This window comes from Callithrix jacchus, chromosome X (genome assembly GCF_049354715.1).
Source record: "Callithrix jacchus isolate 240 chromosome X, calJac240_pri, whole genome shotgun sequence".
Taxonomy (NCBI): domain Eukaryota; kingdom Metazoa; phylum Chordata; class Mammalia; order Primates; family Cebidae; genus Callithrix; species Callithrix jacchus.
The window spans coordinates 14,211,653-14,283,741 of record NC_133524.1 but is presented as its reverse complement, the minus strand read 5'-3'; the positions used below and the strand labels follow the sequence as shown (position 1 = coordinate 14,283,741).

The following is a 72,089-nucleotide window of genomic DNA, read 5'->3' as shown; positions in this document are numbered from 1 at the left end:
ATTCTTCTCTAGAGATTTTGGAAAAAACATAGCCCCACAGACACCTTGATTTAAGATTCATAGCCTCTAAAATTATGCAAGATTGGATTTGCATTGTTTTAAACGACTAAGTTTGTGGTATTTTGCTAGAGCACACACAGGAATCTAATACTCATGTTTACAATCCATCTTCCACCCCTGCCCTTGACACATACATCACAAACATGAAACCGAGGGCAAGGACCTGTCCTGTATCTCCAACACTTACCACAGTGCCTAACACACAGTTGGTGCACAATAAATGTTTATTGGAAAGAAATTATTGTAGCATGCTTCGGCTCTGCATCTGAGAAAAAATGGATGCCATCTCCTGCACTGCTCACCCCTGCCTCTGGCCTGTCTTCATGTCCCTTGACTCTTCACAAATTTGTCTCAAGACCCTTGCTGGAGAGATTTCCATGGCTGCCTCTCACTGCCTCGTTTTAGCTTAAAGCTGTGCTACCCAGCTGAGTGGTGACTAGCCACACCTAGCTGTTGAGCACTTTAAATATGCCTAGTGCATCTGAGGAATTGAATTTTTAATTTTATTCCATTCTAATTAATTAAAATTTAAATATAAAAATAAATACTCAATTCAGTTACCAGAAACATTGTAAGTGTGCCTCAAACATCTTGGGCATGTGAATGTCCTTTTTCAACTGTAATTTTAATGAAATTTCAATATGAGCTAAGCATGGCCAATAAAAATTTAACAGCCAAATCAAGATGTACATTGAGTGTAAAATACACAGTGTTTTGAGGATTTAGTATTAAAAAAAGAATGTAAGAGATCTTGAAAACGTTTATATTGATTATATTTTGAGATACTATTTCAAATATACTGGGTTAAGTAAAATATATTATTAAAATTAACTTCACTTGTTTACCTTTAGTTTTTAATGTTACTAACTACTAGAAAATTTCAAATTACAGATGTAGTTCACATTATATTTCTATTAGACAGCACTGGCTTAGAAGTTAAGAGCTCTGCACGCTGTCGGTCAGAGCCTACTTTCAGTTTCCACTTACCAAGTTTGTGAATTTAAGCAAATGTCACAACTTTCTCCTTTTTATATAAATTTAAGGGGTACAAGTGCAATTTTGTTACAAGGATATATTGCCTAGTGGTGAAGTCTAGGCTTTTGGTATAACCATCACCCAAATAATATACACTGTACCCATTAAGCAATTTCTTATCTCTCACCTCCCTCCCACTCTTCTCACTGTTCAGTCTCCAATGTCTACTATTCCGCACTCTATGTCCCTAAGTACACATTATTTAGCTCCCACTTATAAGACAGAAGATTCAGTATTTGACTTTCTATTTCCGAGTTGTTTTACTTAACACAATGGCCCCTGGTTCCATCCACGTTGCAGCAAAAGACATGATTGTATTCTTTTTCATGGCACAAATGGCACGATTTTCTGAGTGTCAGGTTTGTCATCTATGGCTTACTGGGTCTTTGCTAAGCTTAAAAGAGATAATAAATAAGGCAATGTGTACAGTGGCAGGTAAGCGCTCAAAAAATGGTGATTCTTCTTAAAATTTTTATTATAATTATTACTTTTCCTGATGTGAGCATTAAAATGTTTCCTCATGATCTGACCTGCTATAGTCATCTATTTAAAATTATCTCATTTTGACCAGGCGAGGTGTCCCACGGTTGTAATCCCAGCACTTTGGGAGGCCAAGGCAGGCAGATTACTGGAGTTCAGGAGTTCTAGACCAGCCTGGCCAAAATGGTGAGACCCCGTCTCTACTAAAAATGCAAAATTTAGCCAGGCATGGTAATCCCAGCTACTCCAGAGACTGAGGTGGGAGGTATACCAAGATCACACCACTGCACTCCAGCCTGGGTGACAGAGCAAGACAGAGAGAGAGAGAGAGAGAGAGAGAGAGAAAGGATGGGCATGGTGGCTCACACCTGTAATCCCAGCACTTTGGGAGGCTGAGGCGTGTGGTGTGGATCACCTGAAGTCAGGAGTTTGAGAATAGGCTGACCAATGTGGAGAAACTCTGTCTCTCCTAAAATACAAAACTTAGCCAGGCATGATGGCACATGCCTGTACTCTCAGCTACTTGGGAGGCTGAGGCAGGAGAATCGCTTGAACCTGGGAGGCTGGGGATCGTGGTAAGCCAAGATCATGCCGTTGCACTGCAGCCTGAGCAACAAGAATGAAACTCCATCTCAAAAAAAAAAAAAAAAAAAAAAAACAGTATCTCATCTTGACTCAGGGCCAGCTATACAATTTGCAGAGCTCAGTGCAAAACAAAAATATAAAGTTTTTTGTTTAAAAAAAAAAAAAAAAAAAAACAGGAAAACTGCTCTTAACATTGTTATAATAAACTTTTTTTTCCTCTCTTCACAGTTTCTCTCTCAATCCATGGTGGTGACTTTTATTTGATATTTCATGCCAGGTTTGGGCACAGGGAAATGCATAAGTTGAGTTACAGCCCCTCTCAGGCTCGAGGGCAGGGACAGAAATGGGGGGCAACTAAGTTGGCAGGGTCACATGTGGCCTCCTGGAGGAAAGTCGATCTCCCCTTCCTACCTGACCATCATAGCAACCCACTGTGAACTAGCCACTTTCATCAAAGGATGAAAGTGGGGTGGACAGGTAGGGGTGGACGTCCCACCCTTCCTGCCGGGCCAAGGTCCGTGATGATCGTGGCCATGCCTCACCCACAAGACATCAACTCCAGCCCTCTGTACGTCCATGCACCACTGCCCCAAGCAAAGGTTGGCCGATGGGCCGGGCAAGTGGGCGGTGGCATCAGGGACTGGGAGGTAGGGCTGCCCCAGCCCACACGCATGCTCCATCGTCCTCCCGGACTTCCCTTACAAAACACATTACAAGAGAAAATGCTGCAGACTTCAAGACAGCCACCGCAGAGGCTTTAATCCCAAGCGTCAGGTTCTTTCTAGGGCAAGGCCCTGTGCTGCTGTGGTGGCTGCAGGCCCCTGAAGCCGGTCCTTCCTTTACCTAGCAATAGACATTGCCGTCACATGGCCTGCCCCTTTCAGATGTCCTTTCTCGGTCCTGTGGTCCCATTGCCCGGTCCCTATGGGCTTTGCTTCTAAAGTCTGCCACTTGCTCACAGCACTGCCCCTCTTGTCCAGGGAGCAGAAATGCCTAGGAGCTCACTTCCTCAAAAAGCTGACTGCAGCCGGCACTGACAGTGGGAATATGGAGGCCTAGCTCGCTGGCCCTGAGGCTCTGAGCCTTCATTGATCCTCCAGAGTTCCCCAAAGATAAGGCTGAGGCAAGGAATTCCCTGGCCTCTCTCCTGCTCTCAGTTCCTGAGAAACTCACTGGTTCTCATATTTTCCTCTCAGGGTCTGCTGCCGGGGAACCTGGCTTCAGACAGACTTTTCTTTCACTGCTTTTAGATAATCGTGCCATTTATTGAGCACCGCCATGTACCAGGCATAGCGGTGAATGTTTCATCCCATGAGGCAGCCCAGGTCTTCCTCCATGTGCAGCACAGTAATCAATGATTCGCTTGGAATGAATAGCGCAAATGTAAAAGAGCAGTCATAATTTGCAGAGCGGAATGTTTGCATTGAAGGAGTAGTGACTCATCTTGGATTAGAAAGGCACCCGACATACAGAATTGCCAGTCATCAAGGTTCTGTTTCTAGTGTTATTCAGGCAGTCAGAGAGTGCTCCCTAGCTAGGATTTAAAGAAGCTGAAGACTTCATTTGCTGCCTTTAAGCCAAAATATTCTTAAGATAAGCATAAAGTTCTCGCTTAGACATGACTGTATGTGACACCAAGGAGCAGAATCATTTATTTGCTCTAATGGCGTAAGTGAAAGAAACACCATCCAAAACAATACACTGAATGCAAAGGCAAAGTGCACTCTGTCATTCTCTTTAAAAGCCACACTTAATTCAGATAGATAATACTACTATCCTAGAGAGAAGCGGGGGAGGGAGGCCTCTCTTTTAAGGAGGCAATTGGATCATCAAAGAATATTTTTGATTCACAAGAGTTTGCTTGAATTATGGAATTACGTCTTAACAATCTTCACTCCTGTCATCATTGACAATGTCATTTTTCTCTTTTGAAATGAAAGCCTGACTTTTTCCTTTTCAACAGCAAAAGTTAGCAGCTGTTCCCACATGAAGGTGAAAATGCTGAACAAAATGCCTTTTAAGTTTAGTCATAGGTATATTTTACCTAAATGACTACTTACAAAAGTGTTAGTTATGTTCATTTTGTAGGTCTGTATTTTAGCAAACTTGGAACATATAATCCCATAGAAATAGGATTCAAGGGAAAGACAATCAAAAGGTCACTTTAATCCATTAGATAGAGAAATTTAATATGATAGTATCATCCTAACTCCAACTAATTCCCATTAATTTCTGTGGGATATTTGTCCACAATGTCCACATGATATGCCCCAAATCTGGCTTCTTGGCAGTAGCACCTTGAAACAGAAGGGTCATGGGGTATGGTAGACAGATAATCCAAGACAAAAAAAATATCTTTAGCCATTTATATCTGCATAAGTATTATGCAAGATACTTTTTAAATTTAATTTTTGAATACATGTTAAGTTTTCAAGGTTCAAAATTCAAAGTTACAAGAGGGCGTGCAGCAAAATGTCTCCTCTCAGCGTGTCCATATCCACCCAATGTCTCTCTCATGTTTCTTGTTTTTCAGACAAAGATTTTCTCTGCATGCCCAAGCAAATATGACTCCTTTTTATTCTTTTCTTTTTATATCCATACTGTATACCCCTGAATGTTTCTTACTCTTTTCCACTTAAGGATAATGGCACATTTTAATCAGAGGCCACATCAAATTTAATGTACTGCCAAAACAGGAGTTATGCAAAGTGACATCCAGTGTACACCCAGTAAGAGAATCACCTAAAGCAGATGCCTGGACCCAGCTTAGACTTAGAGAATCAGAAATATACACACAATAGAATGTGTGATCTGAGGAAGTAGAGAAAAAAAACATTGGCTTTCAAGTCAGATCTGAATTGGATTCAACTCCTGTCGCTGTGGGTGCCCCTTGGCACTCTCATCTGGGCAATGGGGATAATGATGTCTAGCTTGCCATGCCCCTGGGAGGAAGAGAGCCAAGTTGCATATTTCAGTTAGGAACAATCGCAGGAACTGGTTTGTGAGTTCGCAGGCACTCATACCTGAAGGTTGGCTCTGCCTTTCCATTCCACTCTTTACTAGACTTTGCTTTGCCTCCTAGATAAACTGCTTGCATTCAAATTTTTGTCTCAAAAGCCTTCTAGGGGAATCTAAGCTAACACAACACTTTTATATAACAGGAAGGATGAAGGATGAAGAAGGATGCTGTAAAGATTAAAAGAGTGAATGTCTATAGAGTGTTAGAAAGTTATCAGGCATATAGTAAGTACTACATGTGTTTGCTGTCATTAGTATTATACTATTATTTTTAGTGGTAGCAAGCTTACTCCTAATAATTGTCCCAAATGCATCCTACTTTGTTTTACTAAGGAATAGTTTGTTCACCAAGCAATTGGACATGGCCCATCATTTGCATTCCGCATAGGCTACAGCAGGCATTTACCCTTGGTGATAATTCATAGAATTTCAATCACATATATCTGAATCACATTATTTTGTTGTAATCAGTCTCCAAAGCCTTCACACTCTTCCCTCTCACTCAGATATAGGGCATGCATTATTAATTAAATGACAAAGTTATTACAGCCAGTAATTGAATTATTCCATAGCTCCTGCCTGCAGTAATTAACATCTATCAAAATAAAAGAGAGGGAGTTGTGTCACCCTTATTACAAATGGTTTGGTTTCATGGGTTTTTGATCAAATTAAATAGAATCAAACTAACAAGTGATTGGATTAAGCCAAAAGTCATTGTACTTACATTGCCCTTATTTGTTTCTGGGCACAACTGAACATTGAGAATCCACTTTATAGGCTACATATTTCTCCTTAACAAACTTCCTCCTTCTTAATGCAAACTTGGGAATGTGACTGGGCTTTCAAACTGATGAACAGTATTTTCATCAGACTATATTCAGTATCTGTTTTGCACACAAGAAACTATTTAAAAGTAAGTCAAGAACAACCAATTAAATCTAAAAATGATTCTGCAGCCACTGTACCAATTATAGGCATAACCAAGGAGCAGTTTGTGCACAAAAATCCTCATAAAATCAGAATCATGTCAGAGTCATTTGACAGCTATCAATTGTTATTAGTGTAAAGCAAAACAGTAATGCAGGAAGTGCTGAGCAGGCCAAAAAATGAATCAAAAGGATGTTTTCTCATGAATAGGCAAACAGATTGTCTCTCATAAACAGACACACAATTGCATACAGGAAAAGGATGGGAAGAAAGGGATAAAGGAAAGGGAAAGAAGAGGGAGCCCTAACTGTTGACTGATACTTGAGAAAGAGAAGTAAACCATCTCCAAAAGAAAAGAGCTGTCCATCAAAGCATATCCCCACCAATATTCGGGGCATCACAAACCACAAAAAAAAATTAAATTAAATTTGTATGTGTAACAATATTCATGAAAGCTACAGACCTCAACAAAAACATGGACTACTTTTGCTCTTTACCAAAATCCACAAAGATAAAGCCCGCTTTAATTGGAATCTTCCTCTTTTTAGATGCTGTTTCCTCACCCCACTCTGGTGCACAGGCAAACACACATGCACTCAATGATTGCCTAAAAGCAACTTACATTCAATTGTTCTAGTGCCTGTTTACGACCATTGGGTCAGCTACATTAGTAATGGTATCCTTTTCACTCTCAAAACTGTTCTGATTCAGAGGCTGGGGATGTGGAATTAGGAGATGTTGGTCAAAGGGTACAGTTTCAATCAGATTGGAAAAATAAGTTCTGCAGAGCTACTGTACAGCAAAATTACCATAATTAATAATGTACTGTATATTTTTAAATTGCTAAGGATAAATGTTCTCAACACAAAAAAAATCATAACGATATGAGGCGATGAATCCAATAATTAGATTGATTTGATCATTTCACAATGTGTGTGTGTGTGTATACACACACACACGTACGTATAGTGCCCCATAAATACATAAGATTTTTTAAAGTCATCTTGGTTTGGAAGATAAGTTATTTAATCCTATTGTGTCAACATTAAAGCCTCCAATTTATATATTAATTCCCTTCTGATCTGCCGTAATAAAGAGTTCTGAATCCCAGTCACCATTACTGAACATCTCCAAATTTCCTTTGGAATTATCTCTCAGGTTATATTAGTCCATTTTCATACTGCTATAAAGAACCGCCTGAGACTGGGTAATTTATAGAGGAAAGAGGTTTAGTTGACTCACAGTTTAGCATGGCTGCATAAGCCTCAGGAATCTTACAATCATGGCAGAAGATGAAGGGAAAGCAAGGCACTTTCTTCACGAGGCGCCAGGAAGAAGTGCCAAACAAAGCGGGGAAGAGCTCCTTATAAAACCATCAGATCTCCTGCGAACAAACTATCACGAGAACAGCATGGGGGAACCCACCTCCATGATTCAATTACCCCCACCTGGTGTGGTCTCTCCCTTGACACATGGGGATAACAGGGATTACAATTCAAGATGAGATTTGGGTGGGAAAACAGCCAAACCTTATCACAGGTGCTAGAGCATGGCAGTCTTGCAAAATAAATTAGGAGAAAATAAAGGGCTTGGAGATCAGAAAGTAAGCTATAAAGAAATGAGACAAAGGGATAAAGAAAAGGGAAAGTGTAGGGTGTCCTAATTGTTGACTGATACACGATGCAATGTTGTGAGCCTCTATCTGTAAACACCTGTTCCTCATAAAAATTTTAGATAATTCAAACAACTTTCTTGACAAGTTATTTCCTCCCTAGTTAATGTGTAATGTGTAAAGGACACTGAACTAAAAGCAAAGCATCGTTATGGAGCTGAGATGCTTCATGCTTACAATTTTTAGAAATAATAACAGGAATTTGACATTAAAGAAAGTAGCATTTCACACATGCAAACAGCTTTTTAATTTCATCCTAGAAAATAGAACATTTAAACTATAAAAATATTACTGATAGAGCAATGGGATCAAGTGAGTGGAAGAACATTTTATAAGTCAGTAACCTCAATTTATCCTCAACATAATAGTATTCTATCTGGGTTTTACCTGCCTCAAAGGGATCTTCTAAGTAATCATCCATCAATATGATAAAGCATTGAAAGAGATTGGCTAAAGAAATGATAGAGGCTGGCTCTAACCCTAGATGTATACCAGAAGAAAATAAATAATCCCCCCTCCTGAGTGTTATGGACATCAATCTTCTGGGTCAGCTGATTTTTCAAGTTACTTTCCAGCCATACAAAATCTATAATTCACTGGAACTTTGAAATCCTCTATAGGCAATATACTAATACAAATGTGAGAGCATTAAGTACATCCAGAGAAAATGTGACCTTGTAAGAACATAAATTTGTAAATGGCCACAGTATTAAAGAATAGTAGCTTGCCAGTTCACACACTAAAATACAACTTATGTCTTTAAAAAAAATTCTAGTTATCCAAGAAATACAGATTTACTGGGAAAAACTTGGAAAGCAGATATCTCAAATAAGAACACAAGATCATTCCATTCCAACATGGTTAACATTTTGGCCTCTTAGTGTACAACTGGATGAATTATGATGTACATATAAACCATGTAAACTCAACCCAAATCAAGAACTACAAGATTGCAACTCCCCCAAAAGTTTTCCTTATGATTCCTTCTAGTCAATCCCTACCCTTCATAGGCAAACACTATTCTGATTTCTATCACTGTGGACTAATTTTGCCTGTTCTTGAATTTCACAATAGTGAAATTACACAACATAATATTATTGGGATCCATTCATGTTTTTGCCTGTGTATGCACTTAACTCATTTTTATTGCTGAGCCATTTTCCACCATATGAATATAGTAGTATTGCATTGTATGGCTATGCCACATTTTGTTTACCAACCTACTATGGATAGCAAAAGGTGAGTACACTCTAAAGTGGGTAGTAGAGGAAGGAGCTGATAAGTGTCCATTGCGGCCTCAAGAACAGCTGCAGAAATAAAGACCATAGTGAAGATTCACTAACCTTCATCTTAAAAGTTTTTGGCCAGGAGTGTGCCTCACACCTGTAATCCCAGCACTTTGGGAGGGCGAGGCAGGCGGATCATGAGGTCAGAAGATAGAGACCATCCTGGCCAAGATGGTGAAACCCGGTCTCTACTGAAAACACAAAATTTAGCTGTATATGGTGACATGTGCCTGTAATCTCAGCTACTTGGGAGGCTGAGGCAGGAGAATTGCTTGAACCAGGGAGTCAGAGGTTGCAGTGAGCCAAGATCGTGCCACTGCTCTCCAGCCTGGCAACAGAGTGAGAGTTTGTTCCATCCCCAGTTCCTCCCCCAAAAAAAGTATTTTCAGGAAAGGAGACCAACCTACCTTGTAGAGGAGCTGTTCCCCGAATTTACTGTAAAATGCAAGGACATCCAAGTGCCACAAAGGGTGGATGAGAGTGGATGCTCTGGAATACCAGATCCCCTTTAAGAACTGAAGCGTAATTTCCCCAGCTGCTGCAAGTGCTAGTAGCTGATGACCCTCAGCTGAACAATGTTGACTCACACAAGCTTGTAGCCTCTCCCTGATGGAAACCAGCATCCAAAGGGTGGTCAAATTGAGGGTATAAAAGCCAACATCTGCCCGCCAAATGCCTGCCTCAAAGAAGGGCAACCATGGAGGATCATGTCAATTGCAGAGTTCCCTGAGCTATGGACTGAAGCATCCACTGAAACTCCTTCACCATTCTATTTCTTCCTCTGTGTAATCATGTTTTTTCAATCCTCGTAAGTGTTATTACTGAGAGCAATTTTCAACACAGTTTCTGCCTATAAACGTCATAGTCTCAGAACTTTTTTCTCATGAAATCTGACCCACAAGTATGTTTTGAAGTAAGGTAGAGGACGCCAACTTCATTCCTCTGTTTCAAGATGATTTTTGTAATCCTAGGTCTTTTACATGCAAATTTTGAATCAGCTTGTTTATTACTACCAAACACCTTTTGGGATTTGAGTTGGAATTGTGTGGAATCTGCAGATCAATTTTAGATTGAGGTTTGTCTTTTTCCATATGGATATCCAGTTGTTCCAGACCATCTGTTAAAAAGACTATCCTTTATCCCATTAAATTATCTAGGCACGATCATGTCATCTGCAAATAGAGATCATATTTGTAAGTCTGTTATGTATTTTTTTTCCTTATTGCACTCTCTAGGCCATCCAATACAATACTGAACACAAATTGTAAGAGCAGATATTCCTGCCTTCTTTCTGTAGTACCATAATATTTTAATCACTATAGTTTTATAGGTCATTTTTATGTCAGGAAGAATAAGTTATTCTTTTTAATCTTTTTGTCAGTCTCCATCTGTTTATTCTAGATAAACTTTAGAATACTATTTGTTTAATTTGCCTCATATGTTTTTGTTGTTGTTTCTACTTTTTTTCCATTTGATTAATCGAATATTGTTCTATTCCATTTTAATTCCTCTATTGACTTTTTATATATAGCTCTTTGTATTATTTTTAGTAATTATGCTAAACATTACAATACACACCATGAATGTATCAGAAACTATGTGGATTGAACATTATACCACTTCACATCCAATGTAAGAATCTGTAGCAGTGCCATTTTACCCCCCTTCCTTGTTACCATTGTTGTATATACCCACATATGTTAGAAACCACGAAATAAAATTACTATTGCTTTGAACAGTCAGTTGTATATAAAGGGAATTAAGATTGAAAACAAAAAGAGAAAGTCTTACATTTATGCAGATACTTCATTTTTAGTTCTTTTTATTCCTTCTCTTATCTTTGAGATACCATTTGATGTCATTTCCTTTCAGCCTAAAGAACTCCCTTTTTCATTTCTTGTAACTCAGTTGTGCCTGGAACAAATTCTGTCAACTTTTGTTCATCTCAAAATAAGTTTCTGGCCAGAAATAGTGGCTCACACCTGTAATCCAAACATTTTGGAAGGGTGCAGCAGGTAGATTACTTCAAGGTCAGGAGTTTGAGACCAGCCTGGCCAACATGGTGAAACCCCCATCTCTAAAAAAAAAATACAAAAATTAGCCAGGTATGGTGGCATGCACCCGTAATCCCAGCTACTTGGGAGGCTGAGGCACAAGAATCACTTGAGCCCGGGAGGCAGAGGTTGCAGTGAGCGAAGATTGCACTGCTGCAGTCTAGCCTGGGCGACAGAGTGAAACTCTGCCTCAATAAAATAAAATAAAATAAGTCATTCCATTCTCTCTAGGTCTTTTTATTTCTGATGAGAAGTTGGCCAACATCTACTATCTTCTGAGGTGTCCCCCGCCACCAGCTGCTTTTGAGATTTTCTCTTTATCTTTGATAATCAGCAGTTTGACTATGATGTGCCTAGGTGTGCTTTTCCTTCTATCTTTTCTACTTAGTGTTCACTTAATTTCTTGGATCTGTAAATTGATTATCTTAAGCATTGGGAACTTTTCAATCATTTCTTCAATTTTTTTTCTTGTCTTCCTTTCTCTCCAAGCCTTCTCAGGCACCAGTTACACATATGTAAGATCACTTGATATTGTCCTACCTGCCACTAAGAGATGTTCATTTCTTTCAATCTTCTTTCCTCCCTATTCTTCAATTTGGATAATTTCAATTGATGTTTCTTTAAAATTCACTGATCCTTTCTTCTGCCAAGTCTAAGCTGCTGTTAAGCCCAACTGGTGAATTTTTTATTTGTTATTGTATTTTACCCTTTTAGAATTTCATTTGATTCTTTTTCATAGCTTTTATTTCTCTGCTTTGGCTCCCCATATGTTTACTTGTTATGATTTTTTTCACTTAAGTTCTTGGAGGTGAGCATAATACCTCCTTCAAAGTGTCTGTCTATGAATTTAGTCTGTTTATATTCACTACTTTCTCTCCTAACCTTAGGTCACATGTTTCTGTTTTCATGCGTATCTTGTATTTTTATTGTATGTTACACATTTTGGATGGTATGTTTTATGGAATCTGGAGTCTCTTATTCTCTATAAAATGTTATTGATTTTTGTTTTACCATATAGTAAAATTACTGGCTGATAATTTTGCACTTACAGACACTTCATTTTATACTTGTCAGGGTGGATCTGTTTTTATTTCTGTTTAGTTTTAGGGTACATTTCTTAGTCCTGTGACAAAATTTTCATACCCTAGGTATGGCCTTTCTGGGGTTTCAAAAGAAATCCAAAGTACTTGCCAAGCTGATATAACTTGGCAGGACTCAAATTCCCATCTTTATCTCCCTTGTTGTGGCAGGGGCTTAAATCCCTGATCGCATTGTTTAGCCTTCCACCTATAGCCTTTCACTGGTACCTTTGGATTTTCTTTAAGACAAGTTCGGTTCAGGGATAAGCCTGGGATTTAAAAAGAGATTGCATGCAAATTTTTATGCATATATGAGATACACAGATAGGACTTAATGGGAGAGTATATGCAGCCACCTCTGTGACTTCCTCCTTTCTAGGATTTTACATTCAAATTCTAGGCACTCTTGCATTTCCTAAGTCAATCCTCTGACACCTCTAGCCAATGTGACATCAGCTTTCTGCTTGGGTTTTAACCTAGACTGAAGCATGCCTTCAGGGGAAAAGCTATATAAACTTGGATTTTACCCAGTACAGTTCTCTTCTTTCAAAAGTCAAATCAAATTTCTGCCTCCTTTTTGTCACTTTCATTTGCCTTCAAATAATTATTTTGCTAATATTGTGTCAGGCATTTAATGTAGTTAGAATTTTCTTTTACAATGTAGTTTTTCAGGTTCAAGCATAATTTGAATGAATAAAGAAAACATGGTTTATATACATAATGGATTACTATTTGGCTATTTTTAAAAGTATGAAATCCTGTCATTTGTGGCAACACTGGAGGACATAATGTTAAGTGAAATAAGCCAGACACAGAAAGACAAACACTGCATGGTCCCACTTTTTTTAGATTCCCACAAGGAATCTAAAAAAATTGAACACATAGGAGTAGAGAATAGAATAGTCGTGACCAGAAGCTGGGGAGGGGAAGGGGGAATAGAAGAGGTTTGTCAACAGGTAAAAGTTATAGTTAGAAAGGAAGAATAAGTTATGTTGTTATATTACATACCAGGGTGATTATAGCTAATAACAATATATTATACATTTCAAGATAGCTTGAAAAAGAGGATCTTAAAAGTTACCACCACAAATAAATGATAAAGGTTTGTGGTAATGGACATGCTAGCTACCCTAATTTAATTAATATACAATATACACATGTATTGAAATATCTCACTTAGCCCAAAACACGTACAATTATGTGTCAATTATAAACAAAAATTTTAAATTTTCATAAGTATAAAAAGCATAATGTTTCAAATATATTTACTACATTCGTGTCAGAATTGTGGAAACTACTAAAATACATAACTTTAGTTTACTTAGAAGATTATAATGATAGTCTGGTATGCAGCACCATAGAGACGGTAAGAAAATATTAAGTGACCTTTGTGAAAAATCAGAACTTAACAAAATATTTCACTGAGAAAAATAACTTTTGTGTGATTTCTGCCTTCTGGATGTACTTTGGCTAATATACCAACCTTAAGGATATTCAAAAACTATGACTCGGGTTCTAAAGAGATCCTCTCCCTCAAAAACTAAAAGCTCTATGCATCTTTCAGGTATTTTCCCATTGCTTAGCATGTCTTCGCTTTACAGACAAGTATTTGCCTTATGGGAGCTCTAAGTAAAAATGTAGGAAGAAATTGACATTAATGGCAACTCCTAACTGCACATCAGAGCTCACCATTACTTGATATTTCAAACACGCTCTATGATTTACTAACACAGTAAAACAAGAGAGCTTGACAGAATGTGTTAAGTCTGTGGGGAACCTCTTCATATATAATACTGACAGATAAATACCCTATCTATTCAGAAACAAACTGAGGAGCTTTTCCTAATATACTCTTTGGCAACTGTCACCACTTACAGTAGAGAAAGATTTCAAGCATTAGTTATCAGGCGTGGCAAGACTTATATTTAGGGGTTTTTTTAATTCAGAATTTTCTAGGCAATTCCATCTCCTGGAAAAAAATATATATTCCTTCACAGTTGGGGCTTGTGTTTATTATTCACCATGGAGAGTAAACAGCTGAAATGAAACGACTGCAAAATGAGGTTTCTCTTTAGTCATTTGAATGTAGGACACAGATTTTCCTGCATTATCATTCTGCTATTGGGGGCTCAGGAGTGGAGCTGTGATTGTCTTTGCTCAGGACACCTGAGCCCCTGTATTAAAAAGCTAAGCACGCTGGAAAACACAAGATTTCCCAGGCCTCAAATCATGAAATAAATACTCAGTGCCAAATCTACAAAGATCCCACTGCAGCTCTCCATTGCTTGGATACAAGTGCTGGCTGAAAATACAAGTAATAAATTTGATACATTATGCCATAGTGCTTACTCTAAGCTTTTTTAATAAGAAGCATATATTTTGAGGGACAGGAGGCATGTTTATCTTTATTTCAATCAGCACACTTTCGGTTAGCCACATAAGCTGATGAGTGGCTTGGACCAAACACCACCACCACCACCCAGAGCTAAGGTAGCTGAATTAAAGGTGAGGTAGTAAATGTGTTTCTTCAGGGATGAATAAAATACTTTTAATTTGAATCTTCAAACATTAAGTTATCATACTGTCCATGAGGAAAATCAGACATCCATTTTGTGGCCACTAGAGTATCCTGTACACTCTGAATTATTTTCAGAAGCTATAGTCAAAGCCCTATAATTCTAGGAATTTTCCTATCCTACTCTCAGGAATAGGTTCATCCTTACATACAAGAATGATCTACAGGCACTCTCTCAACAACAAGACATAGGCTAGAATAAATAAGAAAGATACAAAAAAGGTGCAAATTACATATTTTTGCCAAAGGTAGAATGTACTGAATAGGCAATTCATGGCACTTGAAAACCAGGAGTAATGAAAACAGTTGGAAATAAAGGCCACTTACAGAAGAAACAAGGACAACTGATTAGGTAAACAAAACCCTCAAATTGGTTAAAATATATAAAAGTGGGGCTCCTTAGTGTACAGCAATAAGCCCATGTGAGTTATAAGAGAGAGAGAAAAAAATCTGAGAGATGGTTACGAGTAAAGATGAAAGACAAGCGTGCATATTATAAACAGCAGTCTAATGAAAGTGCTGTACTGCTGCACGTCAGCTCACTGTTCCTAAAGGTGATATCCATATGCCATACAGAGAAGGGAAAGAAGGAAAGACCTCATATGTCCCTATAAATTTTGGGGGGCCTGTCTGGGTCTACAGTGTAAAACGATATAGCTCAAATCGCTCACATAGAGTCTACAAAAAGATTTCCTTCCTAAAAAGGAAAAAGTATGGCATTCAGGGAATGCTCACGGTTAACCAGAGGCTTCACATGTCACTTCACTTAATCTTAAAAAAAAAAAAAAGAGTATTACAATAGACCCTTGATCAACATGGATTTTAACTGCAAGCGTCCACTTATTTGTGGATCTTCTTCTGTCTCTGTCACCCCTGAGACACCAAGACCAACTCCTCCTCTCCCTCCTCCTCCTCAGCCGACTCAATGTGAAGAAGAGGATGATCTTTGTGATGATCCACTTCCACTTAATGAATGGTAAATATATTTTCTCTTCCTTATGATTTTCTTAATAACATTTTCTTTTCTCTAGTTTACTTTATTGTAAGAATACAGCATGGAATACATTTAACATACAAAATATGTGTTAATCTACAGTTTATGCTATTGGTAAGGCTATCAGTAGATCAGTTTTGGGCGAGGCAAAAGTTATATATGAATTTTTGACCACAAGTGAGGGTCGGTGCCTTAACCCTCACGTTGTTCAAGGATCAGCCGTGTATTCATTTCAAAACCATGAAACTAAAGTTTTATTAAGCTTTTACTATGTATAAGCACTTCACAAGCATTATCTCATTTTATCGTCACAACGATCCCTCAAGTAGGTGTTACTGTCTCCAGTTTACATGTAAGTATTAGTTGTGCTGATCCTTCCTTTTGAGATTTATATGAGCTTGGTGTGAACCCCCATTTTACAAAAAACATATGTTAGCTACAACTTTCTTAAGGGCTTACTTTGTCATGGTTTCCTCTGCCTCTTAACTCCTGCTTTCACTGCATTTCTTCAGCTTATTAACAGTCTAATCATTCCATGTTTTCCCTTTTCCATTCAATTCTAGTGTACACATTGGGCTTATTCCCTTTACTTAATACATACACACACACAGACACACACACACACACACACACACACACACACACACCCAACAAAGACATTTATGTTTACAGCAAATTTGACCAAGGGTTTAGAAAGACAGCATGGGTTTACAACAGTAACACAAGTAACTGAAAACTAATATTAGCTCTCCCTGTTCATAAGAGTCCCTAACATTCCAGGTAGCTCCCAAACTTTCTTACTGGCTCTTCTTTCCCTTTCTTCCCTTACTCCTTCTCACTCAGGGCTAACAATTAATGAATAATTTCTCCCATATTCTTATAGAAAATGACTTGGTCCTTCTTGAGTTCTGCATTTCCTCTCCAGACCCTTCTCTGAAGCCTAGGTTTTGATGGCCAAATTACCTATCAAGGTATTTTTTCAAACAATGCCAGTTCTGTCTCAATGATAATTCTGGTGCCAGCACACAAGAAATACAGATGAGGGAACCAAGGCTTGAAAATGTCTAGAAATTTACCCCATAAGTGACAAAGTCGAGATTTGTTCTTGCGAGCTGCTTGTTCAATACATAAGCCGCCAGCCTCATGTGGCTACTCGAATTTAAATTGTATGTAATTAAAATGAAATAAAATTAAACTTTCAGTTCTTCAGTCTCATTACCTCATTTCAAGCACTCAAGTGCTCATGTGTCTAGTGGCCATTGTACTAGACAGTGTAGATGTAGAACAGTTCTACCAACCTGGAAAGTTCTATTGGACAGTGATGCTTCCACAGTAGCCATGTGGTTCCCAGACACTGCGATCTCTTGTCCATGTGCCACTGTTGGAGATGGTGACATATCCTTCTTTTTATGTTGGACTGCCATCTGCTCTGCTATTTCTAAATGAGAAGAAATATGCTGTCCAATTACAAGTATGGAGTCTGTGAACAAGTCAGCCAATATTCTCTGTCGTCTGTGTGAAGCCGCCTCTCACACTGCAGTGTCCTGCCTTCAGATGAAGAAGTCCTCAGACCATACTCTGCCAAAGTTTCTACCTCTCCTGGGGGCCCACTGAGGTGGCTTATCCTCCAGAAACAAGGGCTTCATTTTATAATCAGGGCACAGACCAATTTACGATCCTGAAGAAGCAGCAGGTTTTTAAAGAGTGGTGGTGTTTCCTGCTCACCCACTGTACACCCCAACCCCGGCTAACCTTTCAATGATAAAGTCCAACTGTCTCAAAGAAAAAGTGCTGTTAATGGTGTTGCCTTGGTGATGATGTCCCAGTCCTCTCCCTCTGTTAACAGTCCTCACTGAATCCTTTCTTCTGATTTTTAAATTCTCCTGAATCTCCTGATTCAGTTATTCAAATTGCCACCATTTCTTCATTTTAAGCTTTGATAGCAAGAGAGATGATTCATCAGGATTGAATGCATTTAAGCCAGTGGTCTCAGTGTGGCTGTACATTGCTATCCCCTGGGAATGTGGGAAAAATCAGGATGCTTAGGCACACTGAAAACCAATGACATGGGAATGTATAGGGGTGGGATCCAGGCAACAGCATTTTTAACACCCTCCAGATGATTCTGATGTGCAGCAGGGGGCCAGGCACAACTGACGTAAGTGGAATGACTGCACTATAGAAGTTCTCAAACCTCTGTAAGCAGTGACTAAAGAAGCTTTGCAAAAATACAGACTCCCAGGCTCCTCACCCACCAACTGAGTCATAATCTTAGGACTTGGGATCGAGCTATTTGCATTTTTCTAAAGAGGCACAAGAGATTCTAAAGGGAAGACAGATTTGTAAATACATGCCTAGGTGCACTTGTAGCCCTGCAGACATCACAGCAAAACTGCGAGGTGAGAGCATTCTGCCTCTCTCTCTCCTGCACCTCCTCTCCAGCACAGTGCAAAAGCCCGCAGAGCCCTTTCCCACCTCCAGGTTTGGGTTTCATCTCTGCTTTCTAAAAAGGGAAACAAAAATAAAGCTAGAGTCTAGAAAATCTTCAGTTTGAAATTTCCTAAGCAACAGATTCTTTTCTGTTTATAACTTTCCTGCTTCAAGATTAGCCTTTCTCTCTAGCACCATGCGCATTTTGTAATTGAGTTCATCATGCCAGAATCTTGCCTTATATGCAGTAGGTGCTCAATAAATGTTTGAATGTGAATGATAAATGTGTAGAAGTAGTCCTGTATTCATAATTTGACATTCAATTAATTTTTAAGGGCCTGGATTTTTTTCCAGTTAAAAAGAAAATCCCTTTTGTGTCAATGTGGCGATAAATTAGTTTAGGAGAACATCTCTGCATACAAAAGAAATGAGGCAAAATTTAGGAAAATTATTGAAATTACCAGAAGACGGACCCTACAAGCTGTCTAATTAATGCCTTGGGAATTAACATGACTCCTATTTTAAATCAATTTTCCGAAGTAAGTGGAAGAACCCACTGAAATTTTCTTCCACGTATTTGTATAAATTCTGCTCTTAAATACATTTAAGCTAACCAGAAGACCAAATGAAATAGAGAATATTACTTTTCTCTAAGGGGATTTCCTGTAGAAACACCAGTAGTTTGAGAACTCATGTGACATTTATTCGAACTGCCCATAGATGGAAGGTGGGAGGAGGCTGAGGATCAAAACACTGCCTGTCAGGTACTATGCTGATTACCTGTGTGACTACATAACCTGTACACCAAATCCCCATGACACACAGTTTACCTACATAACAAACCTGCACATATACTCATGAACCTAAAATAAAAGTTAAAATAAATAAATAATGAAACAACAAAATAAGAAAATGGCAATGATTTTCTCATTCCCAGGAGGGGATTTTTTTTATTTTATTTTTACTTATATATGTTTTTTGAGACAGGGTCCTGTTCTCTTTGTTGATCAGGCAGGTCTCAAACCCAGAAAGAAACTTTTCTTTCCATCCTTTTGCTTATATTCCCTGTTTTTTATACAATAAAGACCAATGTTTAGGTAATAATAAATGTAAGTGTACCATCTTAATAGTGAATATTGGCATACACATAAGTTAAATTTTATTCATGTGAAGGCAAGGAGAAGCTTTTCATCTCCACTCAAAGATGGGTTAGGTAGCCAAGCTACTGTTCACTGCCTGCTTGAAATTCTCTTTTGGGGAGCTTTCTCCCAGTTCAAACATTTAATGATAATTATTAATCCATTTTAGAACAGTTTCTCCATTATACAAAATTTTCCAGTTGCACGTTCCTTTATGTATTCTTCATGGATAAAGAAAGACTTTAAAATAAATCTTGAATGCTTTTGTTGCCTGTGCTTTTGAGGTCTTATCTAAAAAAATCCCTGCCCAGCTCATTGTCATAAAATGTCACCCCTATGTTTGCTTCTAATTGTTTCATAGTTTCTGGTTTTACATGTAAGTCTTTAATCCATTTTGAGTTGATTTTTGTGTATGGTCAAAGAGGTAAAGGTCTAGTCTCATTTTTCTGCCTGTGGATATCCAGGTTTTCCAATATCACCTTTTGAAGAGACTATTCTTTCCCCAATGTGTATTCTTGGCACCATTATTAAAAATCAGTTTGGTGAAGGGGAGAAGAAAAGCAAAGCACACTGCCATGTGTGTACCTACGCAACTGTCTTGCATGCTCTGCTCATGTACCCCAAAACCTATAATCCAATAAAAAATTTAAAAAAAAAAAAATCAGTTTGGTCATAAGTGTATGGATTTATTTACGGATTTTCTATTGTGTTCCATTTGTCTATGTGTTTATTCTTATGCCAGTACTATGCTGTTTTGGTTACCACAGCTTTGTAGTATATTTGGAAGCCCGGTAATGTGATGCCTCCAGCTTTGTTCTTTTTGCTTAAAATTACTTTGGTTATTTGGTGTCTTTTGTGGTTCCCCATGAATTTTACGATCATTTTGTTCTATTTCTGTGAAAAAGATCATTGGTATTTTGATAGGAATTATATTAAATCTGTAGATTGCTTTGGGTGGTATGACCATTTAACAATATCAGTTCTTTCAATCCATAAACATGAGATATCTTTTCATTTATTTGTGTCATCTTCAATTTCTTTCAGTGTTTTATAGTTTTGGTGTAGAAATCTTTCATCTCTGCCAGGCGTGGTGGCTCACGCCTGTAATCCCAGCATTTTGGGAGGCTGAGGCGGGTGGATCATGAGGTCAAGAGATTGAGACCATCCTGGTCAACATGGTGAAACCCCGTCTCTACTAAAAATACAAAAAATTAGCTGGGCATGGTGGCGCGTGCCTGTAATCCCAGCTACTCAGTAGGCCGAGGCAGGAGAAATGCCTGAACCCAGGAGTCGGAGGTTGAGGTGAGCCGAGATCGCGCCATTGCACTCCAGCCTGGGTGACAAGAGCGAAACTCTGTCTCAAAAAAAAAAAAGAAATCTTTCATCTTAATTAAGTTTATTCCAATGTACCTTTTTTAATAACTATGGTAAATATAATTATTTTCTTGATTACTTTTTCAAATAGTTTACTATCAGCATATAGAAATACTACTGATTTTTGCATGTTAGTCAAGCTAAGAAGCTTTTCCATAGCAACAGAAACAACAGAGTAAAGAGGCAACATATAGAATGGGAGAAAATATTTGCAAACTATAAATCTGAAAAGGGGCTAATATCCAGAATATATAACTAACTTAAACAACAGCAAATAAAAAATTAATCTGATTTTAAAATGTGCAAAAGACCTTAACAGACATTTCTCAAAAGAAGACATACAAATGGCTAACAGGTATATGAAAAAATGCTCAGCATCACTAATCACCAGGGAAATACAAATGAAAACCACTATGAAATATGACCTCACTCTAATTAGAATGGCCATTATCAAAAAGATGGAAAAAAAAAAACCACTCTTGGCAAGGATATGGAGAAAAGGGAACCTTACACAATGTGGGGGGGAATGTAAATTAGTAGAATATTATGGAAAACAGTATGGTGGCTCCTCAAAAAATTAGAAATAGAAATACTGTATAATCCAACAATCCCACTAAAGGATATATATCCAAAGGAAATGAAATCAGTACATCAGAGAGAGATCTGCACTTCCATGTTTATTGCAGCACTGTCCACAACAACTAAGACTTGGAATCAACCTAAATGTCTAAAAACAGATGAATGGATAAAGAAAATGTGATAAATCTATAAAATAAAATAGCATTCAGCCATTAAAAAGAATGATATTCTGTCATTTGAGACAAAATGGACAAACCTGGAGGATATTATATTAATACATGAAATGAGCCAGACACAGAATGACAAATACCACATGACCTCACTGTTATGTGGAATCTAAACAAAAAATTGATCTCAAAGAAGTAGAGAGAAGAATAGTGTTTATCAGAGACTGGGGAGGGAATGGGGACGTGTAGGATTAAGAGAGGTTGGTCAATGTGCACAAAGTAACAATTAGGTAAGAGTGATAATACGTTCTGGTGTTGTATTGCACAGTAGAGTGACTATGGGCAACGGCAAAGTATTGTATATTACAAATTAGAAGAGAGTTTTTTTAAAGTTCTCACCATAAAGAAATAATATATGCATGGTGTTATAGATATGCTGGTTACCCTGCTTTGAACATTATACAATCTATACATGTATCAAAGCATCAAATTATACATCACAAAAATGTACAACTATAATGTATCAATTAAAGAATAAAAAGTTTTAAAAATAAAATAATCCAAATATTTTTAAATCTACATGCAGAAAAATCTACTTATAGTGGTGAAAAATTAGAAACAACATAAATATCCCTACACAGAAGAAAGACCTAGCAAATTATGATATAGTCATTTGAAGAGACATTTGGAAGATATACTGAAAACTATTGAATTGTATACTTTAAAAGGGTAAACTGTATGATATGTGAGTCATACCTCAATAAAGCTGTTATGAAAGCATGCATAGTTTTGTGCACACTATGCTAGAAGAAATCATATGCATAGAGAAAAATTCAAATTGTATGATATGATTATATAATTATAATGACAAAAATTTAAAATGAATCTGATTCATGGACAGCAATCAATGTAGGAATTTTCTACCTAATTTTGTAAGCATTCCATATTATCTCAGTATAGATTCATTAATTAGTTTCAAAGCAGACTTTGAACACTTGGGGATGAGAACTGAGAATAAAAGCAGACTCTCCCTAAAAGTCAAGCGTAGTGTAAGAGGTTAGAAAGGTGACTGGCAAGCCCACAGTACGTTTGTACTAACTATTAGCTGAGGTTTACTTCTCAGGTTACATCCTAAGCCCCCTTTTCTCTTCTCCCTATAGTCTCCCTTGAAATCCCATTCTCTCCCATATCTTTGACTGCTTCTGTAGTAATAAGTCCCAGATTTCTATTTCCAACAGAGCTTTTCTTTCCGGATTTAAACTGCTGTTGCTATCTGCTTCTTGTTAATAATAAATATAAACTTTGCTAATAAATCATGTTCATCAGAAAACTAAATATCACATGTTCTCTCTTATAAGTGGGAACTGAACAATGAGAACACACGGACACAGGGAGGGGAACAACACACACTGGGGCCTGTTGGGGGGTGGGGGTGGGGAGTTGAGGGAGAGCATCAGGATAAACAGCTAATGCATGCTGGGCTTAATACCTAGGTGATGGATTGATAGATGCAGCAAACCCCCATGGCACATGTTTACCTATGTAGCAAGTCTGCACATCATGCACATGCACTCCAGAACCTAAAATATAATAAACTGTTCTCATCGCTTTTAGCACTTTCCCTTAGCATCTGTACTTACAAGAATCTTTTTGACTTTTGTATGGCTGAATACAATCTTATTTATTTGAACACTCCAACCCAATACAATTGTCAAGCTAGAGGTGAGCTGGGGGAAGAAAGTGAAAAGTGGGAGAAGGAACTTAACAGTATGCTGTGAAACTATCTCCTCTGAACTCCCATTTAAAATCCAAAGCAGGTCCCTGTTCAAAAACAACTCCAGCTTCCAAAGCCTTTCTCTCTCCTACCACTGAATCGTGGAATATTAACTCTGAGATGATTAAGAGAAGGATCAAATTATCTCAGGGATACTAACAAAAGGCCATAAATGCTGCAGAACAGAAGGACACATATTTTGGTAATAATTAGCACTGTATTAATGCTCCAAATGCATTATCCCATTTAAACCTTCGATAAAATCCAAAGTGGGTGTTAACAATGTTAATAATATCTGCATTTTCACATGGGATTCAGGCAAGAATCAATTGATTAAATTGCTCAAGATTACACAGTTAGGAAGTAGAGAAACAAGATTTTGAATGCAGTTAGACTCCAGAGCCTCACTGTGTAGATCAGGGTTTCTTTACCTCCGCAGTAGTGACATTTAGGGCCAGATAATTCTTTGCTATGGTTCTGTCCTGTGCATTGTAGGATGTTGAGCAGCATCCCTGGCCTCTGCCCTCTAGATGTCAAAAACAACTTCCCAGCAGTAACAGTCAAAAACATCTCCAACATAGACAAATGTCTCCTGTTGGAAAAAATTGCTTCCAGTTGAGAAATGCTGCTATAGATGGGGTAGGGGAAAACTTGCTAAGAAATTAAACACATTGTCAATCCATGGCAACTAGTAAATAGCCCAATCTGTATTCAAACTGAGAATGACCTGACTTCATATGCTATTATGCTTTATTGATCAATTTGGGAAAAATAAAACAAAATGAAACAAGAGCAAAGAAAGAGAGGAATAAAAGAAAACAAATAAGACTATTAATTTGGAATGATTGGTTTCTATTTAAAGAAAAAGAAACAGAAACAGCCACTGAAGACTGTTTAAGACTGTTAATGATTGTTGAAGAGTCCCTGAGGTCCTTAAACTTAACTAAGAGTAAGCAGAGATGTTCTATAAAGCAGTATTTCTCAAAGTTAGCTACATATTGGAATTATCTAATGAGCTTTAAAAATACTGGTATCTGGGCCTCATCCCCCAGAGACTGTAGTTAAATTGGTCTGAGATGTGGCTTGAGTTTGGGATTTTTAAACATTATTTTGTTTAATAGAAAACTAATGGATACCTAATAAATTGAGAGCATACATTACCCTCAACATTCACTGAGCTACTGATCATCAAGTTTGTAGATGTTTATAGGATCCTACAGCCAGAAGAGAAAGTATTCTCTAGTTCCTAATCTTCGGGCTATCTTGTCTCCCATCATTTCCAACGAAAAAGTGAGCCAAAGATTGAAAAGGTACTATGATTTTATGATTATTCACAACACTTTCAAAGTGTGATGGAAGAATTTTTCTTCAATTATTGGGTAAAATGTGATTTTGGAACAGTATCAAGGCTCTAAACACTTTATTTTGGCTTATTCCAATATACATGATTAAGTAATTTTTCTAAAAGTTAACCTTGTCTCTACCACCACAAATAATCCAGAATTCAATAGATGCATTCATTTCCAATATGTAACTTGTTCAGATAGCAATAGGATACATTAATCTTTCATTACTATAGCTGTCAAACAATGGAAGAGATAACTTGTGTTCAAGTGGCTTTCTATAACAATGACCAGCAAATCTAGCCTAATCTAGACAACACTGTTATTCACTCGAAATATACTCCCTTTCTTTCCGTAGATAGTCTATCCCTGTACATGGCAAGCAGTAAAACGGTATGGACATTCAGATCGTTTATCCAGTATTGATATTCATTTCTAGTCACACTGCATAAGAATTTGTCCAGTGATTAGCATTGATTCTTACAAGACGGTCACTTCTCAAACATTAATCTAAGTTGACAGGCTCAGAACACAATACCGCAAAATATAGCAGCTTGGCAACTGAGAAAATGGCAGAAACGCGAAGGTCTCTCTCACCTTCTCCCACCATTCTCTCCTGAAACAGGCCATAGAATATAGGAAGGTCAGTCTCTGACCCTCTCCTTCCTTTCTCTTCTGAAGACCCTCCTGTGACAGGTGTCCTGCCCGATACCTAGAGGAAAGAAATGTAACACAGAGGCCAAAAAGAACCTGAACAAACAGGTCTTGCTAAGTTCCCCCCAGTTTACTACCACTATATCATATTATTTTGTCCTCCAATCACACTTTTGCATGACTCTCCACAAAAATACAGTTTTCCCTTAGTCTCTGGATTTTCATTTCTGAAGCCTCCTGTGTTATGTAAAACTTATATTAAGTAAACTCGCTATGCTTTTCTCTTCTTAATCTGTCAAGGGTTATTGGGGTGTCAACCATGAAGGAACCCAAAATATTCCTGTCTAAAACACTGAGGACTATTGAGCTGAAAAAGACTGAAACACAGGACACTCTTCTCCTCCCTCTGCCTGCCTGATGGCAGGACAGCAATTTACAAAGACAAAGGTCTTCCTGTCCTCCTCCCTGACGTTTCCTGCCTACACTTGCTTATCAGCTGAGAGACAGCGGAGCCAGGGGACCTAGGAGCAAACTTGACTCTTCCCATAAATTCACCTTCCCACATCTTCCCACTTTTCAGAAACCTGAAAATGCTCTCTTTTTTGTCTTGTCATTATAGGATTTAAGGCTCCTTGTTGAAATGCTATTTAAGCAAGTTCCCTAAGCCATTACCTTAAGCAAGAAATACTTCTGAACAGAGGCTTCTCCGAAGTGATGGGTACAGCCAGTGTCAACAAACTTCTGCTGGTTTTTCTCTTGTTAATGTTACTTTTGTTTTCAGGAGTGTCTCAAACAATAGAGGGGAAAAAAGAAGAAATTGTATTTTCTCCCCTGTAGTCATGAACCTTATAATGAGTGAGGAAAGACACTCCTTCTCCCCTACAAAGTGTAGATTATACATTGATCTATGGAATTTGTAAGGTTCTTGAGAATTAAGCAATGGAAACCAAAAATTATGTCCCATTACATGTTATCCTCCAACCACTACTCTGAAGATTAGGAGGTGGGTTTATTTGTTTTGTGGTTACTGCAAATTTTGTTGGGTATTTTTTTTTTTTTTGGAAGAAAGAGAGGGCTTGGAAGTATAATAAATTTTCCCAAGCCCTAGAAGTGCATAAATACTTTCAAGAATGGGGTGAAGCTCAACAAAGTATAGTATAAACTCTCTTCAAAAAAGTACCCACACATCCATTGTCACTAAGGTTGAACTGAAGTCTTATTTTAGACAGCAGAACTGAAAGAAAATAGCCCTCACCCTGGGTAGCAGAAACATCTGAATTTATGTAACACACATATTCACAGAGTTATGTTTAATTTAGTGAAATTAAATTAATTAAATTTTAATTGCACAGATGGTCCACTCTATTCCTATTTTTAATTCTTTTGTAGAAAGAAAAAAAGGCTCCAGTGAGCTGTAATTGTGCCACTGCCCTGCAGCCTGGGCAACAGAGTAAGACCCTATCTCTAAATAAATAAATAGGCCGGGCATGGTGTCTCATGACTGTAATCCCCTCACTGTTAGAGGCCAAGGCAGGCAGATCGCTTGAGTCCAGAAGTTCAATACCAGCCTGGGCAACATGACGAAACACCATCTTTACCAAAAATGCAAAAATTAGCTGGGTGGAATGGTGCATGCCTGTGGTCCCAGCTACTTGGGAGGCTGAGGTGAGAGGATTGCTTGAGCCCAGGAGTCTGAGGCTACAGTGAGCTGTAATCACACCACTACACTACAGCCTGGGTGACAGAGCAAGACTATCTCAAAAAAAATTCTTTTAATTAAAAGTAAGTGAGAGTAGGGAGCATAAATACATCTTTCTTTTGAGTCTCCACAGCACCTAGCAACCTGCTTTATACATTCAAAATTTGTCTTAGTGTTTGAAATCTTAGAATTCCATAAATTATGATTCTCTAATTTATCCTGTATGATTTTTTCTTTTCCTCATTTCATTGCTTCTTTCTCAACTGGAGGGAAATTTGTCCCAGGATGAAGTATATGAAGGGAATGGATGAAGTGTCATGGAAAAAGAATGGAGCAGATCCAAGTGTGAGGTTTTTTTTTATAACTATTGATTGCTTGACTCTGCTTTCGGCTTCCATTGATTTGTTGTTGTTAACTGGATTTATGACTACTATGCTTTGTTTCTGTGAGTCGGTATTCTGTTTTCCCTGAAGCAACATATCTGTTAAACACAGGCCATCTCCCTGAGACCCCAGTGCATCCAGAAAATAGCCAAGAGCTGAGAAGTAAGCAAAATACCTCTGAACAACTAAAACAGGTATCGCCAGGTCTCCACTGTCCAGATACTTACATAAGCTAGAACCCCCTTTGGGGCTCTCTGCACATAATTCTAGTCAACTCATTTGTGTGATTTTCCTAACAAGGCATATTCGAAGCAGCAAATTTGTTGGGAGGTTAGGAAGGATAGGTCGCCAAAGGCTGGAACACTGACAATCATGAAAATGACACCTGATAAACTAAAAGAGAGAAAAAGAACAAACAACAACAAAAAAACATGTAAAAATAAGAACCAAGGAATCAAAACTCAGAAGAGATTTGATCATGCCATGTAGAGAGGCAGATAACCCTATATTTGTATTGCTCTTAAGAACACCATTGCATTCTAGTGTGGGAGAGAAATTGACATTCATCATGGTAAGCCTGAGATATGAAGAAAAGAATAAAATGTGCTCAGGAAACTGTTGGAGAAGGCAGGAAAGTACACAATAGATTTTAGAAAGATTTCTAGCCAAAATGATTTTGTTGTTGTTTTTGTGTTTAGAGGAGTAAACATCAGTTAATGGGGAAAAAAAAGATTCATAAGTCATTTAAATAGGCCAGTTCTTTCCTAACATACTGGACAAATTGGCCATTACTGTATTTCAAACAAAGCATGAAAAATCTCTTTAGACATGTCTCATTCTACAAATATCACTATAATTGCAATAATGTGATTTAGGAAGGAAAGAGAGAGACACACACACTAACTCCTGGACATGTTAGAAGTTATTACCATTCCATCTTTCTTGCCGTTCCCCAACCATATATGTTCTTAACTTTTACATAGCTAGTAACATAATATGTGATTTATTTTGCTTCGGTTTGACTTATCATTCATCACATACTTTCCATGCACCTATATAATATTCATAATTTTCATTTTGATGGCTGCCTAACAGTCCATGTCCCTAAATTGCTTTCAATTTTACTAATTATCCATAAACAATATTGCAATAAACACCTTAATATATATGGCTATTCTGTCCTTTTATAGTTTTGGATTACTATCAAAGAATAAATTCACCAAATAGAAATTAGAAATATGTCTAAAGTAAGAAATATATTTGAACAGTGACCTGCTTTTAAGGTTGTAATACCAATCAAATCCCTCCTCCCCCCATTAGCAGAAATTTAACTTCTCACTTGCCTTGACTCTACTTCCCTGAATTGCCCAAGAACCCAGAGATTCATTTAGTCAAATTGTTCACAGAGGGAAAACTAGAGAATCTGACCACCATCCAGTGGACACTTCATGACGCCTACTTATGCTTCAGTTACTCCTGTACTATAGCACATGCATTGAATGAGTGGATGTCCATGGCTCTTAAACCACGGACTCACATCACCTATCTGTAAAGAGAGCCCCGTGAGCATCATTGTTTCTCTACTAACAGATGAAGATAGACAGGCTCTGAGACAGAGTGACACAACCAGGAAGGGACAAAAATAGACCTTCCATCCCTCGGACAGGGGTTCATCCATTTTACCATGCAAGCTCATTGTGTGCAAGGTCCATGCCAAGAAAAATCTGAAAATATGCAGGGACATGACCTGATTTTTTTTTTTTTTTTAATCTAGAAGGGTGATTCTGTGCAGTATATGCAGTTCTGGTTCTATGTCAATGATCCATAAAATATCTTGTGAGGACAGAAAACATAACATATGTAAAATTATGCTCTAAAAAAGCCTTACACATTGTTGGCCTCAAATGATTTTAGCCAGTTGAAATTAAAATTATTTAGAGATTAATTTTAACCTAAAGTTGAAGACGTAGTAACTTTAAAAACGATGTGAAAGAATAGAGTTGGAAATGTAATGAAATATCGCTTACAAACAATACATTATTGAATTTTAGATGTATAGAATCATTTACATGTGAGTGATGTGTCACTGCAGCATATGACTGAGATTAAGGCACTTCCTTTGAACTTTAAAAGCATTTCTCCAATACCTCTGTACAATTGTGCCCTCTGCTGGATGAACATGGGTATTATTTTACAGGGCTATACACAGGAAACAATGCTTTATAATCCTATCTTAAAGTAAAACTTTCCAATACTTAAATTCTGTGTATATCTCAGCAATTAGTTGGTTCTATTCCACAAATTTTCTAATCTTCTTTTTAAATTACTGATAATCTCATTTACAGAAATTCAAAACATTATTAAAGATTAGCTCAGTACTGTTTAGTGTTATCAGCTGAGTAACTTATTTCTCAAAACTCACAATTAAATATAAATATGGATAAATCTCTAGAAAGTTTCTCTTATCTAATAAAATGCATAATAAAACCATTTACTATAGTATTTAAGTTTACAAATATCCACCCGATTATTGTCTCATTTCATTTCATTATTTAACAATATTTATTCTCATGTAGCATGCTGGATTTCAATGATACACAACTAAATAAAATGTGGTATCAATTCTCAAGAATTTTATTACTGAGTGGAAAATCGTGAGAAGTAAATGAACTGCAGAGTAGCACATGCCATGAACACTGAGATGTTCCACATCCCCCTTCAATTAGGAAACTTGTTGCTCCAGTCACAGAGAGCCTCGTTATGAAATGTCACACCCCTTTTCAGGAGCCCATGTCCAGTGACTGATCCATGCTGGAGAATAAAAGGCCCACCATATCAGCTCAACTTCTTACAACTCAGAAGGGCCATTCTAGCTCCTGAAATCCCCTGGAGTTTACCACGGCTGTTAGGCATCCATCCAGCTCAGCCCTTCTCTCTACCCCAGTGGTTTTCAACTGAGAGTAATTTGCTGTCCCCTCCTTCCCCACCACTGGCATATTTTGCAATGTATGGAGACACTTTTGGTCATCACAACTGAAGGGGGAGGAGCTGTGTATGTGTGCTACTGGTGTCTAGTGGGTAGAGCCTAGGGCTGCTGCTATACAACCCACAGTGCACAGAACAGCCCCACAACAAAGTGTTACACCTAGTCTGAAACGTCGCTATGCCACAGTTGAAAAACTTGCTCTATCCAATCTTGGGCTTTCTTTTCCCTTTGCTTATATACTGCTTGTGGGACTGTCCCTTGGTGTTTGTCCCAAGGTCATTGTTTGTTTGTTTGTTTGTTTTTGTCTTTTGGGGAAGTTTTGGTTCTGTTTTTCAACTTTAGTTTTAGATTTGGGGGTACACATGCAGGTTTGTTACAAAAGTGTATTGCGTGATGCTGTTTGGAGTACAATTGAAACCATTACCCAGGAAGTGAACATAGTGCCCAATAGGTGGTATTTCACCCCTTTCTCCCCTCTATGTCTCCCTCCTGTTGTATTCCCTGGTGTCTATTGTTCCCATCTTTACGTCTATGTGTGCTCAGTGTTTAGCTCTCACTTATAAGTGAAAACATATAATACTTGGTTTTCTGTTTCTGCATTAGTTCACTTAGGATAATGACCTCCATCTGCACCCATGTTTCTTCAAAGGACATAGTTTCATTGTGTGTTATGGCTATGTAGTATTCCACAGTACATATGTACCACACTTTCTTTATCCAATCCACCATTGATGGCACTTGGGTTAATTCCATTTCTTTGCTATTGTGAATAGCACTGCAGTGAACATAGAGGTGCATGTGTCTTTTTGGTGGAATTTCTTTTTCTTTGAGTATATACCCAGTAATGGGATTGCTGGGTCAAATAGTAGTTCAACTCTCAGTTCTCTGAGAAATCTCCAAACTGTTTTCCATAGTGGTTGACCTAAATTTACAGTCCCACAAGCAGTATATAAGCATTTGCTTTTTTTTTTTTTTTTTTTTTTTTGAGACAGAGTCTTACTCTGTCTCCCAGGCTGGAGTGGAGTAGCACGATTTCAGCTCATTGCAACCTCCGCCTCCCAGGTTCAAGTGATTCTCCTGCCTCGGCCTCCTGAGTAGCTGGAACTACAGGCACACACCACCACGGCCGGCTAATTTTTGTATTTTTAGTAGAGACGGGGTCTCACCATGTTAGCCAGGCTGGTCTCCAACTCCCAACCTCAGGTGATCCACTCACCTCAGCCTCCCAAAGTGCTTCTGCAGCCTCACCAGCATCTGTTTTTCGCGAAGGTCATTCTTCACTAAACATCCTGGACCATCAGAGAGTTGGCTTTCTGGGAAACAGTTACAATAGTATCCACAAGAAACCATTTGGTTGTATACGTGTGTATGAGCGAGCCAAAGTAGTACATATATAAGTAAATATATTAGTATGAACAAAACTAGGAGGATATACACTAAATATAAAGAGTGGTTATTTCATTTATTCATTTTTAATTATTGTGGGAATATGGTAGGTGGATGTATTTATGGGATACATGAAATGTTTTGATATAGGCATGCAATGCATAATTATCACATCATGAAAGATGGGGTATGCATCCTCTCAAGCATGTATCGTTTGTCTTACAATCCAATTATCCTTTTTTAGTAATTTTACAATGCACACTTAAATTACTATGAATTATAGTCAGCCTGTTGTGTTATCAAATACTAGGTCTTATTCATTCACTTTATTTTGGGGGCCCATTAACCACCCCCACCTCCCCATCACCTCCCACTACCCTTCCCAGCCTCTTGTAATCATCCTTCTACTCTCTACCTCCATAAGTTCAATTGTTTTGATATTTAGATCCCACAAATGCGTAAGAATATACAATGTTTGTCTTTCTGTGCCTGGCTTATTTCACTTAACATAATGACCTTCAGCTCCATCCATGTTGTTGCAATCTCATTCTTTTTTATAACTGAATAGTAGTCCGTTGAGTACATGTACCACATTTCCTTTATCCATTCATCTGGTAATGGACACTTAGGTTACTTTCACATCCTGGCTATTGTGAATAGAGCTGCAACAAACATAGGAGTGCAGGTATCTCTTCATTTGGTTTCCTTTCCTTTGGCTATATACCCAGCAGTGGGATTGCTAGATCATATGGTAGCTCTATTTTTAGTTTTTTGAAGAACCTCTAAACTGTTCTCCATCGTGGTTGTACTAATTTACATTCCCACCAACAGTGTACAAGGGTTCCCTTTTCTCCACATCCGTGCCAGCATTTATTATTGCCTGACATTTTAATTGGGGTGAGATGATATCTCATTGTAGTTTTTATTTGCATTTCTCTGATGATCAATGATGTTGAGCACCTCTTCATATGCCTGTTTGCCATTTGTATGTTTTCTTTTGCCAAATGTCTATTCATATCTTTTGCTCATTTTTAAAATCAGATTATTAAGGTTTTTTTCCTATAGAGTTGTTGAACTCCTTACATATTTTGGTGATTAATCCCTTGTCAGAGGGAAAAATATTTGTTTGAAAATATTTTCTCCCATTCTATGGACTGTTTCTTCACTTTGTTGATTGTTTCCTTTGCTGTGCAGAAGCTTTTTAACTTGATATGATTTCACTTGTCCATTTTTGCTTTGGTTGCCTCTGTTTACGGGGTATTACTCAAGAAGTATTTGCCCAGAATGTGGTCCTGGAGAGTTTCCCCAATATTTTCTTGCAGTAGTTACATAGTGTGAGGTCTTAGATTTAATTAATTTGTTTGGATTTTATTTTTTTATATGGTGAGAGAGATAGGGGTCTAGATGCATTCTTCTGCATATGGACATCCAGTTTTCCCAGTACCATTTATTGAAAAGACTGTCTTTTCCCCAGTGTATGTTCTTCCTGCCTTTGTTGAAAATGAGTTCAATATAGGTATGTGGAATTTTTTCTGGATTCTCTGTTCTGTTCATCAGTCTATGTGTTTGCTTTTATGCCAGTACCAAGCTGTTTTGGTTACAATAGCTCTGCAGTATAATTTGAAGCCAGGTAATGTGATTCTTTTAGTTTTTTGTTTTGTTTTGTTTTCCTGTATGATAGCTTTGGATATTCTGAGTGTTTTGTAGTTCCATATAGATTTTATTATTTTTTTCTATTCCTGTGAAGAATGTCATTGGTATTTTTGATAGGCATTGCATTGAATCTATAGATCACTTCGGGTAGTATGGACATCTTAATGATATTAATTCTTCCAATTCATGAACATGGACTATCGTTCCAGTTTTTGGCGTCCTCTTCAATTTCTTTCATCAGTGTTTCATAGTTTTCATTAAAGAGATATTTCACTTTTTTGGTTAATTCTTATGTATTTCATTTTATTTGTGGCTTTTGTAAATTGGACCACTTTTTTTTTTTTTGAGACAGAGTCTCACTCTGTCACCCAGGGTGGAGTGCGATCTCGGCTCACTGCAACTTTTGCCTTCAGGGTTCAAGCGATTCTCCTGTCTTAGCCTCCTGAATAAATAGGATTACAGGCATGCACCACCACACCCAGCTAATTTTTGTATTTTTAGTAGAGACGGGGTTTCACCATGTTGGTCAGGCTGGTCTCAAACTCCTGATCTCATGATCCACCCACTTCAGCTTTCCAAAGTGCTGGGATTACAGGCATTAGCCACCATGCCTGGTCTTATTTCTTTTTCAGTTTGTTCCTTGTTAGCATATAGAAATGCTACTGATTTTTGCATATTGATTTTGTATCATGCAACTTTACTGAATTTTTCAATTCTAATATTTTGGTAGAGTGTTTTTGAAGGTTTTTAACATGAAGGGATGATGAATTTTACCAAATGTTTTTTCAGCATCAATCTAATAATCATATGGTTTTTGCCCTTCATTATGTTAATATGATATATCACATTGGTTGATTTGCCTATGTTGAGCCATCCTTGCATCCAGGGATAAATCCCTCTTGGTCATGATTAATTATCTTTCTAGTGTATTGTTCAATTCAGTCTGCTAATATTTTGTTGAGGATCTTTGCTTCAATAATCATCAGGGATATTGGCCTATAGTTTTTGTGTTCTTCTTCTTGTTGTCGTTTGATGTGTCTTTGTCTGGTTTTGGTATCAGGGTAATAGTGGCCTTATAGAATGAGTTTGCAAGTACTGCCTGTTCCTCTATTTTCATTTGTTTTAAGACATTTTTTTATTTTTTTTTTTAATTTCTTCATTGACCCACTGGTCATTAAGGAGCATATTGTTTAATTTTCATGTATTTGAAAAGTTTCCAAAATTCCTCAATTTCTAGTTTTATTCCATTATGGTTAGAGAAGATGCTTGATATCATTGTAATGTTTTTGAATGTTTTAAGACTAGTTTTATGAACTAATATATGGTTTATCCTTGAGAATAATCCATGTGTTGTGGAAAAATATGTGTATTCTGCAGCTATTGGATGAAATGTTCTCTAAATGTCTATTCGATATTTGGTCTGTTGTGCAGATAAAGTCTGATGTTTCCTTGTTGATTTTCTATCTGGAAGATCTGTCAAATGCTGAAAAGCGGGGTGTTGAAATCTCCAGCTATTATTGTATTGGAGCCTATCTGTTTCTTTAGCTCTAATAATATTCACTTCATATATCTGGGTACTCCAGTGTTGAGTGCACATACGTTTAAAATTGTTATATGCTAAAGAGTGGTTACTTTAAAGGACTGGCAGGGCAAGTCATTCTTGTTGTTTTCCTTTGTACTTAAGTGCTTCCATTTTCCAAGATTTGTGTTATTTTGCATTAAGCACATGTTACCTTTGCAGTCTGGGGAGAGAAAATCTTGTAATTTTAAAAGAAGAAGGGCATGGACAATAGTATTAAATACTGCAGAGAGGCCAAAGTATAGTAGATGGAAAAAGTCAGCAGTGATGCCAGTGAGACAGTTGTACTGGAACGGACATGCTTGAAGAGAACCAGCTATGGGGTGAGTGGAAAGTAGGTAAGGAAATAAAGGTATCTCACTTTTTACAGAAGTATAACTAAAAAGAGAAGTGGAAAAATAGAAAGGTGAGGAGAGGGGAGTGAAAAATCAGCCCAAATGATTTTAAAGATGAGAGAACCTGAGCAAGTTTGATGCTGGTAGGGAAGAAGCCAGGAAAGAGAGAGGCAATGATATGAGAGGTGTACAGTTGAGGGTGTAAGGTGCCTGTGAGGACATGGAACTGGGTCCAGAGAACGATGTGACTGAGTTGGCCTAGGCAGAAACAAAGGCACTCACCATGGTGCCTCTTTCTCTAAACCAAGAGGCATAGTGAGTGCAGACAGCAATCTATCTCAAGGTGATGAAATCTGTGCCTGGTCATCTCACATCTGCTGAAAGGAAGGATCTGGGGCTGGTGAGGAGGGGATTGAGAAGGTGAAAAGAAGGAAAAATTATGGCAGAGATCCTGAGCTGGACCTCAAGTGACAGCCTGCTATGGGTGCTGCTGGGAAACTTCTCTTCCCTTTACCCAACTTCAAAGTAAGAGTTCAGGACTACTGTTTGCAGGTAGTTTAGCATCACTTATTTGATCCAGGTAAGGGGACTGGTTTCCAAGCTGTTTCTCCAGAACACTTAGGTGGCAGATGGGTCCTGACTGGGGTACAGGGGAGGATCCAAAAAGTCCCATGAGATTAGCTATGGCTTCCCACAGCTGGCAGGATTTCCACACATGACACCTGAACTTTGGGGCCCCAGTACCAGAGTTAGATTCGTGTGTGCTATTTCCTGTGTTAGGTAATGACCTCTATATATTTCCTTACCATAGGGACTTTTAAAAAATCTACATTCTCTAGCCATGCCTTTTGGCTTCTCTCCCTCAATCTCATCTCCTATGATTGAGATAAGCAGGAGCAAAACTCTCCAAAGTGTAAACCAGAGGACATGTCCTGCTATATCAGGTGCCGTTTTCTCCCAGCACTGCCTCCCATCCTTTCCAGACACACCAGGATACACTGATAGGGGACTACTATGCCTTAACAGGCACTGGGATTTTAGTTGCCTTGTTTCAAGGAGTGGTTCTCAACCAGGAGCCATTCCTCACCCCACCCCCACCCTAGGGACATTTAGCAATGGCTGGAAACATTTTTGGTTGTCATAAATGGGGGCAGGGAGAGACATCCAGTAGGCAGAGGCCAAGAATGCTTCTAAATATCCTACAATGCACGGAATAGCCCCCACAATGAATTATGCAGTCCCAAATGCCAATAGTTCCAAAAGTGAGAGATCTTGCTTTGGAGTTCCTCAGCTGACAGGACTCTTGGAAGTTTTGCTATAATCCATTTAAAATTTGAAACGTATGCCAGAGACAAATTAAAGAAACTACTTGAGGAATTGTAATTTGTAAATTTCCACCAGATGGTGCTAAATGACAAGTGAAAATCCAACCTACTCTAGCCTCCATTTCAGAATTCGGTTTCTCTCCCTGGTTAGCCCCCTGGAGCAACAATGCCCATTCTTTCCAAATAGGATTGTTGCTCCTTAGGTACTCAGTGTTCCATACCACCAGTATTTTTATGCAAGTGAGTTAAAGGGAGTAATGACTAAAACTCAGCCTTAAAGATGAAAAGAACAGGACCACCTCCTCCATCAGCTACAGAATTTCCATTCCCTGTAGCAACAAGGGTATGGGAGAATCAGCTAGCTTTTTTTCTTCTTTAGCCAATTTTTAGCTGGGCACTTGGTCATCTGAAAAAGACAATTCCAAGACTCCTTTACCCTTAGGAGGGCTAAGTAATGAAGTTCAGGCCATTAGTGAGATGTGATCAGAAGTGCTGTGGGCTGCTTCTGAGTAGTACTCTTAAAGCAGTGGTTCTCAACTAGGGGTGACTTTGCCCCCCTCCCTCCAGAGACATTTGGCAATGTCTGATATTCTTGGCTGTCACAATTGGGAGATGCTACTGGCATCTGGTGGGTAGAGACCAGAGATGCTACTAAAAACTACAAAGCACAGGACCACCTCCAAAATACAGAATTATCCAACCCCAAATGTGAATAGTGCCAAAGTGGAGAAACCCTTAGAGGGAAAGGGCATGCCCCTGGCTTTCTCTTTCCCACTGGCTGAAAGGTGCAGTGGTATACCATCTTGGACCATGTGGGCCAAGGCAAGAAACCAGGGAGGGTGGAGCTATGAGACAAGTGGAGCTGCCATACTCTGGACTCCTTACACCCAGACTGCCACAAGATTGAAATACACTTCTCGACAGTTTGAGCCACTCCTCTTCTGCATCTCTGTGACAGCAGCCAAATAATATTCTATCTAATGCCATAGTATACCATATATATATTGTTTTTTTAGTCATAGAACCAGGAATTGCTTTACCTGAACTATAGCCACTCTAGGCCTGTATTCTTCTGCCTTTCCCAAGAATCCCCTGAGTTCTTTCTCCCTATCTTATTACCCCTCTCCATCTTTCTTTCCTTCCTCTCTAGATGCTTCTATCCATAGATATCTCACTTCCTCCCACATCCATTTTCTGAAGTAGAAGAAGAATCTTTTCTAAAATAATCCCTGTCTACATACACAGGCCCTTACCCTGCTATACTGTCTTCATATAACTCACCACAACATAAACTTCTATTTTTCTGCTTATTGTCCATGTTCTACACAAAAGATTTAATTTTATGAGGCCAAAAACTGTATTGTTTACTACTGTATATCTGGTAAATAGAATACTACTGTCCAATAGAAATATAATGCATGCCACATATATAATTTTAAATGTTCTTGTAACCACCCTAATAAAGTAAAAAGATAAAAATAAAATTTTAATCTGTAATCTCAATAGTCCTTCTCTAAGATGTTATCACTATAAAGAAATTCAGATATTTTACATTCTTTTGCTCATTCTTCTTCAAAATCTAGTGTGTAATTTACCCTTACAGTATATGTCAGTTTAGGCTACTACAGTTCGGGTTCTCATGGCCACATGTGGTGGTTGCAATGGACAGTGCCAACACAGAATACTTGGCACATAACAGACATCCAGTATATATTTGTTAAAGTTAATAATCTATACCATTTTAATTCTTCTATAGTATATAGTAATGTCACGTCATTAATATCACCCAATCGACTTAGCCATTTCCTCGTTGGGCATTTAGGTGATTTCCAATTTTCACCTTTAAAATAATTCCATAATAAACATCTATCTGGTTCTTGTTTAATAATTCCGAGAAAGTATTAAATATGCTCCCTTTTACGGCTCTTGCCACATTTTGCCTAATTGTCTCAGAAATATGTCACGTAAGACTTCTGATTGTTTATACTTGGTTATTTTTAATGACTTGTGATACTAACAGGGCAGGTATTGCTGTGATGGTTATAATTACAAACGTATTTAATAAGTACCAATGTTTTGTCTGCTGTAATACATCAGGCACTGTGCATTAGGCTATGCATACCTTATAGATGAGAAACACGAGGCTTGGGAGGTTAAAAACCTAGCACTGGAATCGCATTCAAACTGAGATCTGGGTGAATCTGTTTGCAAAGACTGGGAGTTTTCCCGGGGGCAAATTAAATAAACTGTAACTGTTTTAGTTAAGAAAGAAAATAAAAAGGAAGAAAGAGAAGGCTAAGTAAAGACAAAGGAAGGAAAACGAAGAAAGCTGAGGAAAGGACAAACAGTTAAGGCTGGAGATCCTGGCCGTGGTGAAGCGACTCTCATCTTCTCATCCCAACACACCCGCCGGGGCAGACAGCACCTTCCGACTCCCGGTGCTGGTGGCCGCCGCAGTCGCAGTGCCCTGCCCCGGGCAGCACCTTCTCCGCCGGCCCCGCCACCCCCACCATCCCACGCCTGTCGCCCGGCGCTCCACTCGGGGTAGCCAATTAGCAGGCAGCTTCCGGCCTCCAGCACGGCACCGCCCGTGGTGCAAACGTGACGTCCTCGACGAAGTGAGGACTTCCGGCGCGTCGCGCCGTGTGTTCCGCACCGGAAGCGCGCTTCCAGCGGCCCTGGCAACAGTCGCCCCCCTCCCGTCCCCCACTCCTCCTGTGTCTCCAAGAAAAATTTGGCCTCTGCTCGGCCACCACCCAGGATCTGCAAGCTGCGCGCCCACGAGGTGACTTCGGGGATGGCTGGGTTTCCTTTGGGGAGTGAGGGAGGAGTCTAGAGGCCCCGGGACCTGGCTTCTTCTGTTGTGCAGAGAGCCAAGGTCTTGGACGTCACGTTGCTATCATAATTATGTTAATCCCATGATTAAAGGTGGCCCTTGAGATTCCTAAATCATTGCAGGTTAATTGTGAGAGGGGACCAGTCCCAGAGGCTCTCAGCTCTGCAGTGCTTCCGAATCACTGATGCCCGGGCCCTCATCCCAGACCAATTAAATCCGAATATCTAATAGTAGGGCCCTAGCATCGGTAGCTTTTAAAGCTGCCCAGGTGATTCTGGTGTGCCGAGAACCACTGTGTTAAGATCTGTAGGTGAATTCGGATTTTGCCCATCCAGCCCATTATCTGAATAGAAGATCACCCAGGACGGCCACATACTTGGAGGATGTCTAGGATATTGGCCTGTCTACTCAAAACTTGGAGGTTTCTTTCTTTTCTCTTGTACTTTAACCTCTGCAGGAGGTCAGGGTTTTTGGTTGGAGTTTTCTTGAGACATCTGGCCCCTATGGTTTATGGGCTTTGTGTTTTTGCCCACTTATCAGTAATGAGCTATATAGTTGAACTAGTGTCCAACTAAGTGCATTTTAGCTCTGAAATCTTGATGTTCCCTTAGTACAGATCAGTTGGTTCTGAACAATTTTATTTTTTTCAGGAAATATGTTTGTAAGCTCATTTCACAGGCTAGGCTATGTATTCAGCTGTTTTTCATCTCAAATCAGAACAACATTACTTGAAAAATCTAGACTAAAGATTCATAACACAACACTTCTGGGATTATTTATGCTCACAGGTCCCATGAATTGTGGGATGAGAGCTACCCTTTAAAAATACTATTTTTGCTAGCATAATTTATCAGAATAACAGTCTCTTGGGGATTTCAGTGTGAACAGAAACCATATATTTTTAAAGACTGTTGGTTAGTAACTTTGAATAAGCATAACTGAAAGCAGGTTCACAGGTGTATAAATCCCCTCTGTGTATTCATTGCTGTGCTGGGGAAGTTTACAAACTAAAGTTCCAGAGAGAAATGTTCATTCCAAAACTGTTTTACAGATGGCAATGAATCATTTTGGGTTTTTTGAAAGGATAGGGTATGATGAGAATGATGGGGGAAAGTTTTGAACAATTAAGGCTAGAGTGTAGGTTGGAGAGTTTGCAAACTAGGTATAGAACTTTTTTTGAGCTACTTCTCTACAAGATGAAATTTAGCCATGGAACAACTAGACAAGTGAAAAAGAATGTAGTTGATCAAAGATCAGATGAATTGAAAAGATCCTTCAAAACATAATGTATTTAAATACTTGCTTCCTGAAAAGATTTGGTGCTTTATAGTCAGTTGTTTGAGTTACTAGGTCCTCATTTGGGGAGTAGATGTAGGAGGAGAAAAGGTTATTAGGAAACAACAGACAAGCTCAACAACAATTTCAGCAGCATCTAACAGCGTGAAATATTAGCTATTTTTTTTTTTTTTTGAGACGGAGTTTTGCTCTTGTTACCCAGGCTGGAGTGCAATGGTGCGATCTCGGCTCATCGCAACCTCCGCCTCCTGGGTTCAAGCAATTCTACCGCCTCAGCCTCCTGAGTAGCTGGGATTACAGGCACGCGCTACCATGCCCAGCTAATTTTTTTATTTTTAGTAGAGACTGGGTTTCACCATGTTGACCAGGATAGTCTCGATCTCTTGACCTTGCGATCCACCCGCCTCGGCCTCCCAAAGTGCTGGGATTACAGGCTTGAGCCACCGTGCCTGGCCAATATTAGCTATTATTTTTATGCTGGAAGGAAAATAGGAAACTTAAAAGGAGTAGATTGTAGAGAATCCATGGCTACAGGTAGTTGAGTAAGTGCCCAAGTGAATTAGGCATAGCGAGTGTGTATAAATTCAGAAAAGAGAGACTAACATGGAATTACCATGAATATGTTTATCAAAAAAATTAAACTTGAAATAAGACACCTGAAATGTACTAGCGATCTTAACTACTTTTAACAGCCATGGTTTTCTCTGATATGCTCTCAATTTGTAGTACCTGCCTATTCAACTTTTATTCCCTTATGGTTACACTAGGTTTTGCTTATGAAGGACGTGCTTGCTGTGGAACAAACTTATCTGTTTCTTCTTTTGAACTGTGTTATCATTATGTCATTCTCAGTCATCCCATTGCCTTTTGTGTTCCTGAGTCAGAGGGTAACTTTGTTCCTGGCCTCATACTTCACTTTTGATTCTGATATTAGTCACATGGGGATTCAGAGAACTTGCAAATAAATCCATTCACAAATTCATCACACTTGCTGACAAATTAAACAATGCCCTTCTGTGGGTGGAATGTCATTTGTATGAAAAAAAAGAATTGTTAACTACATCCTTTCAGTCTTACTGCTTCCTCATGCTATGCCTTGTTTGTGACAGTACTTATTATAACATCCAGAAGAGGGTAAATTGGGGATGGGGATTGAAGGAATGAAAAGAAAAGAAAACTCAGTTTTTTGGCTCCCTTGCCCATCAGTTTTAACTGTAACTATTACAGACAGGGAGGTGCAAGCTTTCTGAACACAGTGGCACGTACACTTGAATAGGCTTGTGTCCTGTCCAAGATGGAGCTTGGATGCCTGCAGGTGGAAGAAGGCCATTTGAACTTGAGCCATCTTTGATGTCCAAATCACTAAGCAGGGACCATGCAAAGACACAGGAGGGAGCCCATGAGGGCATCAAGCCAGATGAGCTTGCCAGCCTCAGTAACCAGCCAGGGATAGGGGCAGGGCTGCCCAAGTAGGTGGGGCAAGAAACCCAGTCCTCAACAAAACCCTATTATATTCTTTGGAAGACATCTTCTGTGGTAGGGTTGTTATTGCATATACAGAGAGATTCCTTAGAACCACATATGACTCAATGTATCTCCCACAGATTTCTCAGCATACCTTTGCTTATTTTCCTTCAGTGTTCAGCAGCAGATCTCCTTGAACCAGTGTACTGAAGGCATAACTAGATCCTCCATATTACCTGGTTGGCTCAGAGAACCAAATCACTGGAGCTTTGTAGGAAAGGTTTGACTTTCAGGGCTTTAGCCAGATTAACTTATTTAATTGATTTTTAATGTGTTTCTGTGCAAAAATCAAAGCAAGTGAATTTTCATGTATTTTTAGAATTCTAATAGAAACAGAAGATAGGAAAATCTAGTTCAAGTATACATTCTAGTTTTTAGGGGAATTTACGTTTTTATGTTACTTTTTTGGTTGCTACAATGTGTCCTATATTCTGTATTTGTAAGAACATAAATAGGCAATTAGAAGAATATATTTGATGGCACTCCCTGTCAACAAAGCCACTGATTTGTGGAATTTTTTGGAACTTGATAGAAATAGTCACATTTTATCCATTGAAAGCTACAAGGTTCTTATCTATTGTTCTTTATGTATATTTATGCATTAAAATGTATCCTTCAGGGTAAACAGATGTACTGAAGTGTGAATCCATTTTTTTAGAGAGTCTGTATGGAAAAATATTTCGTTCAAGATTCAGTTTCTTTCTTGCCTGTAGGCCTCGTTAGTGTTTAGTGAATGACCTCAACCCTGTTTTTTTCCTTCCTTCTTTGGTGGTTGAGGACAGACAATGAATGGTCTCTGTACTCGCCTGGGCTCAGCTGGATGGTGGCCATTATGCCATTGTGCTCACTGGAGAGAGCTGCCCGGTTTGTAGAGCTGCGGATCCCGGCCTTCCCTGACATTGCCAATCTCTTTTCTTTCAGCCCCACCAGCCCATTAGGAGAAAAGTTACTGTTCAGTCCGTGAAGGCTTGTGCCATGAAAGAGTGGGAGACATTCTCAGGGAGGTGAGGAATGGAAGATCAAATTAAAAACCATTAAAGACCAAAGGGTATCTACATCTGCAGCAACCATCAGCTCTCTTTTCTTGGAGAGGTAGTAGTCTCTGAAGGTGTTGCTATAATGACTGTAATTATTTAAATGTTGGCTTTTCAGAAACCCAGGCATTCTTATTAGCTCCTTAAGTTCTCCATGTATGGAGAAAATAACCAGCTTAAAAGTTAATCGGACCCATCTTTAGAAGAGGACCTCTTCTTCCCTTGGGAGCTAACTGATATTAACTAATTGATTGCTTAGCAGGAAAGAATATATATTCCTTCCAGGGAATAGAGATTCAGAACTCTGACCTGTTTGCTTTCTAAGCCCTGCTGATTGATACTGTTTTGCAGAATTTTTATTGTTGTTTTTAGTTAAATCTTTAAATGTTTATATGGATCTTTAAGAAATGGTCCACTTTCCTTATTTAGTCATGGAAAGTATTTTTTTGTCCCACATATTAGGAACCAGTCAACAAGATTGCTATTGGTCATAGTCAGTTTTCTTGTCTTTACTAGTATTTCTCCAAGCCTAATCATTTATGAAACATGTGAGAATCATTCATAGTCAGTTTTCTTGCCTCCGCTAGTCTTTCTCCCAGTCTAATCATTATGAAACTTGTGTGAAGTTCCTCTACTGATTCCCAAGCGGAAAGTAAGGAAGAATTAGGATGTTTTGTATATTCAGAGAGAGCATATATGACTTCAAAATGTGTTAACATAAAACAGGGGTGAGCAAAAAAAAGCTCACAGCCTGTTTTTTATACTTCCAGGGAGCTAAGAATTGTTTTTACATTTTTAAAGGGTTGTTTGGTGTTTTTTTTTTTTAATCAAAGACTATGAAGACTATGTGACAAACACTGTATGTGGCCTATAAGCCTAAAATATTTATCTCATCCTTTACTGAAAAAAGTTGCTGGCATGAAATAATAATACTGGAAAGACCTAGCTAAAAGTAATTATAAAGCTCTATACAAATTGCTACTGCTTTAGACATGTTTTTCTATGCCTTATTTGACTTTTGAGAGACTAATGTGTAATTCTTCAAGTCAGTTATTCAAATTGGTTAATTTGAATATAGGATTTTAGGACTCCTAAAAATACTTAAAATGAAAAAGGATATTACAAGTAGGTTTTGGGATTTAGGGAGAGAAAATAATTAAGCCAAGAGTGAGATGAGCGCAGTCTACATACAGCCCCAGGACTTTAAACTTGCTCAAAGATGGCAGCAAGTTTGATTATAAATATCCCAGTGGTGAAAACTGTGAGGAAAGCATAATCAAAACAAAGCAAAATTGCCTACAGAGTTGCTTGCACTCCATCATTAACGTAAATTCATCCTTTCATAATGGCCTGGGTCTTGAGAGTCTAGCACCTTAGCTGATTATTTAATATATTTAATTAATGTACATAGTGGGCACTCTGGCCTTATTCTGAACTGCCTCTGGTTTGGAAGCTGAAACTGGCTTTCTTCAGTCATCTCAGCTTATTCTCCTAGCTTCTTTCATGCATAAGCCCTCAGGACGTACCTGGATTATCTCTGAGGCTTTCTAACATGGCATCCCTTCTACCAGATGCCTTGTTGGGTCAGAGTCACCTCTCGTCAAATTAGTGTTTCGTCGCTCTTCTTCTTCTTTTTTTTTTTGAGCCTGAGTCTCGCTCTGTCACTCAGGCTGGAGTGTAGTGGCATGATCTCAACTCACTGCAACCTCTACTTCCCGGGTTCAAGCAATTCTTGTGCCTTAGCCTCCCGAATAGCTGGGATTACAGATGTGCACTACCACACCCAGCTAATTTTTGTATTTTTACTAGAGATGGGGTTTCACTATGTTGGCCAGGCTGGTCTTGAACTCCTGACCTTGGATGATCCACCCACCTCGGCGTCCCAAAGTGCTGGGATTATAGTCGTGAGCCACTGCGCCTGACCCCTCCCTCTTAATCACAGCCATTGACATTTGAGCAACCTGTAGAACATCATCAATTACCCTTGAACTCCTTAAATGGTAGTCTACTTTATCCCACAGGCCTAAATGTCCAGCTTTGCAAAACGGAGCCTCTCTTAGCCATCTGGTGGATTTTCAGAATATTGGTGCTACGACCTTTATTGCCACACTTAATTTTCCCAATTATAACCAAAAACAAGATTTTGTGTATAGTAGTGTTCAATATCAATGGTGTTTATTTCATATTTGAGGCTATCAGACTTACCAATTTGGAATAATTGATATTTACATTGACCTGGTTCTAAATGCCTTATGGTGCATAGAAAGAAGTCAGGATTCAAAACACTTAATTTCCAGAACACGTGCACATGTCTCCTAGACTTTTCTAATTTAATTTCTTTGCTGCTTGTTAATCTTTAAAACAAATTTGATTAAGATATACATGCAGTTCACTTTAATGGCGTTATGTTCTGCAGGCTTTCAGAAAACCATTCAGATTTTAGCCATAGAAATATAAAACCTGGTTCTAGTGAATTAGCTACTTAAAGGCTATACCTTACAGTTTTGTTCTCAAGGACATACTGATTTCTACATAATTTCATTTAGTTTTACTTCTCTGAGTGGTAAGCCACCTAAGTATTAACTTTTATATTTCTTCAGTGGCCTGTAAAGCACATAGCAGTGAGCTAGGTTTTCAGTTACTTGCTCGTGTTTTAAACCTTTAAAACATTAAAATTGTAGATTAAAAGTAATATGAACTGAATTTACACTGCATTTGTTAACTTTTTCAATTTATATTTGTTGCATGTATGCATAGTATTGAAGACAAGGAGCAAGAACTATGGGCTATGTTTAAGATAAATTTACAGGTCATATCAGCCCTCTTAGAAGTACCCTGTTTGAAAGTTTATCTTTTAAAAGAATGTGAATGATTCTCTTTTAGCTAAATCTTAAAATATAGAAATGGTTGATTTAGCATCTCAGTTCTTAATATAACCATAGCAAAACATCTGATAGAGATTATAAAACAAGTAAAGTTTGTTTCTTAAGGGTTGGAGAATTTTTTAATTCTACCCTATAGTTAAGTAAAAAGGAAAAATAGGACTCCTTCAGTATCTGATTTCCACAGTTTCAAAACCTAAGTAGTTGTTTGCTCAGCATTGCATTGTGTTAGTGGTTTTGTGTCACAGAAGCTTAAATTCTCATGTATTTTTGGATATTTTTGTTTAACTTTTTAAAAGTACATTCCAGTGTAGCTCTGAACCCCTGAATAGAAAAAAAAAAGTAAAAGTCTGTTTTATTTTATTTATTTATTTATTTTTTTTTTTTTTTTTTTTTTTTTTTTTTTTGAGACGGAGTTTCGCTCTTGTTACCCAGGCTGGAGTGCAATGGCGCGATCTCGGCTCATCGCAACCTCCGCCTCCTGGGTTCAGGCAATTCTCCTGCCTCAGCCTCCCGAGTAGCTGGGATTACAGGCATGTGCCACCATACCCAGCTAATTTTTTGTATTTTTAGTAGAGACGGGGTTTCACCATGTTAAGTCTATTTTAAATAGATTGAAAAAGGTACAGCTGCCGATTAGACTTTACTTTTGGGTATTCATGCATTGAATCAGCAAATCACAACAGGTGGGTAGTGAGAAAAGGTGTAAATTTCAGCAGAGCAATAGTATTTGCCTAAGGCAATCTATATGGTACCTCGGTAGAGATTCCATGGAGTCTATGAATACACAGGGTAGTTAGGCAAGGAGAATGTGATGTCACATGCTGGCTGAGAAATGCATATTGCAATCAAAATGAAAACAAGTCTGTTTTGGGGGACTGAAAGCCCAGGGCACAACTGAGGCTGGAGAGATGTCTTATTCTCCAAGTCCCAGACCTAAGGCAAGACCCAACATATATATACACACACACACATATGTATATATATACTAACAACTAAATATTTATATGGTCATTTTCATAGACTTTACTTCCTATAGGGAAATAAGTAATTGAACCTTGCAGGATCTTTTGACCCACTTAATCATATTTAAGGAGATCACTCCTTTTCAGACCACGAAGTCATAGCCCAGGAACCAACGTCTTATAGATAGGTTGTAGGAAATCAGGCATGGTACCAGGAAGAGCCAGCTCCTCAGGAGCTGTCTTACAAACCACAAAATAGCCACAAATATCACACAGCCGTACTGATTAGAGATTTGCACTGTGATTCTTCTTTCCTAGTTTCAGCACCCATTTGGATTTTCACAATCAGAGATGGCAGCGAAGAAGGTAAGACTTTTTTAGCTTGTAAGTAAGAAAGATAAACTTTAGTCTTTAAATTCTTGGTATTCTCATTCCACAATGGAGAAGACATAAGAAATACAAAAGTAAAAGCACTATTAGATACATTCCTAGATATCTCTTGTCCCAGGCATTTAGGGGTGGCCCAGGCCAGCAAGTTAGTTTAGGGGGCAGAAAGGGAAGAACTAAAGTCTATCATGCTTGTCAGTCTACTATGTCCTAGCAGGCCATTGCCCACTCAGCACTAGTCATTTATTACAGTAGATAGAGAGGGCCAAGATGATAAGCATCCAGTCTTCTCTCTCCCTGCATCTCATCTAGAAGCAATCACTAGTCTCCGTCCCCACATTATAATGCTCCATACCATTAAACTAATTGGCTTGTGCATTCCTCATGTACATGGGCTTAGCAAGTATGCATACACTTGGTGTCCATTGTGGGCCTGGACCTGTCTCACACAATTTTGAGCTTAGTAGCCTCCTCATGTAGAGTAGATATTCAGCAAATACTAAGTAAATACCTGTTGGGTAGCAGATTAAACATTTGAAGATTTCTCTTGAGGATAAACACTTTGATGTCCACCCTCCACCTCCTTTCATTTTGTAGGCATCAACGTTGAAAGCTACCAGGCCTTGGTATTGTCATCCGGTATATGCAAGATACTGGCAACATTATCATCAAGCAATGGCTTGGATGCACAGCCACCAGAATGCCTACAGGAAGGCCATGGAATCTTATTTCAGTGTTCCATGGTACTTCCCTCCTGTACTTCTTCCCCAAAGCTCTTACGATATCCAAGCTGCATATCCTCAGGCTTTCTATGACAATCATGTGTCCTGGCAGGACTCCCCCTGTAATTCTTCACATTTCAGAGGGTCTGGGCAGAATCCACATGACAGCAATAGGATCCAGGCATCCACAAGAGAAGACCAAGACCAAGCTTTGTCCAAAGAGGAAGAGACGGAGACCGAGTCAGATGCAGAAATAGAATGTGACCTGAGCAACATGGAAATCACCGAAGAGCTCCGCCAATACTTTGCAGAGACCGAGAGGCACAGAGAAGAACGACGTAAGTTCAGGCCTCTGTTTCTTCATGCTTCCTTTCCTTGCCCTGCCTTTTATATTTTTTTCTTCCCTCATATATAAAGTTATTATAATTCTTCATTGGCTACAGGTAATATTCAAATCCAGTCCTAAGCCTGGAAAAGCTATGGGGATGCTGTACCTCACTTATGTTAGTTTCTTGAGTTGTTTCAGTATAAGACTTTTTTTGTGTTCCAGAACAAAGCTTATCCTAATAGTAGTTCTACTATTGATTGACCATTAGACACTCTGCCAAGTGGAGCATGTATGTCTGCATGCTTATGTGTGTGCACACCCTAATCTACACAACAGTACCTCAGAGTATTAAACTCATTTTATATATGAGGAAAGTGAACCTTAAAAAGGTTAACTGACTTGTTCCATGGTTCACAACTAGTGATTTGCTGTCAGGATCCAAACCAAATCTGCCTGACTCTACTTCCTCTGCTGCTTTCTCTACACCAGGATTTAACCCTGAGACTGCTAGTTCCTAAAATATTTTTGCCATTTTCTCTGGGACACATCTTGGAGACGTCCTTGGTGCTAGAGGTCCCGAATCTTAAGTAGCTTGAACCTAAACAGAATAACGAAATGCCTAGTACTTACAACTTCTGTTGGTTCTGCACTGAGGCTCTGTCCATGGAGTTAGAGAATTATAAAGGTCTTATATCTTCAGTCAAAAGTTTTAAATTTCTTACCACCTTACTAGAAAGAACTAGAACTACTTTTGTGCTCTTCTATTAAAATTCACCAGACCATTTCTATTTTAAGTAACTATCTGAGATATAAATGCTTCTCTCCCTATTATAACCAGTATTCATTCTCAATTTTGTTTTAAGTGAGGTCTAATTGTATGACATTTTACCTACAATTTTCCAGTAACACAGAAGCATAGAAACCTGGGAATGGGAGTTTCATTCCTATCTTATATTGTCAGCATTTTCCCAATGATGAATTAGCTTTTATTGACCCCCACTGGATGCTAAGAACTGAGCACTGGGCTTTTATAAAATATCACATCCTTTAATATCTTTGCCTGTGATTCTTCACTACACTACTTGTTCAGGTTTTTTTGACTTCCTTTTCTTTGATTAAACTGTGTACTTCTTTAATGCATATTAGAAAGTATATCCAGCCAGGTGTGGTGGCACATGCCTGTAGTCCCAACAACTCAGGAGAATGGCTTGAGCCCAGGAGTTTGAGGCTGCAGTGAGCCATGATCACAGCACTGCTCTCCAGCCAGGGCAACAGAGTGAGAGCCTGTCTCAAAGAAAAAAAAGAAAGAAAAGAAAAAGAAAGAAGTATATCCAAACAAGTATTTTTAAGACAGTGCTTTCTATTTCACATAGAATACTTTTCCTTAATCTCCAGAAATACATTTTACCCTTTTCAAAAATGTAGATATGAAGCAACTGTTAGTCTAATCTAAAGTATACAACAAATGAGGGAGAGCAGGCATTGGAGCATGTCCACATTGGGTTGGAATGCTGTTTGTTACAGCTTTTGACAAAGAAAATGGGATAGAGATAAAGGTTTATTATTCTTGTCCTTACCAGAAAGTAGAGTAACATGTTTTGCCTGCTAGAAGTTGATACTTTTATGATAGAAATTGTAATTAAGGATGGAAGCAAATACCAGTCATCTAAAAGGCCACTTTGAATTATTTGCTGATGTAAAATTAACTTGAGCTATCCTACAAAAAGTGGATATGAATAAAATAAAGATAAAACAATAAAATGTGTCCTTGCATCAAAGGAAAAAAAATGTGAACAGTTCAGTTACATATATGGTTAACAACCGTCCCTGTTCCTCCCTCTTACCATTGCTAGGTAGAACTCTAGGTAGGTAAACAGAGTCATGAAAATTACCTGCTACGTCATACTTGACACTTAATATTATTTTGAATAAATAAATAAAGTGTTTCAGTATGAATTGGAAGCCTTAAATCAGAGGTTGGCAAATCCTGTCCATAGAGTGCTACACTTGCAGTGATTCTATGGGACATTTTACAGAATGAGCTAGGCCTTGGATGCATTAAAACTTGATAAGCTACATCTCTTATATTTTATATTATTTCCAAATCTGTCTAGTTTACTTTAAGGCTCCAAATTGCACTTTTATCGTCTGGATTGAATTGTATCTCCCCCAGAAAGATACAGTGGAGTCCTAACCCCCAGTTCCTCAGAATGTGACCTTACTTGAAGACAGGGTCTTTCCAGAGTTAACTGAAGTTATACGAGATCATTGGGTAGGGGGGTCCTACTCCTACATGACTCAGGTCCTTATAAAAAGGGGAAAATCTGGCCACAGAGACAGACACACTTGCAGGGAAAATACCATGTGAAGATTTGCACTATGTCGCCACAAGCCAAGGGATATCCAGAAGCTGAGAGAGGCCTGGAACAGATCCTTCCTTAGCACCTTTAGAGGGTTTATGGCCCTGCCGACACCTCGATTACAGACTTCTGACCTCCAGAGCCATAAGACAATACATTTCTGTTGTTTTAAACCACCAAGTGTATGGTACTTTGTTATGGCAGCCCTAGGAAAGGAGTACAATCACCCTGGGAGAATTTTCTTTGTCCCCAAATGCAGTCTGTAACTGGGACATAAAGTAAACTCATAATTCTTGTCATCTGTCTGAAGAAACTGTGTTATATGTTTGTTTTACCATGATCTAGATAGAAAAGCATCAGAAAAGGGAATTTTATGAAACTCTTGCAACCTCCGTCTTGAACCTCATTTTCCAGTGTTCATATTATTGCTGGCAATGGTGTACGGAGGCAGCTGTGGCGAAACTACTTGAATCACAGGGGTCCAGCCTCATTCTACCCTCGCTGGCTAGAGGTTCTCATTCTCCTGTGAGCCCCCTGCCTTTACCATTCTGTGCCTCAATCGCCTTGCCTGTGAAATGGGATCCTAATTAATGGGTAGTAATTATGAAGAATCCATGAGATAATACAAGAAAGGTTATAGAATGGTGCTTGGTACCAAGTCAGTGCCCAGTAAATGTTAGTTGTTACAGTTAGTTGCTAGTAATCCATCGTTTAACATAGATTCTTAACCATAAATTGGTTTTGCTCTGATACCATTTGCCTTGATTAGTGCTTGATTGAGAGACTCGTGTGTGTGTGTGTGTGTGTGTGTGTGTGTGTGTGTGTGTGTGTGTGTTTCTTGGAGACAGAGTCTCACTCTGTTGCCCAGCCTAGAGTGCAGTGGCGCCTTCTCAGCTCACTGCAACCTCCACCTCCCAGGTTCAAGCGATTCTCCTACCTCAGCCTCTTTAGTAGCTGGGATTACAGGTACCCGCCACCACACCTGGCTAATTTTTGTATTATTAATAGAGATGGGGTTTTACCATGTTGGTCAGGATGGTCTTGAACTACTGACCTCAGGTTATCCACCTGTCTTGGCCTCCCAAAGTGCTGAGATTACAGGCATGATCTACTGTACCCAGCCAAGATTCTACATATTTTTAATAAGATGTTCTAAAAATAATAATAAAAATAAGATGTTCTGTGACTTCAGAAAGGTCATATTTCTGCTCTAGGTGGCACCTTTCAAACTTTTCAGCTGACTTAGAATATTAAAGACATGAAAAAATGAACGCTTTGTTGTCTATCAAATTTAGTCATGAACACAGTTTTTAGGTCTGTTTCAAGGATATTCTTGCTTGATAAAATTTAGTACAATAAAGTACATGGACTGGGAAAATGAACCCATTTCAATATTAACTAATAATGGCACTGAACAAGCTTTTGATTCTTTGTATGTTTAAAATGTGTAGTTATAGCATGATTCAAAACTACTTGTCCTAGCATCTCTGTCATGCTTCTGTGTCCTGTGCCTTCCCTGAATGCTTTAGCTGGTCCCAGGGAGATGTGGGAATTGTCTGGTGAGGGTGACAGCAGACTGTGATGTCGGACTGGAATCTAAAGACTTGGTCTTTATTAGAAGCTGCCAGGGCCCAATCTTGCCCCAGTAAGAAAATAATGGGCAAGAGATCAGTAGCATTACTTTTTTCAGCAGGACTTTTGGTGCGTACAGGATGAACAAGTGTTCCTTCAAGTGATAATGAATGGTGGAATTCGTATGTAAGTAATCTGAGTGCCCATGGCGTTTTCCAATTCATTACCTTCACTGGAAGTTTTCAGGGAGGGTTAGTTAGATACACAGTTGGAAAAGGCTTTAATAAAAAGATAAGGGACCTGGGTAGTATGAATAATTGGGTCAAGTTTTTTGTTTCGTTTTGTTCTCAGAACCACTAGAAACTACTTGTTCAATACAGACATTTTCAGCTTTGAACGTGAATGCTTTGAAGAACACAGGACTTTATAAAATATTACTAGCGTGGGGGAATGTCAGTAAATTTGAAAGATTTAACTTTTCAGTATCATTCACTTCCACAGGAACCTACAACTTAAGCAATTCATCATCGTCTGAGTCTTGTTTAATATTTTCTTAGGATAAAGGCCTTCAGATTGGACAGTATGTTCTTGTTTGTGATTGCTACTCAGATTCCAGATAGTCTCTACTTTAACATATTTCAAGGATTAAAAAACACCAAAAGCTTGCCTAGGATAAGAGCTCCTTTTGTACAGTGGGAACATGCATGCTTTTGATTACATGTCATCATTTCCTAACAAGGTATTTCCGTTACTTAAAGCTTCAGTGGAACATAACTTATGAGGAAGTATAGTTATAAAGTTTTAAAGGTCAGCTGTGTTTTCAATTATTTCTTGGGAAAAGATGTTTATTATTAGGTTAAGAAAAATACCGTTTTGTAGTCGTAAGTGACCATCAGTTGAGACTGCAAGGTTATATTGCTAATACTTAGAGGGAAAATGAGTGGAAGTCATCCTCAAAAGAGAGTAAGGCCCTCCAAAACAAACACCACCACTGTTTTCTCAGGTTTGAGCCAATCAGATATTTATCACCTATGTTTTGGGGGTGTTGGGTCAAAACAGGGACATATTCTAAAACCTTAAACCTCATTGGGAAGAGGAGACAAAATCAAATGTAAAGTGACCCACAGAAGAAGAGTGTCTATGGTTTGGGTCATGGTCACATATGCACATGAGGGGTAGAGCCAGTAACCCAGGCAGTCAAAGGAGGAGCACCCCAGGCAGCTATCAAGAAGTGGGGTACACTCTAGGCTTTAAGGGATAGGGCCAATTTGGAATGAGAGAAAAAAGGGCTAAGTCCATTTCTGGCTTAGACACTGAAAGTGCAGTTCTTACTAAAGGTCCCAGATGTGGTTTTCATACATTTGAGGGGAGACATCTGCTCCATTACGCTGTGTCCATCTGAGTGGGAAAGCTGAGACTGTAGTTTTCATAGTGAGCCTTCAGTCAGTCAAACCTAGAGAACTTGGCGAAGTTTATGGCCCAGTATTTAGTGAGCAGTTTTGCTTTAGTCAGTGAAGTTGAAGGATGAAATCACAGTGACTGATTGACCACAATCCTGATGTGTATGTATTTCATCTGGTGCGGATGTTCACAGGTGCACAGAACCAATCCGTGAGATGACATGTGTTAGTGGCTGTAGAAAAGTGGGAAGGAGAATGAAAATGCACTTCTGCTGTAAAAGTAAAAATGGTGATTCTCCATTAACTTCAGGATTACATTTGCCACAGGGTGAGGGATGTGCGATGAAGGGAGAAGACCAGTCTGAAATGGCTCCAGTTCTGCTGGCATGTACCTGTGTTCTGGGTGGTTGTCAAGCCAGAAATGACACATTCATGACATACATCAAGTTTGTGCTTTCTCTCGGTTGTGGTACAATCATTAATTTTGGCAACATAGCAGAAAATATAATCAGAAAGACACACTAGTCCTAGGAAAATGAGGGAAAAGAACATTATTTGACACTCGCTGCCTCTGTGCCTTGTCCTCTAACATATTCTGCCTTTGGGCTCTATGTGTGGGAGAATCTGGGATGAATGTTTTTCTGCTGTGTAAGATTCTCTGCCTCCATCTTCACGTGTCCTTTCCCCGTGTCCCTGTGTCCTTTTCTCTTATACAAGGACTTTGTCATTGAAGGTAGGGTCTACGCTAATCCAGTATATTGTTGTCTTGGTCCTTTAATTATATCTACAAAGCCCTATTTCCAAATAAGGTCACATTCTGTGGTTCCAGGTGGACATGGATTTGGGGTGATACTGTTCAACCCACTACAATCCTATTTTGAAGCTGGAATAGAATCAAAAAAGATATTTCTGATTCATATTAAAACAAATTATCTTGCAGAAATGCCCTATAAAAGTGCATGCTAACATTGAGTCCTACAGCTGTTTCCAATAAAAATGACCAAACCCTCCATGACAAGGCAGCTGTTCAGTGGTATCTGAAGTGTGATGTCAGTGCTGCTCTGCTTTGGTCAGATGATTTTCCATCTGGCTGGCTGAGGCCTCACCTTGTTTTGACAGCAAGAAAAACTGCCAGTGATTGAGAATCCTTTTTTTCATTGGAAGGAAGGAAGCAATAAATAAACGACAAATGAGAGGATGCCTTTAAACTCTGATACTCCATTCTGAGGTTAACTTGGTCCCCTAAGTCAGTACGCGCTGAAGTACTTTCACATGCTGGCTGTGACCATCAGTGCACAGCCTCTCTGCAGGTATTTGGTTTTAAACTGACTAGTCTTCAACTTTTAGTCTAGCCTTGGAACTTTTTTAAAACTTGTGTAAGTAGAGGCAAAACAACTCAAATGTAAGGGAACAGGGTCTGACCCCAATTCATTGGTGCCCCTCCCCTCTTCCCTTCCCCTCAAGCTCCTCTGCCTGGGAGGCTCTGAGGAACCCACTGGGAAGGGAGTTCTGCCCAGCATCTTGTGAGATTTGAGCATCTGTTTCTCAGTCCCCGGGTTGTCATCATTGTTCTTTAACAGCATCTGGAAGGAAAAGAGCTGTTTACAAAAAGTCATGCATGGCCTTTGAGCATTCATTTGACAGTCATTTCCTGAGCACCTGCTTTGTGTCAGACATTGTGTCCTCCCAGGGCTGGGGGTACAGCCATAAGTAAAGGTGACAGTGCCCTTCCACCATAAATGACCCCCCACAGGGTAGGTCACAGGTGACAGGCTTCTTGCCCTTTAGTTCAGTGTTTTAGGGCCACTGTTCACTATGCAAGAAACCATTAAACCTCCAAATCTTTTGAGAAGCAAGGAGGGGACAAGGGTTGGATCTTAAATTTTCATGAGGACCCAGGCACGGTGACTCATGCCTGTAATTCCAGCACTTTGGAATTACAAAGTGGATGGAGGCTGAGGCGGGTGGATCACCTGAGTCCAGGATTTCAAGACCAGCCTACAATATTGCCTACAATATGGCAAAACCCTGTCTCTAAAACAAAATACAAAAATTATCTGGACATGGTGGCATGAACCTGTAGTCCCAGCTACTCAGGAAGCCGAAGTGGGACCATCGCTTGAGCCGAGGAGGCGAAGGTTGCAGTGAGCCAAGATTGTACCACTGCACTCCAGCCTGGGTGACAGAGCAAGATCCTTTCTCAAAAAAAAAAATGTATGAGGAAGCCTGAATGGGAATGAAAACAAATCAAGAATCAAAAGCAGAGGGCTATGTCTTTTATTCTCTTATTCTTACACCACATGAACTTTATTAAGAACTAAAGTCATGTGATGGCAACCCATGGGCACACACTGAGTACAAACTTGGAAAATTGCACCAGCATCGTTAACTCAACTGGGGTTGCCTTGTGTTAACATTGTGTTTCATTCACAGATGTCAACAATAAGAGAACACATCTCTCTTTTTAAATTGTTATCAACATTTTAAATTTTAAGGAAAAGAGAAAGACGTAAAAGTACAAAGACTAAACTCGCAACATCCTACCAGCAGAGAACATTTAGGATAGCTAAGATCCCAGTGTTTGTTCAAACTTCTATACTCAAACACTCAGATTTAGGCAGGAAGTTGAACATCTATTGTGTCACCAGATCTGTCAGTGAAGCTGACTATATGGTCTTCGAACAAATTTGAGAGTAATGTGACAGTGGTCTGGGAACTCTCACTGTGAGAGCTCTGCCCTCTGGATGCAGAGGCTCCAAGGCACTCAGCAACCCACATGTGGGGTCATCTCCAGATTAAAAAAAAAAGAGGCAGAGGATTGGTAATGGGTACAAGGCTGCTCATGGATGGCAGAGGGACTGTGTTGTGCTAATGTGGAAATGTCAAGCCTTCAGAAAAGTACCCGTTGAATGAGAGATTCTTCAGCCAAATTCTGCCTTTACTGGAAAGCCTGGGCAGTGCCATCAGCCCACCCACTGCCTGCTCAACGTTCGTAGGAAGAGGCAAATGGGAAAGGCCCATATGTACTTAGAGACTGAATATATCTCACCAGTCTGTACTGCCCATATCAAAACCCAGTGTCCTAGGTCACCCTTGCTCTTCCTTCTAAAAGCACAAAGCCAAGCTTTCCTTCAAAGTCAAGTTCAATCATCCCCGGACAGAGGCAGAAGAAACACAGAGATGCCCCCGGGAAGAACCTAGTCCCCAGTGGGGCTTTCACCCTGACCTGAGTGCCAGGAACACACAGAGTTCTTGTGGAAATAAGAAGCTGTCATGGCAGTTGTCGAGTGCTTTCTCTGGTGTTTGGTTCACATCCACTCGCACGCCACTCCAGCACAACTCAGTTTAGTGGGCATAGAATTTAAACACCTGTGAGAACTGAACAACTTAATGCTGATGTTTCAAACTTGGCAGAAGAACCAAAAATTAGAAACCAATGCTTGCTGGCCTCCATTCATTTGCATGTTAGGCTGATATGTTGGTTTTGTTCTGCATTGCCCAGTGAGTCAATCATATATTTTTTCCATGGGTGGGGTAACAGTTACACAGCTTTTATTGTGTTTGATAGTCATTGGGCTTATTCATATATCACGTCCTTAGGTAAAAATAAACTGCGGATGTTCCAAGACAGCAACAGCCACATACATTTTTAATAATGTTTCCAAGCTTATAAAACTTCCCTCCAATGCCATGGTGATGCTTATAAAGTGTAGGATTTATGCAAGCAACTATGCATGACCTTGTAAATATCTTTCCATTCACACTTGATTAGCTCACTACCGTGTTCTGTTCCAGGTATTAGTGCAGGGAGGACCAACAATGGAAGAATGATTTATTTTTCTCTTGACAGAGTCGCTTACAGGAGCTATGGAAATTGGCTAAATTTTACCTTATGCAGCATTGTCTCACTGATATTTTTATGTTGCAGTTTACATAAGAATAAAAATTATGATATTGGGACTTGCCATAGTAAAAGACAGGGGGTAGAGTAAATTGAATAAATACTTCTAGCTTTACAAGAATCCATTCAAATTAGTAGGATTAAAAGTATGCAGGCTGGGCATAGTGGCTCACACCTATAATCCTAGCACTTTGGGAGGCCGAGGCGGGCAGATCATAAGGTCAGGAGTTTGAGACCATTCTATGCAATATGGTGAAACCCAATGTCTACTAAAAAATACAAAAGTTAGCTGTGTATGGTGGTGTGCGCCTATAGTCCTAACTACTCAGGAGGCTGAGGCAGAAGAATCGTTTGAACCCGGGAGGTGGAGGTTGCTGTGAGCCAAGATTGTACCACTGTACTCCAGCCTGGACAACACAGCGAGACTCCATCTCAAAAAAAAAGAAGTATGTAACAATACCACTTGCAGTTTAACGTAGGCCAACCTGTGAAGTGAAAAATCAAATCCCATAGTGAGAAAACCAACCCACTATGGCAGATTTTTTGATATAGCAGGAAGATTAGAAGCCAGAGGCCTTAATTCCATTTGTAGAATGGCCCTTCCTTTGCCATTTATCTTCAGCAAGTGTTGACTCATTTAACCTTTCCTTGCTTGGTATGATTTGTGTTTTGAATCTGTGGAAGGATCATCAATCATTGATCATCATTGCATAGTGTGGTTGCTATCACTTTTTCTTTTCCAGGTTACCTAAAATCAATACCTCTTCCAAAGGAGTGTTTTGTTCCCCCACACCACCTCATTCATGGTGGTAAGCACTGCTTGCAACACTAGACTTTCCAGGAAGCTTTTCATTTCCATGCTGGCCTGGAGCAGTGCTTGAAACCAAGCAAGCTCCGTCAGCCATTTTGAGCTGGGCAGGTGGTGGGCGGGCCGTGCAGATGAAAAGAGAGAACCCCAAGTGGTTTCATTTCTCTCCTTTGTTTTCAGGGCTCGTTGCAGAGGTTTGGTAGTTTGGAGTGATGAGTTTCCTTGTGGCTCTTCGCTGTTTCTTTTTTTCTTTTCTTTTCTTTTCTTTTTTTTTTTTTTTTTTTTTGAGTCAGGGTCTGACTTTGTCACCCAGGCTGGAGTATAGTGGTGCGATCTTGACTCACTGCATTCGCTGCCTCCCAGGCTCAAGCCATCCTCCCACCTCAGCCTCCCAGATAGGTGGAACTATAGGCACTCAACTCTTTGCCATTTCTCTGTGTATAGTAACCCCTTGGTAGGTGAAAAGTGAGCTTCAGAACTAAGTAGATGATAGTAATCTTCAGGTCTTGCCTCAGAATCTGGTAAGCATCTCAGCTGGAACAACTGGGCCTGCTTTTGCAGTTGGAAAGGGAAAGCTGAAGGAACTTAGCGGGCTGCAGATGGCATGGCCAGCAGCAGCAGCAGCACTCACCGGGCTCCTTCTACAGTGCATGCACATGTGTTTATGTTCATGTTCACGTTCATGTTTGTTCCCAGGGAGGCAGCAGCAGCTGGATGCCAAGCGCCTAGAGAGCTATGTGAACGCTGACCACGACCTGTACTGCAACATCCCCCGGTCGGTAGAGGCCCCAACTGAGAGGCCAGGTGAGCGGCGCCAGGCTGAGATGAAGCGTTTGTATGGGGACAGCGCTGCCAAGATCCAGGCCATGGAGGCTGCGGTGCAGTTGAGCTTTGATAAGCACTGTGACCGAAAGCAGCCCAAGTACTGGCCGGTCATCCCCCTGAAGTTCTAAGCTCGGGATACAAGGTCCCCAGCCTCTCCCTCTTCCTTTTGGGTACACGCTCTTCATCTCTCCTTGTGTACATTTCTCAGGGAAAGGGGACTTTGTGCTGAGGTACAGACATGTTCACTACAGTCCCAGTGGGCCTGTCACGGGGTGGATGAACTATGCCAGCCACTTGGAGGTCGGCAGGATGTCTTCTGTTGCCAACATGATAAATCATGATAAATATTCTCCTGACAAAATAATTTTGTATATATTATGATGGTTTTTTTTACGTTGTCGGTAACAGGTCAATTTGTTAAAAGTTCTTGCCTGGAGATACTGCCTGGTGTTTTGCTTTTTTACCTTTTCTTGTCTTTAACCTGTCTGAACTACACAAATACCTTTAAAAAACCAGATGTCCTCTCTGATTCTAGCTCTGTTAGCCCCCTCTGAAAATGAGCCAAGTGTATAGTGAGATAAATACCACTTCCTCTAGTGGAAAGGGATGCATATTCTGTAAAGGGCCAGAGAGTGAATGTCTTTGGCATTGCAGGCCACATGGTCAGTGTTGTGACTACTCAACTCTGCCCTTGAAGCGTGAAAGCAGCTGTAGACCGTACGTAAACAAATGGGCGTGGCTGTGTTCTAATAAAACTTTATTTATAAAAACAGGTGGCCAGGCATGGTGGCTCACGCCTGTTCCCAGCACTTTGGGAGGCCAAGGATCACAAGGTCAGGGGATCAAGATCATCCTGGCCAACACTGTGAAACCCTGTCTCTACTAAAATACAAGAAATTGGCCAGGCATGGTGGCATGTACCTCTAGTTCCAGCTACTTGGGAGGCTGAGGCCAGGGAATCACTTGAACCTGGGAGGCGGAGGTTGCAGTGAGCCAAGATCACGCCACTGCACTCTACCCTGGCAACAGAGCAAGACTCCATCTCAAAAAAAAAGCCTGCAGGCCAGGTTCAGGCTACTGATGGTAGTTTGCCAACTGCAGCTCTCATGGAATGAAAATCACCTCCCTGCCATTTTTATTCTTGTTATCTCATTATCTCTACAGAGCTTAGATGTCATACAGAATTAAGAGCAAAGAACAATAATTCCCAAACCTGGTCACTTCTGCAGTCTCCTCTGTTGTTGAAAATGCACAGTTGAGTTCTTACTATATACAGCAAATATTGATTTGATAAAGGAATACATTTCTGAAAATGAAATCTAAAAGCTGATGGAGCAGGTCATTTATAAAAGCCAGCTGCCTTTTAAATAAGTTATTACAGTACATTGCCAGGGTGAGCCCATGTTGACCTGAGAAGATTAGCACATCCATCAAAGACTGGTGAAAAGATTTAGTATTGACATGTTTCTCTCTAAGAATAGTTGGCTTCACATTCAGCCTCTGCCCTAAGACAAATGCATTCTTTTCATCAGCCCTAGGTGCTTATTTTTCCGAGCTCTCATTTTATTACTGGAGTCACAATTTGTGTGTAGGTGTTGCCGACAAAAATGATAATTAACTTTCCCTTGAGGTGACGCATAGCTAAAATTTCAAATCTTTAATATTTCTCCCTTTCATTTTAAATTCATATGCCTAACTAACAACTGTGACTAAGATGCAGGTATAAACCAATGCCCGGAATTGCAGCAGGAGCTTAGGCATTTGAGGGTGAAATGTTTCTCTTCACAAAGGACTCTTAGACCTTCCCCTAAAAAAAAAAAATCACCGTGCTGGTGTCACCCCTACTGGTTTTGTGACCTAAGGCTTCACCTCTCAGTGCTTCTGGTTCCTTCCTTATCCTTGAAATGAGTGTTAATAACTCTCTCGTGGGGTCATTGTGAGAACCACTTTGAGTAGTGCCTGTAAAACAGTGCTGGCTACACAGTAAATACTCAATAAATGTTGACACGTTTATTCCCTGTCTTTAAAAATTGCTGAAAAGTGCCAGTGGGAGTCTTGGGTATAAAATTTCCAAATATGGAGAAATGTTTCTCTGTCAACTCTCTGAATGGATGCGCTGTTTTCTGGACACCTCACGCCAGCCCATCCTTCCTCCTACGTGTCTCATAATTTGTGATACAAGGCACATGTGACTTGTTTGTTCCTTTATCCAACACATATTTGAATTTCTTCCATTACAGTTAAACCACAGTCTCTTCCCTCAGGATTTCTTTTCTCCCTTTTTTCTTCTAAATCCTACTTTTGCTTCTGTCTGTTGGTGACAGTTTGATGGCTGTTCTCCCTGTGTCCCTGTGTATGTGAGAGTATCTGAGCATGCAGAGCTAATTAAATGTGTCTAGCTCAGGCCGGGCGCGGTGGCTTACATCTGCAATCCCAGCACTTTAAAAGGCTGAGGCAGGTGGATCGCCTGAGATCAGAAGTTTGAGACCAGCCTGGCCAAACCCCAACTTTACTAAAAATACTAAAATTAGCCAGGTGTGGTGGCACACGCCTGTAGTCCCAGCTACTTAGGAGACTGAGGCAGGAGAATTGCTTGAACCTTGGAGGTGGAGGTTGCAGTGAACTGAGACTGTGCCACTGCACTCCAGCCTGGATGACAGAGTGAGACTCTGTCTCAAAACAAAAAAAAGTCTCTAGCTCTTTGGCTAGTCACAGAAGAATCTGTGGATGTTTTCACTGATAGGATCACATGGTCTTTTAACAAGGCTACATTTGCCACCAAGGGAAACTTGTGTTGGAGGCACCAGTGTGTGATGGATAAAACAAACTTCTTTCTCTCTACTTTCACACTCAGTACAACACAGAGCAATTCTGACACCAGGTGTTCAGGGGGCTTTTCCCCACACAGCAAGCAATTTCTCCAGGGGCCACCAACTGGGTGTCCTATAATTCATTTCTGACACTATCTGGAGGTAGCATCAGATCCCACAAGTTAAAGGTCCAGTCCCACAAGACTGGCCCCAACTTCAGATGCCAATCACAAGTAGTAGGTTGTCACCTATACTTCTGACTGAACAGTTATAAATTGCGTTTCCATGACCTCCTCTTTGGGTTCAATTAATTTCCTAGGAAGGCTCACGGAACTCAGAAACATTCACTTGTGTTTACCTGTTTAATAAAGGATAGTACAAAAGATACAGATGAACAGCAAAGAGATATATTGGGCAAGGTATGTGGAAAGGGGTGCAGAGCTTGCATGTCTCTCTGAGCACACAACTCTCCAGGAACCTCCGCATGTTCAGCAATCCAGAGGCTCTCCAAACCCAGTTCTTTGGGGGTTTTTATGAAGGCTTCATTACATAGTCATGCTTGATTAAGTCATTGGCCATTGATGATCAACTCAACCAGCCCATCTCCACTCCCTGAAGGTTGGGGGGTGGGCCTAAAAATTCCAACCCTCTAATCATGTGGTTGGTTCCTCTGGCAGCTGGCCCCCATCCTGAAGCTATCCAAGAGCCCACCAAGAGTCACCTCATTAGAACAAAAGACTCCCATCACCCAGGAAATTCCGAAGCATTTAGGAGCTCTGTGTCAGGAACCAGGGTCAAAGACCAAATATCACAACAAAAGACTTTCCTAGTGTCTCTTTGTACAAGGGTTTTAGGGCGTCTATGTTAGAAACCAAATATACTATAGGTAGGTAGGTAGGTAGGTAGGTAGGTAGGTAGGTAGGTAGATAGAGATAGAGGTAGATATAATCTCACAATATCACACAATGGGGGCAGGCAGACAACTTAGAAGCCTATTGCAGAAAAGATGTTCAACCTCAGTGGTAACCAGAGAACCACTAATTACAATAGGAGTGATTACAATAAGAGTGATATTCCATACCCTTCAGATAGGAAAATGTCTAAAAAGAATAAAAATACTGGCCGGGCGCGGTGGTTCATGCCTGTAATGCCAGCACTTTGGGAGTCCAAGGTAGGTGAATTTCTTGAGGTCAGGAGCTCAGGACTACCCTGGCCAACATGGTAAAACCCCATGTCTACTACAAATACAAGAAAAAATTAGCCAGGTGTGGTAGCATGCACCTTCAGTCCCAGCTACTTGGGAGGCTAAGGCAGGAGAATTGCTTGAACCAGGGAGGAGAGGTTGCAGTGAGCCAAGATCATGACAGCCTGGGCAACAGAGCTAGATGCTGTCTCAAATATATATATGCCAAATGTGGCAAGGACGTAGAGAGATGGGAGCTCACATTCCTGTGGAAGTATAGGTTGGTCCACCCTGTTGAAGAGCACAGTGGCATTTTTCTTGTAAAGTTAAAACAGGCACATATGACCCAGCAACTCGACTGTCAGGTATATGCCCGAGAGACACTCTTCCGTGTGGGCACAAGGAGGTGCACAAGAGAATGCGCACTGCCACATAATAGCAAATAATTGGAAATAAATTAAGTGTCCATCTACAGGACTTGGGTAAGTAAACTGTGGCATGTTCACATGATGGCATACTACAGGAGTCCTTAAGAGAATTGAGGTAGACTACACATATGAAAATGGTAGTGTCAAGGTGAAAAAGGAGGTTGTGTAGGTATAGCATGAAAACATTTAGCCGTAAGTCTAAAAAATACACACCATGCATGCATATATGTACTAAAATCTAGAAACATGCATGGAAAAGATTCACACACACCCCAACTTCAGAATAGTGGTTAATTCTGAGTAGGGAGAGGTTTTGACGCCACTCAAAAGGGGTTTTTCTATCTGTCTAATGTTTATTTCTTTAGAACAGAAAAGCAATGGTAGTAACTCAGCTTTGATGGAGGCCCCTAAATTTATCGAACTCTGTTCTGACAAAATAGTTTATCTTTCACCTCTTTTCTAGGGTTAAATGTTACAGGAAATATTTACTTTATCAAACACTTAAATAGGGCTTACTGTAAGCCTCACACTCTTCTAATTGCTTTACAAATACGAATTTCTTTAGCAATCCATCTATGACCAACCTATGAGGTAGCTATTACAGGTACAAAACCTGTTTTCCAAAACCCTTAGGTTATGTGTGTTTCAGAACGTAGACATTTTCTTACTTTTGAAAAATAAAACAGTATATACTAGAACTTGTCCCAGTGGGCTAGTGTAGCCTCCCACCAAGATAGCTGGACTATAAAAGAGAAGAATATTGGAAGTAGGATGAATACAGACCATAAACATCCTCGATTCCATCCAGCTCAGGTTTTGTCACCAAATCATTAAGTCAAGTCAGGTTGTGCTGCCAAACAGATTTTGAAAACAAGAAAAACTCTTCCAGTTTTCAGAGCTTTGGGAATATCAGAATTGTGTTGCAGGAATATTATTCTCATTTTGCAGGTGAGGAGACTGAAGCGCAGAGAAATTAACCAACAAAACCAAGTTCATTTCAAGTGATGGATATTCTGACTCCCAACTTTACTGCCATTAGCTGCTCCAGCATGCTGAAATCTGGCTCTAACAACCACATTCACAGGAAGTGGAAGGTACATGTATTCAAAGCACAGGAGCTGAGCTGAATCTAGAGCTGAGCATGAGGTTAGGGTCTAGTCGCTGCTGGGCTTGAGAACGTGTGTTTCTGGATAATGCATTTGCACTCTTTGTCTGAATTTTAGAACTGAGGCTAAGGCAATGAGAAGAAGGAACTTATTCCAGAGACGCTGAAGAAATAGACATCCCATGGTTTGGTGACTTGGGCCAGGTGATGAACCAGCCTAGGATGGCTCAGATGTCTGTCTGGGATGGAAGTCATAGTCACTGAGGTAAAGAGAAAAATGAGAAACAGGTTTGGGAAGGACGATCAATTCCATTTGGAACACAGTGAATTTGAGGGGTTCAAGAAACATCCAGTGACATTCTGCCACTCACTGGCTATTTGGGTTTGGAACTCACTATAGAGGGTCTGCATTAAAAATACAGATGTTGGCCAGGCACAGTGGCTCACACCTGTAATCCCAGCACTTTGGGTGGCCAAGGCAGACGGATCACCTGAGGTCAGGAGTTCTAGACCAGCCTGGCCGTCTCTACTAATAATACAAAAATTAGCTGGGCGTGGTGGCACGCACCTGTAGCCCCAGATACTCAGAATGGCTGAGGTGGGAGAATCGCTTTAACCCAGGAGGCAGAGGTTGCAGTGAGCCCAGATTGTGCCACTGCACTCCAGCCTGGTGACAGAGCAAAACTCTGTCAAGGGCGAGGAGATGTTATAGGATATGGTGTGGAACCTGTATGGATCCTAATTTGGACAAATTGATTATTAAAACACTTTGAGATCATTGGAGAAATTTGAGTATGGACTGAGTGTTAAAAGATATTAAAGACTTATTAACTTCATTAGGTATAATAATTGTTTTATGGGGTTTTTTTTAAGTTTTTATCTGTTAAAGACACTGAACTATTATGAGTTAAGCTGATATGATATCTATGGTTTTCTTTAAAGTGCTCCAGTGACAGGGCATGGAAAAGGCAGCAGTTGAAATCAGATTAGCAAAATGTTGAGAATTACTGAAGCTCACTGATGGATACATGGAGATGCAGTAAGCTATTCTCTCTACTTTTGTTTTTGTTTAAGAATTTCATAGTAAATTTTTCAAATAAAATAGAATTTGAAGGAACAAGATTTAAAGTATTAAATGTTACAGAGAGGTCTGATAAACTAGAGAGAAAAGTAGACAATCTAGAAACCATTGTCATCTGAAGGACCTTAAAGCAATTTCGGTGGATAGATGGGGAAGAAAACCAAGTTGTACATCAAAGCTAATATACTCAAAACAAAAATAAAAGGATGGCGGCATGTCAAAGGGGCACAGAAGCCACTCTCAAAGGAGCTCCAAGTGGCCAAACTGGACAATCTGAGCAACAAAATAAGTAATATGGTGTTGGATTGTAGTCCAAAGTATGAAATAAAAATACTTGAGTCTCTACTGATAAACGATTGACTAATAAATACATGGAGAGAAGAGACAAATCTTCCTTACAGAATAATTCCAAATATATAGATACTAACCCCTCCAAGATGTAGGACTGACCCTCCATCTCCATCTTTTTTAGAGACAGGGTCTTGCTCTGTTGCCCAGACTGGAGTACAGTGGTGTGATCTTGGCTCACTGGAGCCTAAATCTCCTGGGCTCAAGCGATTACACCACCTCAACACTTCCAAGTAGCTGGGACTACAGGCATAAGTCACCATGCCCAGCTAATTTTTTTAAAGAGATGGCACCTCACTATATCGTCCAGGTTAATCTCAAACTCCTGGGCTCAAGCAATCCTCCTGCCTCAGCCTCTCAAAGTGCTGAGATTACAGGTGTAAGCCATCATGCCTCACTCTCCCTCCCGCATTTGAATGTAGGCTAGACTAGTGAGGCTTCCAAAGAAAAAAAGTACAGAAAGGGGAAAATAACAGCTTTCATAAGAACTTGGCAGATACCGTATTATCCAAGTGATCAAGGTCAACATCAACAGTGGTAAGTTCTGCTGATGTTATGGACAACCTGATATGATACGATGTGATGAGAAGGGAACTTTACCTCTGTGGGATTCTCAAAACCCATAACCCCAATTTAAACATGAGAAAAATATCAGATAAACCAAAATTGAGGGACATTTGACAAAATACCTGACCAGTATTAGTCAAAAAATCCTCAAGGTCACAAAAGGCAAAGAAAGACTGAGAAACTGTCACAGAAGAGACTAAGGGAACATGACAACTAAATGCAATGGAGCAGAAAAAGGATATTAGTGGAAAATCTGGTAAAATTTAGCTACAGCCTGTAGTTTTATTTAATAGTAACGTGTCAATGTTAATTTCTTGGTTTTGACACATGTACCACAGTTATATATAATGTTAACAGTAAATGTAACTGGGTCAGGGTATATAGGAACTCTGCCCTGTCTATATAACTTTTCTATATGAAAATAATTCCAAAATAAAAAGGTTTTAAAAATGAAAACAAAAATTGATCAATTTTGCATGTTGTGTTTATATAAGTTACACTTGTTCCACTTTTCAAAAGGAGGAGATATATTTTTATCTTTCTAAAAAAAGGCTTTACAAAGCCGTTTTTCTTCTTTTTTGAGTGCTGTAGACTCTGACAGCAACACCAGACTGACAAGTCTGCAGGGAAAGTGAAAGATTCAGCCTTTACGAGGCATGTAATGTGGGTTATAGTGCTAAATAACTTACACACATTACCTGCTTTGTTTTCTCCTAACCACCTCATGAAGCATAAGCCCCAATTTTCTGATGAACAAATTGATTCAAAGTAAGTATAAGAGGCCAGGTGCAATGGCTCATGCCTGGAATTCTAACATTTTGGGAGGTCGAGGCAAGTGGACCTCTTGAGCCCAGGAATTTGAGACCAGTCTGGGCAACATAGTGAGGCCCCCTGTATTAGTCTGTTTTCACACTGCTATAAAGACATACCTGAGACAGGGCAATTTATTTTTAAAAAGATGTTTAATTGACTCACATTTTCACATTGCTGGGGACGCCTCAGGAAATTTACAATCATGGTAAAGGCAAAGGGGAAGCATGCCCCTCTTTACCATGTCGGAGCAAGAACAAAAGAGAGAGAGAGAGCACGCACGTGCGAATGGGGAAGTGATACTTTTAAATCATCAAATCTCCTGAGAACCCATTCACTATCACAAGAACAGCAAAGGGGAAACTGCCCCCATGATCCAATCATCTCCCACCAGGTCCTTCCCTTGACATGTGGGGATTACAATTTGAGATGAGATTTGCGTTGGGACACAAAGCCAAACCATATCACCCCCTCTGTACGAAAAAAAATTATTTAATTTGCCAGGTGTGGTGGCATATACTTCGAGTCCTAGCTACTTGGGGGACTGAGGTGGGACAATCACCTGAATTTGGGAGGTCAAGCTGCAGAGAGCCGTGATTGCACCATTGCACTCCAGCCAAAGTGACAGCGCAAGACTCCATCTGGAAAAAAAAGGTAAGAATAAGCAACATACCTAGGGTCACATTAGCTGAAGCGTGGATTTTTTTTTTTTTTTTTTTACACAGAATCTCGCTCTGTCACCCAGGCTGGAGTGCAGTGGCATGATCTCAGCTCACTGCAACCTCTGCCTCCGGGGTTCAAGAGATTCTCATGCCTCAAGCCTCCCGAGTAGCTGGGATTACAGGCGTGCATCAAGACACCCAGCTAATTTTTGTATTTTTAGTAGAGGTGGGATTCTGCCATGTTGGCTAGGTTGGTCTCTGACTCCTGACCTCAGGTGATCTGCCTGCCTCAGCCTCCCAAAGTGCTGGGATTGCAGGTATGAGCCACTGTACCTGGCCTCTATGATTCTTTTGATCAGAAAAATTGCCCCTTGTGTAAGTGAGCTTTTGCTACATAACAACTCATCCCCATACTTAGTGATTTAACCATTTATTAACTCATCATTCTAGGAGTTGGCTACTTAGGCTAGGCTCATCTAGGTGGGTCTTCTGCCTCTCTCACCTGAGCTCACTCTTGTAGCGGCAGTCAGCTGATGGGTCAGCCAAGGGCTGCTTAGTCCAGGATGGCTTCAATTACATATCTGGGTTTGGAGCTGGCTGTCTTATGGTTATCTGCTAAAATAATAGCGACTGGGCCACATGTCTCCAGCAAGCTCACCTGGGTTTGTTCACAAGGGTCCCAAAAGCAACAAAAGAGGACAAGCCACAGCATGCAAGCACTGTATAAGCCTCTGCTTTCTTCACATTTGCTGATGTCGCATTACCCAAAGCAGATCACATGGCCAAGCCCAGATTCAAAGAGTGGAAAAATAAACTCCACCTCTTGACAAGAAGAGCTTTGAGTCACATTGCCAGAGGATGTGCATACAGGGATGGGAGAAATTATTGCAGCCTTTTTTGCAAGTAATCTACCGCACCCCTTTTGTGTTCTTTTCCACATGCTAGCTTATAGAATTGTACTGCTTAGAGTATAGGATTTAGTTCTTTGCCATGCTCCTATGTAACTATAGATATTGATATGGTTTGGCTGTGTCCTCACCCAAACCTCATCTTGAATTCCCATGTGTTGTGGGAGGGACTCAGTTGGAGGTAATTGAATCATAGAGGCAGGTCTTTCCCCTGCTGTTCTTGTGATAGTAGATCTAACAAGTCCGCCGCCATTTGAGACAGGCCTTTCACCTTCTGCCATTATTGCAAGACCTCCCCAGCCACATGGAACTTTAAATCTCTTTCTTTTGTAAATTGCCCAGTCTCGGGTATATCTTTGTCAGTCGCGTGAAAACGAACTAATACAGATATAAAATTAGTCCTTGTCTTCTGACGTTGAGAATCACAGAGTTGAAAGGAGGTTTAATGGCTAGTCAATTCAATATCATACGCAATAGTGGACCATCTTGTGGACACATAAGCACAAGATCTCATCCATGTGGTAGGCCTTCAAATCCTTAAAAATAATAGGTTCTATGATTTCTCTTTTCCAGTTTAAATATTCCAAATATCTTAATGTCCCCATTTTATATAATGGACATACCAGACAAACATTGCAGATTTATCAGATATGCTGATCTTCAAACAGGTTTCAGGTCTTTCTAAGTACTTACCTCTGTGCTATACTTTTTACTACCCTGATAGGGAGGTGAGCCCCTGACTTGGGAAACTGGGGGAAATATCGCTATTGAGTGAGGTAGCAAACTCAAGAAGAGAAAAGACAAAGAGGAGGTTTTCCTATAATTGCAGGTGACAGAACCAGAGTGGTCCAGTGAGCACTTAAATACACAGCTCTGGATCCAGGAGAGAAATTGGGCCAGGAGCAGACACGGAGCAATTGTGGGTCTATTTTAGTATTAGATTTCCACAGAAATAGAGTAAGCCATTTAGGGAGACCACAAAGGTTAAAAGGAAAAGCTCTAAGGGTAGAGCTTTGGGGGGGAAAAAAACAGTATATGAGGGATAAGTAGAAAAAAAAAAAGTAGCTGTAAACAGAAACTGAGAAGCCTCAAAAACATTATGCTCTGGGGGTGAAGCCAAACACAAAAAGCCACATATTGCATGATTCCATGTATATGAAATGATGTCCAGGCTGGGCACGGTGGCTCACACCTGTAATCCCAGCCCTTTGGGAGACCAAGGTGGGCAGATCACTTGAGGTCAGGAGTTCAAAACCAGCCTGGCCAACACGGTGAAACCCCATCTCTACTAAAAATACAAAAATTAGCCAGGCGTGGTGGCAGAGAACTTGTAATAGCAGGTACTCAGGAGGCTGAGGCAGGAGAATCACTTGAACCTGGGAGGTAAAAGTTGTAGTGAGCCAAGATCACACCACTACACTCCAGCCTGGGTGGCAGAGCAAGACTCCAGCTCAAAAAGTAAATAAAATAATGTCCAGAATAAGCAAATCCATAGAGACAGAAAGCAGATTAGTAGTTGCCAGGGGCTGGGAGTTGGGTGGAAATGGGGAATGACTGCTGGTGGGTAGATAGCTTCCTTTTGGGGTGATAAAAATGTTTTGGAACTAGATAGAGGTAGCGGTTACACAACATGGTAACATACTAGATGCCACTGAACTGTTCGCTTTCAAATGGTTACTTTTATGTTATAGGAATCTCTGCTCTGTGGAAAGAAAAGTAATAAGAAGACTACGAATCTCTATGATCAGGGGATGGTAGGAAAACCTGAAGAGTGATGTGCAGATTAATAGTGAGTGTCAACTTGATTGGATTGAAGGATAAAAAGTATTGTTCATGGGTATGTCTGTGAGGGTGTTGCCAAGGGGAGATTGACATTTGTGTCAGTGGACCAGGAGAGGCAGACTTGCCCTCAATTTGGGTGGGCACCGTCTAATCAGCTGCCAGCACAGCTAGGATAAAAGCAGGCAGAAGAACAGGAAAGAACTAGACTGGTTGAGTCTTCCAGCCTTCATCTTTCTCCCATACTGGATGCTTCCTGCCCTCAAACATCAGACTCCAAGTTCTTCAGCTTTCGGACTCTTGGACTTAAACCAGTGGTTTGCCAGGGGCTCTCAGGCCTTTGGCCACAGCCTGAAGGCCGCACTGTCAGCTTCCCTACTTTTGAGGTTTTGGGACTCAAACTGATCCATCACTGGCTTCCTCGTTCCTCAGCTTACAGACAGCCTGTTGTGGGATGTCACCTTGTGATTGTGTGAGTCAATTCTCCTTAATAAACTCCTTTTCATATACACATCTATCTTATTAGTGCTGTCCCTCTAGAGAACCCTGACTAATACATGCAGCAATCGTGTGGTTTGTAATATTTCTTAGTTTTTATTTTCTGGTCAAAGAACATTTGTCCTATGGAATAGTATTAGTATTTGCTGACCACAAATACTGTATGGGACACAGTTTGAGGAACAGTTTTTCATGGAATGAGGACTAATTTTAACAGAGTACAATGTAAGGGTCACATTCGGCCACAAGTGCCAAAGCAGCCACCCATGAGGTTTCAATAAAAAGTGAATTCTCTCTGATGCTACATGAACCATTCTTTCACCACAAACATTTTTTAAGCATCCATCCACCATTTTCTGGGTCACTGCAAAGATATAAAAGAGATCAGAAATGGATATTACACCAAACTTTATGTAGTAAGAGATTTATAAAGTAACAAATGTGACAAAGGTAGCAGAGAATCTGGGTAGTGAGGAAAGTGCAGCTCAGATGCAGCAGG

At 39.7% G+C, this 72,089-nt stretch overlaps 1 protein-coding gene across 4 annotated transcripts; it reads left to right on the top strand.

Annotated features, from left to right (window-relative positions):
• The first annotated feature begins 39,216 nt into the window (after positions 1 to 39,216).
• On the top strand, positions 39,217 to 71,603 carry GEMIN8 (gem nuclear organelle associated protein 8). Of its 4 annotated transcripts, none has more exons than XR_008478818.2 (9): positions 39,217 to 39,356; positions 43,149 to 43,231; positions 47,427 to 47,474; positions 48,093 to 48,555; positions 59,283 to 59,390; positions 65,056 to 65,202; positions 65,880 to 65,976; positions 68,248 to 68,397; positions 71,005 to 71,603. XR_008478818.2 is itself a non-coding variant. In XM_035287998.3 (5 exons), exons 3-5 carry the CDS (start codon positions 47,460 to 47,462, stop codon positions 59,537 to 59,539), a joined length of 735 nt encoding a protein of 244 aa, XP_035143889.2. In that variant the 5' UTR covers positions 39,217 to 39,356; positions 43,149 to 43,231; positions 47,427 to 47,459; the 3' UTR covers positions 59,540 to 61,422. The 4 variants fall into 4 exon arrangements, 2 of the variants coding, with proteins under 2 accessions (XP_035143889.2, XP_054106727.1); XR_008478815.2 differs by lacking the exon at positions 68,248 to 68,397 and adding an exon at positions 64,781 to 64,926; XM_035287998.3 differs by lacking the exons at positions 65,056 to 65,202; positions 65,880 to 65,976; positions 68,248 to 68,397; positions 71,005 to 71,603 and having other exon boundaries at positions 59,283 to 61,422.
• The last annotated feature ends 486 nt before the right edge of the window (positions 71,604 to 72,089 follow it).

Coding starts and splice junctions, on each gene's coding strand:
- GEMIN8 (XM_054250752.2), top strand. Junction 48,556..59,282: donor GAGGCACAGAGAAGAACGAC/GTAAGTTCAGGC, acceptor GTTTGTTCCCAG/GGAGGCAGCAGCAGCTGGAT.